Genomic DNA, 71,820 nt, shown 5'->3' on the forward strand with positions numbered 1-71,820 from the left:
AAAAAGGAAAGACTTGGAGGTAATGCATGTTTAAACAGTTTTACCACCTTAAAACATTCCTAAACACCTGTATAGAAGAAATCGAGTCGAATCCCTGTGTATTTCTTCTGGTGTCATTTGTAGTTTTTTTGTAGAGCATTGTGGATTTTTTGTCCACACCTAAGGGCAGATTTGACTCAGAGGAGGCCGTTACGCAAAAGTCAGCGACCAGGTAAAGAGGGCATGACTCAGATAAGCACCCGAGAGGTCATGCGTAACTCTGAGGAAGATGGAGAAATCCACAAGTGACGAGTTGCTCGTGCCATTTGTAGTTTCTGTCTTCTGGGTGTGTATGTGGTCTTGTGCTGTTGTAGCCCATCCACCTTAAGGTCTGACATGTTGTGTGTTCTGAGCTGCTTTTCTGCTCACCACGGTTGTAAAGAGTGGTTTATTTGAGTTACCATGAGCTCTCTGTCAGCTCGAAACAGTCTGCCCATTCTCTCCTGACCTCTCTCATCAGCAAGGCGTTTCCACCTGCAGGATCGCTGCTTTGTTTTTCACACCATTCTAAAAGTACAGACTGTTCTGTGTGAAAATAGCAGGATTTTAGCAGTTTCTGAATTACTCACACCAGCCCACCTGACACCAACAAACATGCCACAGTCATAGTGGCTGAGATCACATTTTTCCCCCATTCTGATGTCTGATATGAACATCAAGTGAAGCTCTTGACCTTTACCTGCATGATTGGATAATTGCATGAAAGATCAGTGAGTGTATTATTGATTTAAAACTACGTATATAGTGTAGTAGTGAAATAGCAAATAAATTAATATAAGATATTGTTATTAAACCAATTTTGAAATCTAGATTTCTTTTTCTATTAATTATTTCGGTTATTCCAAATAAAATTATGTTTATAGATCAGGACTAAACATTTGTTTATGGGAATTAGGAGAGTTTAATTGGTAGTTTTGATAAGCTGAAATTATCAATGACAACAAGATTACTTACATTACATATTTTCTTTTTATGATAAAAGTGTATGCATTTTGTATCCCATTTGTATGTTATAGATGCTGGGTACTGACTATCTACGCATGCGTGGCGGTCTGACTCGTCCAAACTTTAACGCATGCGCAGTAGAGCTCAGGCAGCGTCGTCACCGTAGACATAAACACCCTGATGCCGCGTTTCCTGTTCAGCCCTGACAGATTCCTGAGTGAGATCCGCCATCTCGTGGCAGCATTCAGAGCTGAAAAAATGGCACTTTACATTGTTTACACACAATTTTACTGCATTTTTACACTGTGATTTAAATAAAGGAAAAAACAGGTTTTATCTGAATATTTTAAAATATGTTTATATATATATATATATATATATATATGGAGAGAGAGAGCTTATGATGTAATTACAATTATAGTTTTGTATAATATAATTATAATATAGTATAGTATCTAATTATATAATTTATATTGCAGTTATATTTAGATTGTACTGTCTTATAATATTATAGGTTGTATTTATCAAGATGATGAGAGCTGATTTTATTGATAATGCAGTCTAGTGGTCCCTGGATAAAGCTCCTCAAATTGTATGACATATTTTTGGAACAACAACAAAGTTTTTTTTTTTTTTTTTTATATGGGAAAAGATGACAGAGCAGGGATCTGAAACAGACAACACACTGAGCTCTTTAATTTGGTATTTATTTTGTTTTTATTACAAAGATTTACAGTGTATTGCACCATGTCCTGCACCATGCATGATAATGCTACGTGATGGATGTTTTTTTTTTTTTTTTAGGAATGAAACGCATCGCACACACGTCAGTACTGTATGTACTGTAGCGAGATTTGCCACAGCGCATGCGCACTGGAGTGACACTGCCCATCAATCGCTATTTCTACATCTGGTCGCTAGGCGGCGGTAATGCACAATACAATGGTGCACCGTAGAAAAAGAAGCGTAATCATAACAAATAAAACGAAGAAGAAGCGCTACTCCAGTGGAGAGACGGTGAAGTTGTCATTATGTTGAAGGCTGCTTGAAGGTACTAACACACTTTAAATCTTTTTAACATCTTTACATCTTTATAACAACATCAGCTGGATTTATCGAGTGAAAATGAGCGTTTGGTGTGTTAGAGTTTCTCTTTTTCTGTATTTTCTCAGCCAATAAGACTCACCTAATAATTTATTAAAGCCCCTGTAAAAAAAAAAAAAAAACTTTAACGACTCTAATTACAGTTTGCAAATTGTGTGTTGATTTTTTTTATTTATATCTATATATTTAATGGGTTTTTAATTCTACCAGCTGTCACATAAAATACATACAAATACATAAAGTCAAGTACATTATACACTAGGTGATAATTGTAACCAGAGTAACTAGATTTTAGTGAAAATAATAAAATGTTACATATTACAAATTTACATAAATGTTTCATATTAATCAATTTTTAGCAACTGTAAAATCTCTACATATACAAAACTAAAACATCCTGGGATCATTTATTATTTCTCTTTACTACAGCAATTATTTATTTATTTTTTTAACATTAGTTTTGTTTTTTTTTTTTTTTTTTTTTTTTTTTTTATGCCCTTGTTTTGCTTTTTGTTTTACCCTTGTAGTATCTTAGGATCTTATTCTCTGTCACCATATTTAAAATTACGATGATTAGCATGTGGTTGTTTTCTTTTGTTTGTTTGGTTGGTTGGTTTTTGTTTGTACTCATGGCTTCTGAACTTCAGCTCACGGTGAGGTCCCTAGGTCATGACACCGGTCTCCTAGCAACTAAGATCTCAGCCTTCACGTCAAATGTGAACTCATTTAAACTATATGCAAAAATAAGACAAACAAGAATGATTCTACTTGTTACGAGGTCAACTAAATGGTGAAACTGTGACACCCAGTGAACAAAATTATTCTAACTTTTCTGGGTTAAACAGTTCTGAGGAGTCTAATAAACACTGAAATATGTACATTAACAAGAGCGCAGCTTTAATTTGAACATATCTGTTAAAATATTTTAAACCACAGCACGTTGAATGTGCAAATCTGATTTGTCAGAAGTTGTATTATTTTCGTACAACAGCGCAGGTAGTTCCAGCTATAACGTGAAAGATTAATATTAATTAAAGGTTAATATTAATGTGTTTGTTCTACTAGGTTATTGCATTATTGTTTCTATAGTAACAGCTCATATTTATATTTAAATATCAGTAAATTAAATCTATTACATTTTGACCATCTTTATTCATCATTTTACCCAAATATAAACATGCATTAAAATGTATGTTATTTTATATAATCTATGTTAATTTAATATAATGTAAAGTTGCTTACTCGCTATCTATGCTACATCCAAGATGGTGATTTAATTGCAATCTGAGAAAGATTAAGTATATAATGTGCTCATTTCCTGCTTCTGTGTCAGCTACTTGCTAGCCAGGCTGAGAATGTAGACCATGCCTCACGTCATTCTCTCCTCCTCAGAAGTTGAGAACTTTTGCATCTCAGGCACAAGTTTGCATCTCGGACACACTTTCGAGTCTCCAACTTGCCACTCTTCCTGCTTTGTTTTTCCTGCTCACACACCTCTTATTGAAAATCAGTGTGGGAAGAGTGATTATCTCCTCCTGGGTGAAAAGCCCTTAGTAGTAGCTCTGAATGTGAGCTATATTTTGATGTTATCGTCACTGAATAATAGACATGTCTTACTTTTTGAAAAGCATTTATTTACTATATTAATTTAGTAAGTTAATTTAACTTTAACTAGCTAACTAAAATGACGAGTTAATTGATTAAAATAATACACTTTTAGTAATCCGGCCACTTCGCACAAAATGAACAACTGTAGCCACATTGGCGTATATTAAATCAATTTTGCATATACTTATCCTTGTAATTATTTTGTAGCACAGCGTTGCATAGTTGTCATGTCTGTCACTAGTGCTAACAACTGAATGTGAAGCAGTTGGGAATTGAAAATTACAGTGAAAACTCTAATATTTGCTGTTGCGCACACTTGTTAAAGTCCTCTAGTGCTCCCTTTTTAGTGAAATAAGAAGGGTTTTTTTTCCCCAGTGTACAACATATGAATATTCATAAAGTGTGTATATTTATGAATTAAATGACTGATTTGTCATGGCTACTAAGTAAATTCTTGACAATTACTGGGCTTCATTTATCAGTCTTTTAGTAAAGTCATGGGTAAATGTTTTTGCAAGCCAAACCATACAAAAATTTTCTGCCAGATTTACAAAAGTTCCAGAAATGCTGATTTTCTTTGTGTTTGTTTTTGTATGTTGTATGTTCACCCGCAAAGTGCAAAGGACGTTCCAGACACAGCTCATTCACATTTAGTGACCCCCATAAAACTCCATAAGTACAACAATTAAGAACAACAAACAAATACTGTATTAAAGTTTGTGACATAGATGTACAGGTAAAGTCTTAATTTAGTCATTAGCAAATGCCTTTACGTTAAGTAATTAATGCTGCATAATTTCAATGAAACTAGGATAAATAGAATTAAAGCTGCAAGCAGCATTTTTGGGGGCCAAGCACCCAGACTCGGTGAGCCACACATTCACAGACACGCTACAGTTGTTGCCTTAGCAATCACAAGAAAGCAGAGCCATAACTTTAGGCAAAGAGATTCAAGAGTGATTTATAGTTTCACTCATGATGTGTATGTTTTGACAACAGACAGTGGTGGAATTCTCTGAATGTAGGAGGAAAGGTCTAGATGAACAAATGGGCAAATGTGGCATTGCTGCTGTATTGTTTAGACAGGGGTCAAGATGACGTGAGCCACATTTGGTGAAGATTGGACAAAATTTGGAGGAGGAGTAGCAAAAATGGCAGTTAGATGTAAGCATTTTTAGCATGTTATTGTTACTTTTGACCACTAACTGGCACTGGCACAAAATCTGTTGCATAACCTCAGGCCATGGTCCTGAAGATGCCTACCAAGTTTTGTGTCAGTGTGCAAAGTCGGTGCTGAGATACAGCCTCACTTCCTGTTTGACAGCTTCGCCATCAGATTCCTTGGCCCATTACGGGCAAACCCTTTCGACTATTCAAAATTCTTTTGATAACTTTTGTGAGGCTTACTCTGAAGATGATGTGCACCAAATTTGGTGATGATTGGACAAAATTTGTAGGTAGAGTAGCGAAAAAACTGTTTTTGACATTGCAGAAAATCTAATTAGGCAGAAATTGATGTCACAGGGTGGGTGCATTGAACTCGTCTCCACCCAGGGAATCCAGGGATGACTTTTTAATTTTGGACGCACGGTTTAAAAGTTATGACCATAAATGTTCCTCCAAATTAGGCCCAAATTTGACCCGATGGTGGCGCTAGAGCGTTGGCAACACTTGGCCCAAATGTGAAAAATTCAAGTCTTTCCCTGGGTTTCCTGGGTTCTCAGTGTGAGATGCACATTTTGTGTATGTGGATATTTTTCATTGTTATAATGTACTACCTTGTAATTATACTCAGAGGCATTTTATATGGCTATGGAGTTACAGAAAAATCAAACAATATCCTTTAAAAATTCATCACATGTTTATTTTTAATATTGTTAGTAATTTAAGGCAGTTTAATAACAAATGTTGCTATGCTTGCCAGTAAAAACTAAAGTGAAACCTATAGTCTACAACAAGTAATGATGATTAACACAGTTAATTGTAACACAGAAAAGATTTAAACACATAAAAACAAACTTACCACAAAACTGGCCCTAAGATCTAATCTCATTTTTCTCTTATGTCTTGAGCAGTTTCCTATTTATGTCTGCTTCTGAGTCCTAATGAATCAGTACTGAGGACACCATTTTCATAGAATCACTGTACTTTGTTCACAAAAAGTGAACAAGTGGAATTCATTTGTACAGTTAAATGCATATAAACACATGAAATTAGCATTATTTTCATATTTAGTGCATTCTAAGTATTCTTTATTCACAAGTTGGTAATCGTAGTTATGCTAAAACTAGGGCCCTGAGAGAATGCTGTAGTAACCGGGCTGCTACAGTGAAACCTTCTCTGCTTGATCCTGTATAACAAATAAAAGGCTTTTCACACCAGAGGTGACGAATCGCTCTCGGCTCCACCAGTCTTTCTCTTCAGAATTCTCGCTCAACACAGCAGCCGACATTTTCATGCAGCTGACACTCAAACCTTTCCATTTCTTCCAAGGTATCCATGGCAACAGCATGTCCATGGCTACTGGTCAAAAACAGGGTGTATTTAACCATGAAAAAAATAAAATTTACTAAATTTTGACCATATTTTTTCATTATTTTACCCAAATATAAACGTACGCTTATATGCTCGCTAGCAGTGCTTAATTTGTAAATTGCGAGTAGGAGTCATTTATAATTGTACTCATATTGTAAATGACCTCTTTCCATTATTTTATCCTTATTATAAATTACTACTTTTTATTAATGTACCCCTTGTATAATTTATTATAGTTTTTATTATTATTATTATTACTATTATTATTATTATTATTATTATTATTATTATTGTTGTTGTTGTTCCGTTATTGTAAATTACCTTTTTTTTAAATTAATGTACCCTTATTATAGGGGTTCCAAAACTTTTTGGGCAAATGACCCCAATAGAAATTCTGAATTATTTGCAACCCCAAGCCTTGACCACTCTTATTTGTTTTTGTAATTCCAGATTCATAATAAAGAACGATTGTTGTTGTACTTTCAGCTGCTCCCGTTAGGGGTCGCCACAGCGGATCATTGGTCCACATGTTTGATTTGACACAGGTTTGGTTTTACGCCGGATGCCCTTCCTGACGCAACCCTCCCATTTTATCTGGGCTTGGGACTGACACTGAGAGTACACTCCCAGTGGCTGGGTTGGTTTCCTGCCCTGGAATCACACCCAGGCCACGGCAGTGAGAGCTGCTAGACCACCAGGGACGTAATAAAGGACTATTGTGACATTTGAAAATTTTGTTATGTCAGTAAGATAATTCTGTGTAATATAAGTGACTCAAAACCAAAGGAATATTCCTTGCACTGATTTGCCAGTCTAGTGGTGGTGGTTTGTTTTAGGAAAATCCACCCCGGGGTGGCGTGATACTTACTGTATGATTTTGCGTGCACGTACAGACGCAGCAGCGAACGCGTGTGCCATTGTTCACACGCATGCTGCATACCTTATGGACAGCCAGAAGTTTTAAAAATGACATTCACTAGATGGCACATATGTAAAATGTTTAGAGATTTTATGCACAGCGACGTTAAACACAATGACAAGCTTGGTATCTCTTAAAACCTTCCGATGTTGTCATGATTGTTGTCATGAGCTGCTTCTCAAATCTAAAAATCTGACCTTACATTCAGAAGTATTTACTAATATAGAAAATCCAGAAGACTGGTATCCAAAACAAAACTTTCAGTAGGTTTGAAGGCAAACTGAGAGGTTTTTAAAATTTAAACACTAACTTTAACCGGTTAGTGTTAATACTCAGTAACGGTCTAGAATAGTACATACTAAGTATGCAATTTGAGACACAACGCTAGCTTGTTAAGTAGAGGTAGATGGATAGGGGAGATTTGTTCATTTTTATTGCTGAACTACACTAGTGCATGTCAGGATATTGAAAAAGACTAAAATTACATACACCCTATTCATTTAAATGTCGCTTGTTAGAATGTGACTCCTTGTAAAATAGCACACAATATTGTCTTCAATATTTCTTATATTAATTTATAAAATAATTGAATGAAACAAAAGAGGACATTATGAGTTTCTCTCGTGACCCCATTTGTAAATCATGAAATCCCACATGGGCTTGTGAACCCTAGTTTGGGAAACTATACCTTATTAGAAATGATCTCTTTTATTAATGTACCCTTATTGCAAATGACCTTTTTCATTAGTGGAGCCTTCTGTTTCTTTATTTTTCTTCTATAGTTCCATAGTTCTGCTATATGATGACCAGAATGAATGAATGAATGAATGAATTCTGACAACTTTACTGTTCCTTGCTGAATAATAGTGATTAATAACTGTTTTCAGATTTTATAAGAAAGAAAATAATCTCAACTCACACTCATAATCTCACACACAAGTTTGGTTTATAAAAGGTCAGAAACCTGGCTCTTAGACAGATGACACAGTGGAAACAAAAACATTTACAAAATGCAAAACTGAAAAACAAGTTTTTCATTATGAAAAAAAAATACTCTCCACCACCAAACAGATCTATTTTTCCATTTACTATTTAGTTTCAGTGATATATCAATGCCTAAACCTGATTATTCAAAACCAAGCTACCTGTAAATAAAAAGCCAGACACAGTCTGCAGATGCATTAATTGTAGTATTGTGCTATGCATATTTCTCATATTCTTCCTGAAGGAGGATCCAACTTATGGAAAATTATCTATAATATAATGTACAGAATGTAGGAAGGTAGTATAATGTTTTCTCAACCGTCAAATGTAAATCTGTTGTACAGTTCTGAGAGGCAGCCTGCCATCTCAGCACAGTGATGATTAAGATTTACAGAATCCATTAAACATCCTCACAGTTTATGACTCACCTCCAGCAGAGAAAATTCAGCTTCTCGTTGCAGTCTCGGTTCTCCCAGATGTTTGCCTTGATGTTGAATGCTCCACAGTGATAAGGCCGAGCTGGACATGATGGCAATGAAACCAGAGTCCTTGGAGGTTGCCCTGTCCCTGGCAGTGTCTCTAGAGGCTCTCCATTCAGCCAGAACCATTTTCCATCCATGAAGTACAGGCCGGTCCACACACTGTCTGTCTGGGTCAGCTCGAGCTCCAATTTTGCTTGCCACAGTTGTGTCTTATAGGGCAGAGAGGCCAAACCAGTGTAGTTAGTGGTGCAGTACTGAAGAGCCTCCTCCCATGTCTTATTCTCATTCACCAAAATCAAAAATCTGTAACAGTACGAAGGATGAGTCCATCCACAGTGATCATTGGTCCAGTATCGCCCATACACAACAGTGCAATTATATGTTTGAGTCATAGGACCATTCACAGGACTGTTATATTGCCAATTTAAGAAAGAAACTGGTTCTCCATCAGACCAATTCCAGATGTTTTGGGTTATGTTCGTTCTGTACAACCAATCCAGGCTGATACTTCATTGTTTCCAATGGCAACAAGTCTCTGGTGTTCTTCAGCAGTAGTGACAGTAGCCAGATCTCTGTAGTAGTTTTTGCAGTGCCATTGAGCCTGATACCAGTTCACATTTCCTGTATAATTAAGGTAACTGTATTCTCTTATTATACCTACAGACAACCCACAACTGGCCACCAGAAAGAAAACACAAAAGAAAAATTTCATCTCTGCTACGAAGCGTCTGAGCTCGGTATATCTTTCCACTCGTCTGTGCCACCTCAGTGTGTCTGTGCCACCCAGCATTCACATTTTATGACTCAGAACTGCAAAAACATGCAAAAACAAAATAAACAAATCATACTGGGAGGGAAGGGGGAACATGCCACAGAAATGGCAAATGAAGGAAATGTTGGACAATACTTGCTAGCTTTAATCCAACATTTATTACTGATATTGACTTTTTGTGCACATTTAAAAGAGTAATATAATGTATTAGTCTCAAATGCTCGCTAGCAAGTATATTTTGATTTCTTATTAAATTATACTTAATAAATACATTACTGTGAAATATACATAATTTCATAAAATACCCTTTTTTAGATACTTGTTTTCAAACACACACACACACACACACACACACACACATATATACCGATCAACCATAACATTAAAACCACTGACAGGTGAAGTGAATAACATTGATTATCTCGTTACAGTGGCACATGTCAAGGGGTGAGATATATTAGGCAGCGAGTGAACAGTCAGTTCTCGAAGTTGATGTGTTGGAAGCAGGAAAAATGGGCGAGTGAAATGATCTGAGTGACTTTGACAAGGGCCAAATTGTGATGGCTAGACGACTGGGTAAGATCATCTCCAAAACGGGAGGTCTTGAGGGGTGTTCCTGGTATGCAGTGGTTAGTACCTACCAAAAGTGGTCCAAGGAAGTACAACCAGTGAACCTGTGACAGGGTTACGGGTGCCCAAGGCTCACTGGGGAGTGAAGGCTTGCATGTCTGGTTCAATCCCACATAAGAGCTACAAATTGCTGAAAAGTTAAAGCTGGCTATGATACAAAGGTGTCAGAACACACAGTGCATCGCTGCGTATGGGTCTGCGTAACTGCAGACCGGTCAGAGTGCCCATGCTGACCCTGTCCACCACCGAAAGCACAACAATGGGCACGTGAGCATCAGAACTGGACCATGGAGCAATGGAAGAAGGTGGCTTGGTCTGATGAATCACGTTTTCTTTTACATCATGTGGACGGGCGGGTGCATTTGCGTCGCTTACCTGGGGAAGAGATGGCATCAGGATGCACTATGGGAAGAAGGAAAGCTGGCGGAGGCAGTGTGATACTCTGGGCAATATTCTGCTGGGAAACCTTGGGTCCTGACATTCATGTGGATGTTACTGTGACACGTACCACCTACCTAAATATTGTTGAAGACCAAGTACTCCCCTTCATGGAAATGGTATTCCCTAATGGCAGTGGTCTTCTTAAGACAGATGAATTTCACATTTCTTCCATTAACTCCACCCAACAGGAAGCTGGCCAGTTTAGATTTCGTGCATTTTGACGGGTTCCAAACTTTTAAATAGTCCTCCTAGGTGATTCATCAGATTCAAAACAAATTTGGCCAACATGTGTTGCCATGGTGAGTGTATTAATTAATATGTGATGTCATGCAATCAGGGAGTGTGGCGTAAGTCCAAAGTATAACATCAAATGTGTCTGGAAATGTGGAATAGCATTGCCATGGTGAGGAGATCAATCAACATCACGCAGTGGAAACAAGAAGTGTGGCATATTTCCACTGTACATCATGCAACATGGCTCAAAGTTGACATGTGTTTAGTGATGGAGCTTAATAACATCCACATGCTAATACTGGCTGTTGTAACATACACTGCTGCACTCTTGATGTTTGAGCCCATCAATCACTGCTTGCAGCTGAATTATTATATTAGTATCTGAAAACTTTCACCATGTTGTGGGTCTTGCGGCCCCGGGAGCTTTCCTATTGGCCTCTGAGGGCAGGTTTTTTTGGTATACTGGATGGGGCTTCGCATCTTTCCTTGTGTCTATCTACCCCTTGTATGCACTTTACTATAATTAACAGAGTTTGGAACATAATATCTTATAAACGCATATATCCTAGTAAAATTTGCTTAAAATAGTGATTTAGGATTCAAAACAGTGTTTTTGGCCTGTTAATATTTTTTTCAACACTTTGGCCATTTGTGAGGTCCTTGACATGCTTGAAAACTCATGAAACTTGGCATGAACATCAGAAAAAGTGTTTATTGGGTTCTGTCAAACGCTTGGATGGCATGGCCCAGGGTCTCAGTAGCACTCTTTTTGACACTTTTCATATTTAGGGGCATCTAGTTTCACTAAAATGCACCAAATGTGGTAGGCATATGAATCTCCTTAAAACTGACAAATTTTACAGTCACATCCATTAACTCCGCCTCTCTAGAAAGTCAGAAAGTTTGCATTGACATGCAATGCAAATAGGAAGTAATTCCAGTGTACATGGTTCGATGTGCCTCAAATACTCATGTTTGTTTAACATTGGTGTACAGTCAAAAAACTGATTTGTTGTCATAGCAACTCAGTGCAAAGCATTCACACTTACTCCAGAGTCAAACTGAAAAAAAAAAAAAAATTATGCAAAAACAAAGTAAACAAAACAGCTTGCACTGGGAGGGGAAGGGAGAACATGCTACAGTCATATCAATAACTAGCTTTGGTGAGGCTATCCCTAGAAAGTAATTATTGTAATTACTGTACTGTATTGAAAATACTCAAATTTGTCAAGTTTTTTGTAAAAATACCAAAGAGTGTAGATACTTAATTAAAATATGCTAAAATACATAATTAATCTCAAATGCTTGCAAGTATGTTTTGATTATACTTTAAAGAAGATTTTATTGAATTACACTTAATAAATACATTACAGTGAAATACTTTTAATAATTTTTTTTTTAATTTCATAAAATATACTTTTTAGATACTTGTTTTAAGCATTTTTAAACAAAATTTAAGCATTACATAAATATGTAAATCATTTATATATATATTATCTACATGATTATGTTTTTAATACTTATAGGTACTATTTTAAAACATTTCATTTCAAAACTTTAAGGAATTTTTTTTTTTTTTTTCATTTTCACGTTCATAAATTTGTAATTGCCCTAAAAATATTGTTTTAAAACAAATAGTGTTTTTTATTTATTTATTTTTGTAATTTATAAACTGTTGGTCATTTGTGATGGAACGGCATGTATCCTGTAAAATGTGCATAAAATACTGATTCCTGTTTAAAAGCCATTAAACAGTTAGGTGGTTATATTTAACCACCTGGGGTGTGAAGGACCCTCTGCTTTGGCTATGTTTGTGGTGCTTGACATGCTTGAAAATTGGCAGGTCACATGGTGCAAACAGGAAGTGTGGCAGAAATCTACTGTAAATGCTGTGATGTAGTTCAAAACACACATGTATGTGCATTGATTAATAATCTTTATTTATACAGCACCTTTCATAGAAAAAGCAGTTCAAAGTGTTTTACAAAATGATAGTTATGCGAAACAGTAATGACGGGGCATAATCACATGCACATGCCAAAACTGATTCATTGTCATAGAAAATAAAGCAAACTATTTAAAAATCATCTAGGACGGTTTATCAGATTCATTCTAAATTTCGTCAGCGTGATATCAAGATATCCAGGTTGCTGAATTGCAAAGCAATCCTTGATACCTGAAATGGTGTTGCCATAATGAGGCGATCAAATGATATCCATAAAGAGAGTGAGAGAAAGAGAGAGAGAGAGAGTTCAAGTACATCTGTTATACATTGATTTATACACTTTCTGACATATTCTGTTGTAAGATAGACTAACAATTCTTCCTATAATATATACGTAATGTAATAAGATAGTATATTGTTGTAATATCCATCAAATGTAAATCTATTGTACAGCTCTTCAGAATCAGAATCACCTTTATTGCCAAGTACCGTGGGTTTACATGTACAAGGAATTTGTCTTGGTGTACTGGTGCTTAGTAATAACAGTAAAATACAAGAAATAGAAATAATATCAATAAGGTAAACATTGTAAGGTAAGATAAGAAAGTAAAAGAGAGAAGAGAAAGTTATGAAATGAGAAGCATAAATATAAAGAAACTATAAAGCAATGAAAACTGTGAGCATAAATATAAAAAATTTAGGAAAATAAAAATAGAGACATTAACTGTACATTAGTGCAGGATGTGCAAAAGTGGGCCAGTGCAAATGCTCACAGTTTGAAGTGAGAAGGTGCAGTATAGCAGCCTGAGTTGTGTATGTTAATGTAACACATATGAAACAGCAAAGTGGGGTTTTTCGTTAATGTCCAGGGAGGGGGATAAGAGACCATGGTGGGTCCTGGGTATTGTTGATGAGGCCAGTTGCGGATGGACAGAAACTCTTTTTGTGGCTTGAGGTTTTAGTCTTGATGGACCGCAGCCTCCTGCCAGAGAGGAGTGCCGTGAAAAGTTTGTGTCCAGGGTGAGAGAGATCAGCCACAATCTTAACTGCCCGCTTCAGGGTCCTGGAAGCGTACAAGTCCTGAAGAGGTGGCAGATTGCAGCCAGTCACCTTCTCAGCAGGGCGAATGACACGCTGCAGTCTGCTTTTGTCCTTGGCAGTGGCCTCAGCATACCAAAGGGTGATATTAAAAAAGCGCACCAGCGGATGTACTTTCTGTGGCAGCTAAAGAAGTTCAACCTACCAAAGACAATGATGGTGCACTTCTACCCCTCCATTATCGAGTCGTAGAAGTGCACCATCATTGTCTTTGGTAGGTTGAACTTCTTTAGCTGCCACAGAAAGTACATCCGCTGGTGCGCTTTTTTAATCAGAGAGTTGATGTTCAGCACCCACTTGAGGTCCTGGGTGATGATGGTTCCCAGGAAGCAGAAGAAGTCCACAGTATCGACTGGGGAGTCACACAGGATGATGGGGGTGGGTGGGGCCGGGTTCTTTCTGAAGTCTACCACCATCTTCACTGTTTTCACAGCATTGAGCTCCAGGTTGTTCTGACTGCACCACGTCACCAGATGGTCAATCTCCCACCTGTAAGCAGACTCATCCCCCTCAGAGATGAGCCCAGTGAGGGTGGTGTCATCCACAAACTTCAATAGTTTGACGGACTGGTGGTAATCACGTGGGTAATCTTCTGAGGGGGAACCTGCCATCTCAACACAGTGATGACATTAAGATTAAGATTACTTAATCTTACTGTTTATGACTCACCTCCAGCTGAGAAAATTCAGCTTCTCATTGCAATCTTGGTTCTCCCAGACATTTGTCTTGGTGTTGAACGCTCCATAGCGATAAGGTCGAGCTGGACATGATGGCAATGAAAGCAGTGTCCCTGGAGGCTCTACACTCAGCCAGAACCATTTTCTATCCAGGAAGTGCAGGCTGGTCCACACACTGTCTTTGAGTGAGAGCAATAGTAGTGTAGATGTAGTAGTGACAGTAGCCAGACACCAGTTGATACCTGTATTATGAAGGTAACTATATTCTCTTATTATACCTACAGACAACCTATAACTGCCTACCAGAAGGAAACACAACAGAAAAATTTCATTTCTGCTATGACGTGTCTGAGCTCGGTAATCTTTCCGCTCATCTGTGCCAACTCAGTGCACAACATTTACGTTTAATGATTCGTAATAACATGCAAAAACAAAGTAAACAATACACCTCACACTGGGATGGGAAGGAGAAACATGCTGCAGCAATGCCATGTAACTCAAATGTTGGACATTACTTACTAGCTTTAATCCAACATTTATTAACAGATATTGACTTTTACTAAGGCTTTCCCTAGTAAAATTGATTGCACTTAATTTTATTGAAAATACTGAAATGTTTATGTTCTAAAATATTTTAAAATGGATGTACTTCATTAAAATATGCTAAAAGAAATACTGTATTTATCTCAAATGATAGTAATTATACTTTGATCATACTCATAAGAAATCATATAAATACATTACTGTGAAAAATACTTTGTTTAATTTCATAACATATACTTTTTTTTTAGGTAACTGTTTTCAAATACCCATTTGTTCACATTTCTAAATTCATACTTTTACATTCTAGAAATTTCTACAATGTAAAGCTTTCTGGGTTTCTATTCAAATCTGACTTGCGAAAGGCCGCAACTCAGTTCACACCTTTTCAGGCCCCAGAACTCATGCAAAAGATGTGCAAATGCAAGACAAACACTAATGTCTGCACAGCTACACTCTTAGAAAAAATGCACTAAATGTATAGCTAAATGTTCAAATGAGCCATGTGGTATGCATATCATTTCTAAAATAAATCTAAATGGTATGTAAAAAAAAAAAAACTACTGAGACAAAACTCTTGGTCATAGGCAATAAGTAAAGAATAAAACAATTAGGGATGTGTTATAGGGAAAAAGAGGAAACTTGCAATTTCTGTAGAGCAAATTAGCAAACAATGATATCAAGATTGTATGTGAAATAAATAATTACAGACTTCTCTATTTGTATAATGTTTAATTACAGAAATTACATGACATATATATATATATATATATATATATATATATATATATATATATATATATATACATATATATATATATATGTGTGTGTGTGTGTATGTGTGTATATATAGAGAGAGAGAGAGAGAGAGAGAGAGATGTATGTATCTCATATACAATATATGTACAAATAGTGCTTATTGGCTACAGGAAAGAATTTCAAAAGCAAATCCATTCATATGGTTGAAACTAACAGTATCTCAGATGACATGACCTGATTTTCTCCATTATTTTAATATTCAACCCTCCACCATCAAAAAAAATTATTTTTCCATGTACTATTTAGTTTCAGTGATATATCAATGCTGAAAACTGATTGTTCAAAACCAAGTTTCCTATAAATAAAAAGTCAAACTCACTCTACAGCTAATTAATTTTATATATTGTTGTGCTATAAATATATCATGTATTCTTCCTGAAGCAGGATCCAACTTGTGGAAAATTATCTGCTGAGAGAGAGAGAGAGAAAGATGTTATATATTATTCGATGCACTTTCTGACATATTCTTCTTTGAGATGTAAACTAACAGTTTTTCATGGAACATATGCAATGTAGTAATGTAATATAATGGATATCCATCAAGTGTAAATCTGTTGTACAGTTCTGAGAGGCAGCCTGCCATCTCAAAGTGATGACATTCGAATAAGATTTAAGGAATACTGAATTCTTGATCTCAATGTTTATGACTCACCTCCAGCAGAGAAAATTCAGCTTCTCGTTGCAGTCTCGGTTCTCCCAGATGTTTGTCTTGATGTTGAATGCTCCACAGTGATAAGGCCGAGCTGGACATGATGGCAGTGAAACCAGTGTCCTTGGAGGTTGCCCTGTCCCTGGCAGTGTCTCTAGAGGCTCTCCATTCAGCCAGAACCATTTTCCATCCATGAAGTACAGGCCGGTCCACACACTGTCTGTCTGGGTCAGCTCGAGCTCCAATTTTGCTTGCCACAGTTGTGTCTTATAGGGCAGAGAGGCCAAACCAGTGTAGTTAGTGGTGCAGTACTGAAGAGCCTCCTCCCATGTCTTACTCTCATTCACCAAAATCAAAAATCTGTAACAGTAGAAATAATGAGTCTGTCCACAGTGATCATTGGTCCAGTATCGCCTATACACAACAGTGCAATCATAATCATAAGTCATAAAACTATTCACAGGACTGTTATATTGCCAGTTTAAGTAAGAAACTGGTTCTCCATCAGACCACTTCCAGATGTTTTGTGTGTTTGTTCTGTACAACCCAATCCAGGCTGATTCTTCATTGTTTCCAATGGCAACAAGTCTCTGGTGTTCTTCAGCAGTAGTGACAGTAGCCAGATCTCTGTAGTAGTTTTTGCAGTGCCATTGAGCCTGATACCAGTACACATTTCCTGTATAATTAAGGTAACTGTATTCTCTTATTATACCTACAGACAACCCACAACTGGCCACCAGAAAGAAAACACAAAAGAAAAATTTCATCTCTGCTACGAAGCGTCTGAGCTCGGTATATCTTTCCACTCGTCTGTGCCACCTCAGTGTCCAGCATTCACGTTTTATCCAGAGTCGTGACTTATAATAACATATGCAAAAACAAAGTAAACAATACACCTCACACTGGGAAGGGAGGTGAGACATGCCACAGTACTGGCAAGTAAAGCAAATGTTGGACAATACTTCTTTATGTTGGACATGTTGGAATGTTGGACAATCCAACTTTAATCTATCCAATCTAAACTTTTAGAAAGGCTTTAACTAGTAAAAAAAAAATTATTACACTTAATTTTATTGAAAATTCTTGTTGAAAATATACTAAAATGTATGTAGTTAATTAAAATATACTAAAAATATACAGAATTAATCTCAAATGCTAGAAAGTACAGTTTGATTGTACATTAAAGAAATTTAATAAATACATTACTGTGAAAATACTTAAATAAACTATAAATATTATACTATAAATACTATGGAATTATGATACATTCGTAATTTATAATAGATTACATGCATAATTTGTAATAGATTGGTTATATGAGGAAGTGTATTTGACTCAGGAATACACTTTCTTTTCTTTACCCTTCAGGATTTCCATAATATATATATAACTGTCTTCTTTTCTTTTTGAGACAATCATTTCTTGAGACTGAAATGTTAAATATTCTGCCTAATTCATATTTTCATTATGTTATTTCTTGCTCCTTCCAGAATTTTTTTTTTCCAAAAGTCTCTGAGGCTACAGGTCAGGTGTGAACTCATGTAAAAGATGTGCAAATGCAAGATTTACACTCTTGTCAGCACAGGAGCTACACTTTTAGAAAAACAGTTCTTCAAGGGATCTTAGCTAACTAGTTTCGAACTCTGATTGATGGAGAAACACTCTAAACTTTAAGAGGATCCTTAAGGGTCCTAGTTAATGAGAGCATTAATGTAAACGTGTGATTTGCAGCCTGCAATATTCTCAGAGCTGCTGGTGTAGAAAATTAATAAACACTTTGTGACCAGATTTCAGATTCAAGAATTTTCTGAGCAGTGCTGTTGTATAAGTTTCAGTATTAGTGTATTTTACAATCAAATCCAATCATGTGTAGGCCTTAGATGCAAGCTGAGGACCATGATATATACATGTACTGGGGGCGGGGCTTATTTGTTTCACTCGCTCTCAAAAAAAAAAAAAAAAAGTGATGAGATAGAATGTTTGTGTTTGGCTGAATGTGATTCACAGTGGAAATAATTTGTGTTTATAATTATGCGGTAAAGATAATGCTGATTGCTGTTAATATGCTCACATTTCTAAACTCATACTTAGAAATTTCCAGATTGTGAAGCTTTCTGATTCTCCAAGCAGCAGCTCAGTTCACACCGTTTCAGGCAAACACACAGAAAAGCAGCTTCAGACCTATTCCTTTGGGCTAGTAAACTTTATTTAATGCTACAGTTTATAGTATTGATGCATGTTTATAGTAATCTGAGGGTCCAATGCAGATTTTTAAAAGATATATTTTACTCCTGTGTCATGTAAAACTCTTTCTTTTAAAAACATTTTACAACCAGTCAAATGGGGGAAACAACAAAAATGAAAAAAAAAAAATCCTTTATTGTCAGTTGAAGCATTTCAATTCAAAACCATCATTATTTTATTGAGAGTGAAGCTTCTTGTTTAAATCTTTCACCTTCAGGGAGGAAGAAGAGCAGTTTTCCAGCCACCATGGGCAGAGTCTCCTGTTCCTAATATCACAGCACCACCTGCTGTTCCTGAGAAGCATTTACATTAAAAGCTACCTTTAGAAATCTTTGTCTGGTCCTCACCAGAATTGATGTGTATGTATCATTAGAGGTCCTGGGTGGGAGATGAACTGTAACCCATTTTGGACCTAACCTCCTAACCATGCAAAATTCATTTTTACATTAATCTTTGATAACAGAAATATATATCTAGATCCCAGGTTCTCAGCCCTGGTGCTGGGGTACACTGGGGTGCACGTTAGTGTTTTCCCTGCTCTGACACACGCACTACAAATCAGGAATGGCTATTTCTTAGTGGACTGATTTTTGTCGTAGGTTTTGTTGTAGGTTTATGTAGTGGTATGAGAAATAAGTCAATAAGTTCAGGTTTTTTTTGGTACTTGCACTGCCTTGTGCATGTATTCACCCCTTTGAACGCATTTTGCAGTAGTACAACTTGAAATGGACTTTATTCAGGGTTTCCACCACTGAAGACATTTGGGTTTGAGATCAAAATATGAATGAGACAATAGTTTAGAATTTCAGCTTTCACTTCTTGATATTTATATCTAGATGTGTTAACCAACTTTGGTGGCAGACCACCCAACTTAGTATTGGTCTTACAGTAAATAACACTTAATATTTGGCTGCATATCATCACCAAACTGTTGCATTCTTCTTTTGTGATGCTTTTCCAGGCTTGTAGCGCAGCTTCTTTCAGTTGTTGTTAGTTTTGGGGGATTTCTCCCTGCAGTCTCCTCTTTAGGATGTGAAATGCTGCTCAATTGGGTTAAGGACTGGTGAGTGACTTGGCCAGTCTAAATCCTTCCACTTTTTCCACCTGATGCAGTCCTTTGATCTGTTGGCAGTGTGTTTTGAGTTATTGTCTTGCTGCACAATGAAGTTGCTCCCAGTTAGATTGGATGCATTTCTCTGTAAATTGGCAAACAGAATGTTGTAGACTTCTGAATTCATTCTGCTGCTACCATCATGAGTTCCATCATCAATAAAGGTTAGTGAGCCCGGGCCAGAAGCAGCCATGCAAGCCCAAGCCATGACACTACCTCCACTGTGCTTGACCAATGAGCTCGTATGCTTTAGATTATGAGCAGATCCTTTCTTTCTCCACACTTTGGCCTTTCCATCACTTTGGTAGAGGTTAATCTTGGTTCCAGAACTTTTGTGGCTCATCCCTGTATTTCTTTTGCGAAATTCCAATCTGGCCTTCTGATTCTTACTGCTGTGGAGTGGTTTGCATCTTGAGGTATGGCCTCTATATTCCTGCTCTCAATGTCTTCTTCGAATGGTAGATTGTGATACCTTCACACCTGCCCTGTGGAGGTTGTTAGTGATGTCACTGACTGTTGTTTTTGGGTTTTTCTTCACAGCTCTCACAAAGTTTCTTTCATCAACTGCTGTTGTGCTCTTGGCCGACCTGTTCCATGTCAGGTTGTTAGTACACCAGTGGTTTCTTTCTTCTTCAGGACATTCCAAATTGTTGTATTGTCTATGCCCAATGCTTGTGCAATGGCTCTGATAGATTTTCCCTTTTCTCAGCGTCAATATGGCTTGATTTTCTCCCATAGACAGCTCTTTGGTCTTCATGTTGGTTTATTCTTTTTAACAACAAATGCAGTCTTCACAGGCAAAACCCAGGGCTCAGACCAAGGGTAGATATTCAGAGTTATTAATTGTTTAATCAATCAATCTAACAGGGCACACCTGGACAACTAGAAACACCTGTCAGTCACATGTTCCAATATTTTTGATCACTTAAAAAATGGGTTGGTTCAAACGATGCCATGTTCTAAGTTGTTTCACACATCTAGATGTAAATATAAGGAAGTGAAAGCTAAAATTCTGATCTGTCGTCTCATATTCATCTTTTGATCTCAAACCCAAATGTCTTCTGTGTATAGTAAAAACAAAAGAATTGGCCTTGCTGTTCCAACACTTTCAGAGGGGACTGTATATGTGTATATACAAGGTATAGTTAAACAAAAAGCAGAAATTTGGTGGTTGCATAAGTATCTACCCCCAGCCCAATTCAATACTTGGTAGAACCACATTTCACTGCAATTACAGCTGTAAGTCCTCTTGGACATTTCATATATATATATATATATAAATCAGATTTTGTACATCTGCATCCTGATAGTTTTGACCTTTTTTTTGGCGAAAATTGCTCAAATTGTGTTGCTGATCAGTAATTTTCAAATCTTGCCACTTAATCAGCTTGAGGGCTGGGTTTTGACTTGGTCATTCTAACACGTTCAGGTTCTTGGTTTTGAACCGCTCCAGTGTAGCTTTGGCAGTATGTTTCGCGGTATGTCATCCAGCTGGAAGGTGAACCTCCACCACAGTCTGGTGTCTCTTGCAGACTGGAACAGGTTTTGTTCTGGGATTTTACTGTATTTGGCTCCATCTGTCTTACTCTCAACTTTGACCAGTTTCCCAGTCCCTGCTGATGAAAAGCATTTCCACAACACGATGCTACCAACAGTACGTTTCACTGTGGGGATGGTGTTTTAAATATACATTTCCCCCTGATTTTTACACTTACTTTACTTTTAAAACCCATTACATCAATGCACTAGACTCTTCAAAGTTTTTGTAACTTAGAATCAACCTTAGTCTCTCCTCCCAAGCTCACAGGAGTGTCTTTATATGTTCTTTTCACCTCTTGTAAGCCTCTTTGAGATTTTGAAAAGAGCATTATACATGAAATAAAATTGAACATGTGGCTTTGCAATATCCCAAACCTGCTCTGAAAACTAGTGACAGACACAGAATAGAAAACAAAAATACAGAATATTACACCGTGTATTCACATGACAGAAATGACAGAGACACCATGTCAAGAAAAAGTGTTACTGAAATGAGTCAGACGCTATGATGGATCAGCATTGCCAAATAGTGGTTATAACCTGGTCACACTTCAATATAGATGCTTTTCCACTCATTTATTGCAGAGATATCAGAATGTAGTTTCTATGTCATTGTTTATACCAAATCCACATGACAGATATAAATTATTTTAAAAGCAAATTAACTGGGTGATATTTTGTAACTTTCCTCTCAAGGTTTCTTCCTCACCTCTGGCTTGAGCTAAAGTCCAGATTTCTATAAAGTTGCTTACTGATAATGTCTAATGCAAGCAAAATTCAACTGAATTGAACTAAATGTGATGAGAGGTAAAGAAAAGATTTAAAAAAAAAAAAACAGAGTCCAGAACAGGATTCTTTTATTTGACATCAATGGAGCATTAGTGACCCATGAACAGAACAATTAACGCCTTTCACTCGCCTTCGTTCATGCGTTTCAAACAAACCGGCGCAAGTAGCACGTCTAAATTTCAGTAATTTACAACTTCAGCTCAAATGTCCCCATCTAGTTAAATTAGATATGAGCCCAGATATGAGCCCAGGATCCTGATATGAGTCAATAATAACACAAAACTGACTTCCTTGCACTAAAGTAGGCTAGAACAGAAGTCTGGATTGATTTCTCTACAACTGCCTAAAACCTAACAATTGTAAGAGCGAGTCAAGCAGATACTAAGCGGTTCTCCATGATGAAGAGCTCCTCCTATATGCCGTCCTCTTAAATGTGTAATTTAAAAAAAAAAAAAAAAAAAAACACTGGATTTCCAGTTGTGTGAATAAAAAAAGATTATAGGAGTTATCAGCTTTATGGACAGCGATCAGTGAAAGATATAGGAAAAAACCATATATACAACCATATGGAGAATACCAACAAAACAGTCGTGTTGCCATGACGATCGTTTTAATTCCATGCCTTTATCTGTTCTGTACATCAGCACTACATAGTGGTGCTCTGATATATCGCTTAGTAGCAGTATCAGGGACGGGCCCATTATCGGAGGCTGCAGTACCGCCTAATATTTACTGAGCAGATCTCCATTCAGCGTTGCACCTTCATGCGGAATAGCAGCAAAAAGTACACAGCCAGGCCAACTAGCTGCCTCACATGAACACAAACACACAAATTAAACGCACACAGTGCCAGTGCCAGTGAGGCCTAGAGAAAGGGAATGAAAACTAACAGTATTCTACAGATCAGACTTTCAGCTTCACACCTATACACACGCACTCATTTCATAGGAACAAACTGTTTAAAAAAAAGAAAAAAGAAAAAAAGAAAAAAATTGTAAAAAAATGAATTAGACACACAAAAACAGCCAAATTAACACGTCTTTACGCTGCAGTCTGCTCGGGGGCACCATTTTCCTCTATGTCCATTGCGCTGTCGCTCTCTTTCTTTGCCTGCTCAGCTTCCTTCTGCAAGAAAACGAAGAAAAAGTACAGAAAAAAAACAGAGTCTTTAGAACAAGACAATTATCTACAATATTTCTTACATTATTGTGACATGTCCAGAACTTCAGGATGTAAAACAGTGTGTGTAATTTTTATTTATTTTTTTTTTTTTAAGTGAAGGCGGTGAAAAATGGCTGAGAGAGAAATGTGAACTATAAAGGCATCATGTACTGATGTCATGCCTGATAAGGAGGCTCAGGAGCAGTGTCAAACTCGCTGCTTTGCTCTGGGAAGAGTCACATGACTGAATGTTTAAACTGGTTAAAATGGGCCTTGAGTTGCCTGACTGGTTTGGTTTAACGAGCAAAACTTCACATTTTCATGGGATTTCTCATGTATACAAAGATGCCGACATTGCTAACAAGAAAATCCTAGCATACTGTACATCAGTGGTCAAAACAGCCACTAATTGAGATAATGAGTAATAATCATGCTTATCTTGTATTAACCATTTGTAACAATTATCAAGTTGTGAGTTTATAGAGTTCAATACTGAGCTTCATTCAGTCTAATGACTAATTTTGTTTTTATACTCTTTTGTTCATTCACTCAATTTGTTCACTTTCTTTCTTTTGTTTAATTTGTCATCTATATGATCTTAGGATGGGTGTGCATACAGAGCAGTTAGGATCTAATCTTATTAACTCTAAATATTTACTTTAGCGTCCCTCTCTGCAAACTTCTGGAACATGTTGGCGTAGAGGCGTTTGTCCTTTTCGTGCTGCTCCTTGATGTGTTTCTGGCACTGCAGCACTTGGCTCTTCGCCGCCTTGTTGGTCGGATACAGCTGTACCACACGCTGGAAGTCTCCTCTCGCCCGATCGAATTCCTTCATCACGAACAGCGCTTCTCCTCGCCTGAACAAAGCTTTTTCATTGTTTGCATCCAGTTCCAATGCCTATGAAGAAACACCACAAAGCAGTAAACAAACCAGCTGAGAAAAATCCAAACAGGTTTTTAGCTACATGAGTAAAAATGACAAGAATACAGCAGAGGGGAAAAAAAAAAAAAAAAACAATACTTCAACAATTAATTTGAACAAGAGCAAAATTGTTGCTAAAAAATATAACAGGCTTTATTATAGCATTCCAACTTCCCTAATTATATTATTGTGTTTATTTTTAAAACACATGAAATTAATCATTACAACTCCCTGAAATATTACTGGGCTTTATTCTGGAACATGTGTAGCCTTGTGCAAGTCATATTTTATGGACCAGGAAAATAACTGAATAAATTAAATTACTCTAGATCACCTAAAATCTAAGATAATGTACATGTGAATATGACAATTTAATACTTAAGGCATATCAAAAAATAATTAACCTTTATCCCAGAATATTCTTCTATAATGGCAAATTACAAACGCCAGGTTTGAACATAAAGGTATAAACCTAGTAAATTTTAAACATCAACGTTTAAGATAAAATCACGATGACAGTTCTCACTTTCATGGTTTATGTGATATGAACACACAGTGTTGCTATCACAATTTATAAATGACATCATTACACCGTATGTAGAGAAATACGGATGTGTCAGATTAGCAGTGAATAAGTCGTGGACCTTGTCACAGTTCTCGAGGGCAGGGCTGGGCTCCTGTAGTTTTAGATAGCACATGGCCAGGTTGAGGTGAGCCGCCAGTCTCAGGGCTTTGGCTTTCTCTTCCTCCTCACCCTGCAGGCTGGACTCATTCTCCAGCCACGACACGATGCGCTTATACTGCACGACCGCCTGCTTATATTTGCCATCCTGCAACACAAACAATCAGGAATGGTTAACAGGCAGCTTGGAATTTAACAATCAACTGGATAAAAATCTCCAATGTTGACGTGTGGCTCATACTTTGAAGTACTGAGTTCCTTTCTCTTTGACGATAACGCTCTGTTCCAGTTTCTCACTGGTGTTCATCTCCCAGGATTCTTTCGCCTAGGTGGCAGTAAAGAAGGCAGATGAAGAAGAAAAACAGAAAAACACCACACATTCAGACACACAAATATATCTGAAAGCCTCCAAAACAAGGACACATTTACTTAGTACGTGTTTATTTAATTACATAATTACATATACTTTAGCATAATTTAATTCTAGCTAAAGAGATAAAGGCAAACAAAACTAAAATTTTGTCAGATCACATAATGATTTGCAGCAACATCAGCAACTGACATTCCCAGAAACACAAACAAGCTGACGACAGTTTTACACATCTGTAAATGTTACAGGGGGTACTTCCTGCATCCCGCTAGTCTAAAAAGCCACACTGAGCACAGCATCAGCACAGCATCATATTGCAAGTAGCATCGCTTCGGTGCAGAAGCGGCACGTTCAGTGACTTTCACGCCACACTGATGCACTCTAGTGGCTTTATTTCTGAAGTGCCAAGTGTTCCCGGGATAGGCTCCGGCTCCACCACAACCCTGACCACAATAAATTCATCCTCCTCTTAATGAGGATGAATGAATGAAAGAATCAAAGAATGAAATGGGGGGAAAAACAAAAAACATGAGGTACAACTACTTGCCTTGACCACACTTGAACTAACGGATTAATGGATGCTAGAAGATGGTAGAGCAGTTGGTGTGGATGGTTAAAAAATTTAACAAATTTTTTTCCTTAACCAGGCAATGATTGGAAAAGGGAATAGTGTACGGCAACATAGTAATGAGGTAACAAGCGGCTACTGTAGAGGGGCAGGACATAAAAGGTTTTAGAGAGCATTTCACTGGATGATCAAAAAATAAATAAAAAAAAGGTGTGCCTAGTTATGAATCATCATATATTGGAACCATGAACTATAAAATTAAAATGAGAATATCTCCAGAAATACTTTTTTGTATTTCATTTCTTTCAGATATTTTATCATACTGCTGTTCTAAACACTTAGGAACAAGTACAAAAAGTTCTGAAACACCAATTTTCATTTCAGAGACACGACAAGTGTCATTTGTACATGTGAGAATGTTGAAGCACACTCACCTTCTCGAACTTTGTCAGTGTGATTTTGTACTGCAGTGTTGCACCAGGTGGAATATTAAATTTGGGTTTGCCTGTGTTTCCAAAGCCATATCTGAAAATACACAATGAAAATGCTGAATCAGCAAAAAAGCCTGCGCTCTTAAAAGAAGTATGTGCTTGCTAATGTTGGATAAGTAACCTGACTAACCTGAGCACGGAAGAAATGTGTGATTAATTGATTTTACAGTGAATATGGACAAAAGTGTAAGTGTGTAATTACTTTGGTTTGATGATGAACAGGGACTCCTCGCCCTGTTCCATAGCCTGCAGCGCTTTCTCCACTCCGAGCGGCAGGTCGAGACTCTCTCCATCTCCCACCTCAAACTTCAGATCCCGATCGTCGAACACGCAGCCCTCGTGCGTTCCCTCCACGTGCACTGAACAATAACGAGAACATTGTTAACAAAATGCTTTTTGTACGGCATCTTCTGTGATGTGAATCTCCTTCTGTAGGCTTAAATGCAATCTGTTCCAATCCAGTCACAATGAGGTGAGATAAATACAAAGCTTTATTCAGTATGAATGAATCAAGTGGTACTACTGCTCCTGCCATTACAGTCTTTTTTAAAGGAAAAATCCACCCTACATGCTCTATAATGAAATTCTGAGATGACTTTTTAATTTAAACCTTTTCCAACTATATGTCAGTCTATTTTCACTTCATGGTTTCCTACGTTCCCATTTGAGTACCTGCTAAAATCGATGCAGTGGGATTTAGTCCTCACTTCATCTCTACCTAAAGAGAGTGATGCAGAGGCGCTTTAGTCCTTTAGTCTGTCCAGCTCTCTCACCTTCTCATCTGTACACTCTTGTTCAAACAGATCAGCAGCCAAAGCTCCAAAGCCATCACACTCGTCATCTCGCAGGTCACTAACTAGCAGAGTCTCTGCTACAGTTGCAACGTATAGCTGCATTGCATTCTGTAACTTTGAGTCCAACGTCTGCACCAACATAGTTTTACATTAGATTTCTCATTAATATGCCTTTGAATGTAGCTGGAAAATGGGGACTGAGGAGAAAAAGCTATTTGCTCTTTACTTTTAGGAGCTAACCTGACTGATATCCTTTATATCTGAGATTCTTGAATACAGCCCATCAAGTTAGCAGAAACACTAAACACACCACAATTATTTCATTATAAACATATTTAATGCGTTTCAGGGTGGAGGGTTCCTTTAATATTCAAATGCATTTAAATCATTTAATAAAGGAATTGGATCGCCCTGCTCTCTCTGTGTGTGTGTGTGTGTGTGTGTGTGTGTGTGTGTGTGTGTGTGTGTGTGTGTGTGTGTGTGTGTGTGTGTGTGTGTGTTTTACCTTCCACAGATGCACCCTCGTTTGGTTTAGAGTAACCCTCTCCTTTAGTGATGATTCTACGAATAATTCCACCATCTTCATCCTCTGTGATGTCCTCACCATGAAAGTCAAACAACTCGACCTGCCACACAAACAGAAAAATTAACCAAGAGGCAAAAATTTTTGCCCCCATGAAAAAATAAGTGCTAAGCGAGACAGTACCTGGAACACCAGGGTGGCGCTGGGTGGGATTTTGGGTGGGCTTCCAGCAGATCCGTACGCATACTCGGGTTTGCAAATCAGCTGGCAGATTTCACCAATGCGCATTGTCGCAACACCGATATCCCACGCTTTAATCACCTGACCTGCAGCACATTCAGTCCATATAGACAAGTTTGAATTATATATATGTATACACACACACACACACACACACACACACACACACACACAGTAAAATACTGGCACCATTCATGTAAATGTGCAAAACTTAATACACATGAAACATGATTTTAGAGATGCACATATGGGGACTGTGTATAGGCTAGATTTATTTTAGCATACAAAATAAGAAGAATAAGAAGATCTGTTAATTCTTACATTTCTGCAAAAAACTGTTTTTAAAATTATTGGCACCCTCTATTATTTCTAATTTGTGACACAAACACAGCACTGAGTCTCTTCCTGTCTAACATGGTTAGAAACACAGCGGTGACTCCATGATGGCATTTCATTTAATAATTTCAGCCCAGTTTGTATAGAAATGTGGAACAAATATGGTTTTCTTCTGGATCTCAGTAAGGCGGTATTTAGGTCGGGCTACTGGAGCCACTGAGAACAGACAGGGAAAAAGATCCCCTTATTCCTATTTGTATCTATTTGGAACACAACTGTTCATTATAAATATCGTATGCGTATACAGTTACATCCCTATTCGACTGAGTGGAAAATGTTATTCCTGTATGCAAAGATTTCTATACATTAACGAAACAACACAATAACACTGATGTGCATCTGTATCTGTTCAGTGCTCCAAAGTATGCATTGATTTTCAATTGCAATATCGCACATTGTTGGACTGATTTTCTGATTCAAATCCATCTGTTTTTCTTTACACCCCTACTCCAAATATCTAAAGTGAGCATGCTCTAAACCTGTGGGTTTTTTCATATAAACCTTACCACTATGTCACCAGAAATGAGTGAATCAGAATGAATTCTGACTCTGACAGTTCCTCGACCTCAGCTTCATCACTCCAGTTCATAACTGGTCTCAATTAGAGATGTGCATGCACACTTCCTAGTTTTGTTTTACACCTGCCTGTGATATTTTCTAGTGAACAGAGTTCTATTTCTTAAAGTATAATAAAATCTAGCAGCCTAATTTAAACCACCGCGGCCATGACCAGAAAGTTACTATGGATGATGTAAATGAATGCGATCTTTGTGGTGGTGTTTGTCCCACAAGCTTCATATGTGACCGCTCTCTCAAAGTAAAAACTTTTTTTTTTTTTTTTTCTAATAACACCTGGAATCCCAGTCCCGTTGCACTCCTCTTGTTCCCTGTGAATCTTTCTGGCAAGCTTTCTTTGCAGGGGGGAAATAGTGTGCCTCCTATTCATATCCATATCCATATCCGTTTAGAATGCATTACTACATAATGATTTTTCTGCAGTGTTTTGAAGGGTGCCAATAATTATGGATCTGACAAAGCAGATTTTTGGATGCATCTTATTTGCAAGAAGATTTCTGCAATACGTCTAACCCACCTTTTCCTAACTCGAATGAGAACTTCTCGCCTCGATCACGGCTGGAGTCGAACTGAGTGCCGTCCAAAAGAGTGCCGACGTAATGCACGAACACTTTGTCACCTGTCATAGGTAACTCTGTACCTGTGCCCTCTCTCTTCACCAGCTACAGGCAGACACAAGGAAGTGACGTAACAAAAGAGACAAGCATTACTAATGTGAGGTATCCATTCAGGTAACTAACCAAAGAAAGAACATAAACACATATAGAGCTTAAAGGTGCATTAGGTAAGATTATAATTTAGGTCTCTAACAGTTACATGGGTTCGACATTTGAATAATTTTTAATAAAAGCACGACCCACAAGATCCACGGTAGCGTACAGGTCGTCCAAAAAGTCAAGAACCAATCAGAGTAACACAACATATGCAACACTGCGTATTTATTATGTACAACATATGGTCTACATGTTCACTTTTACACTCTACACACTTTCTCAGCCTTTTTGTTTTTGGGGGGCTTTTGCTCAGTCGACATATTTGCTCAACATTTTCCCCACTGATTCGTGACTTTTCAGACAACCATTACAGTTGTTGTGCCAAAAAAAAAAAAAAAAAAAGACTGCTAGGAGGCTCATCCAAACACAAACAACCCTTCCGGCCCGGAAGTCTGAATTCCAAATGGGATTTCTCAGCTATTTAATACACTTTCGCTAAGGCCAAGGCCTAATCCAAGGTTCATGTTTAACATATTTCCAGTTCTTCCATGTTATCCGTACAAAAAAGATACAAAACAAAACGTCTTGTTGCACCTTTAAAGAGTTTAAGACAATTTGCACCATGCAGCGCGCGCTCGGGAAGCCTCCAGAATTTCTCTGGTAATTTCTGGAAGCTGAAATGGACACCTGAGTAATGGACTGCAAAATGGCTCTCCTGTATCTTGTTTTGTTTTAAATATATCACTTACTCTTTATGTGGTGGATGAATAAACTTATTTATCATAGTGTTAAACGACACCTTGCGTCATTCAGTTGAAAAGCTTCTTATTGCCATGCGACCAGCTAGCTAAGTAGCCATGCTAGCATCACTAGCATGATAGCATTTCTGTAGCTTTAGCATCATGTACGATTCTCAGACTTTTTTTTTTCTTTTTACAGCTTTATTTTAATCAGTGTTAGCTTGCAATGCTTCTCCACCAGGGACTGTGGAGAAAGTTTGCGCTTGCTAGCCAGCTAGCCTCTCTTCACACTGGCCTAGCCACCACACACCGCCAAACCTGCAATAACGTTTGTAAACAAATCAAGCTACCTTCAAAACTCCTCCATCTTTCTTAGGAGTGATGTCCTCTCCCTCCATGGGGATGCTCTGCCCGTCGTTTGCCACCTCCTCTGCAGTCATGTTTCAGTGAAATGTGTAAGTTTAAGGTTATTACTGCAGTCCACCTGCGGCTGAGTGAATGAGATGTGAACGGTGTCAGCTAGCTGTCAGTCCCTACAGTTCCTAAGCTCCTAATTCCTACACAAAATGATGCCTAATAGCCCGTATCAATTTCCAGAAACTAATACAAGGTGTAGGGGTGTGTGTATGTGTGTGTGAGACAGCGGGAGAGCGAAGTTAAAGGCGAGCAGCAGCTTCTAGACGGTTCAGCAGGAGGAAGGGCAGCGAACTTTCCAGAGCGACTCGAAGGGAGATGCGCTGCGCCTTCAGGGACCGTCTACAAATTACTGAACAGCTGCAGAACGAAAGTCGGGCAATAGCATTACGACATGTGGTTTGCCTGAAATTACAGAAAGCCATGAGTTATTTGTATTTTTCTGTGCCGATATGTTAATATCATAACTTACATTATATGGCCAAAAGTTTGTACACACCTTACCATCACACTCAAGCTACTCCCATGTGTAGGTTAATAGTCTGTGACGTGCAGCACGCGTTCCTGTCACAGCTCATTTGCATGTAGTGACACCCACAAAACTCCATAAAAGGTCAAGCACAAGACAGCTGTGAGCATGAAATGAGTGATAAGGGTAAAGGCTGAAAGACAGAAGTGGAAATTATTTTAACTTCTTTACACTGTTGTTCTTTTGGTAGCTCTTCTTAGGGGTCACCACAGCAGATTTGTATTTTTCTGTGCCGATATGTTAATATCATAACTTACATTATATGGCCAAAAGGTTGTACACACCTTACCATCACACTCAAGCTACTCCCATGTGTAGGTTAATCGTCTATGAAGTGCAGTATGCGTTCCTGTCACAGCTCATTTGCATGTAGTGACACCCACAAAACTCCATAAAAGGTCAAACACAAGACAGCTGTGAGCATGAAATGAGTGATAAGGGTAAAGGCTGAAAGACAGAAGTGGAAATTATTTTTAATATTGTTGTTCTTTTGGTAGCTCTTCTTAGGGGTCACCACAGCAGATTTGGCATAGATTTTACACAGGATGCCCTTCCTGACACAATAGTCCCATTTTATCCGGGCTTGGGACTGGCACTGACGGTACTCTCCCAGTGGCTGGGTTGGGTCCCTGGCCAGGAATTGAACCCAGACCACGGCGGTAAGAGCTCTAGACCACCAGGGATCCATTTTAACTTCTTATTAATAATAATAACAATAATAATGAAGTGCTAATCTTCCATCAGCCGATCCTGTAAGCTGTTTACAGCTTACATCGCTGCGCAGAAAGACCGGCCAATCCTCCGTTTATACAGCGCCATTTCTTTTGTCATATTGAATGATTAGTTTTATTAGTCTTAATTTATGGGTGTGTGTTGGCTCACTTTCTTTATTTTTCATATTCTTTAATTAATACCAAAAAAATAAAACTGATTTTCATAAAAATTTTCTCGATGGTATGCTTAGTCCCTGATTAAGTGAACTAGCATGAGGATGTGTTTTTGACAGAGACTCCAAAGCACTTCTATAAGTCGCTTTTAAGTCGCTCTGGATAAGGATAAAAGCTGTAAAAGTAATAGAAAGAATATTATAATATAACAGTGCAGGAATCCATGCAAATTATGATGTGAAGCCGATCAAGTTGAGGTTTACGTTAGTTAGTCTTCTTACTTATGCGTAAATGTACACACACTCAGGAGCACGAGTAGGACACGAACGTGTTTTATGAATTTAAAAGATTTTTCACGAATACCAGTTTTCTTGTGTAAACGCTCATACGAATGATTTGCGAACAAATCCGTTTGTATCCGGCTTAATAAATGAGGCCCAATGTCTAATGTTTCATTTGGTGAAAGTGGTCATTTGATGATGATCCCTAACTGGAGTAGGTTGGGTCTCGTTCTGATTGGCTGACACTCATCCATGGCGCGGACCTTCAAGGAAGTTTAGTGCGAACAGCTGAAGTAGCTAAGCGGTCTTTCGTCGAGGTGTTTCAGCTTTGATTTGAGGCACTGGACTGGCTGAAATGGAGAACGGGAATGGCGTCAGTCGCTTCCCGTTTCCCTTTAAGCCGTATCCGATCCAGGAGCGCTTCATGGAGGCGCTGTACGCCGTGCTCGAGCAGGGCAAAGTGGGCATCTTCGAGAGCCCCACCGGCACGGTCAGTCTGCACGGATCTTTCTGTTTATCCGTCCATGCTTTACATTAGGGGTTTCATTGCTGGCTTGTGATCTGCAGGGGAAGTCTCTGAGTCTGATCTGTGGTGCGCTGACATGGCTGAAAGACTGCGAGGAGAAGAAACGACAAGAAGCTGCCAAGCTCCTGGAGCACACAGTGAGCGCGAGGGCAGGTGATTCACGAATCGATTCTTTCTGATTCGATTCAGAGTGAATCGATTCCCTAATGTTTGGATAATGTGTGGTGTTTTTTATTATTATTATAATTATTTATTATTTATTTTTAAATGTTTTAATTATGTATCATATATTGTGCCACCCACCCACTGTGATCTATGCATTCTGTACTGTGTACAGTTTGCCAGTGAGTGTTTAATGCCCTTATGAGTGATTCATTTATCTTCAGTAAGTACTTTATCCTGGAAAGCAGAGACTAGGTGTGAGACGGGAATACACCCAGACTGGGACGCCTGTCCACTGCAGGGCATCGTGCACACACACACACACACACACACACACATTCACACTAATTCACACCTAGGGATGCTTTAAAGTCATGGATCAACCTACTGGCCTCCCAGAGAACCCAACAGGGAAATCAACAGGGGAAGAATGTGCAAAACTCCTCTCAGTAACCTGAGCTCAGGATCTGAATCTGGCCCTCTGGAGCTGTGAGGCACCACAGTACTGTCCTGCCATTGTGAATAATAAATGTAGCATTAGATGACAGGAAATGAACACTCAAGCTGGGGATGGATGGGGCAGGATTTAGTCTAGTAACTGCACCATGATGCACTGTCAGGTGGAAAAGTACAGCAAAATTCAAAATTCATTGCCTCTAGACATCTTTTCAATTATCTAAAAGCAGTACGTTTTCCTTATTTGGTGCAGTGAAACATCCTTACTAGAGCATTTCACATTTCATGTTTTCCTTTTTCATGATACAATCAATGATCTTTAAAATTTCCATGATACAGTTAATGACTTTCATTTAAAAATTCAGTTCAATTCAATGCAATTCAATTTTTATTTGTATAGCATTTTTAACAATGGATATTGTCACAAAGCAGCTTTACAGAAATAACCAAATTCAAATTAAATTAAATCAAAATAAATTGTATGAATGTGTGAATTTATCCCTAATGGAGAAAAAAATGCCTAGAAAATGCTTAAAAGTGTATATATGAATGAAGTCTTGAGAATGTCTGCAATTTCGTGACAAGGAAAGAGCAGAAATCTCCAGTGTTTCGGGGTGGTGAATCAAATCTTGCATAGTTCCTTTGAACAGCTTTGTCAGGATGAATTGATGAGTCATGATGCTGTCAGTAGGTGGAGGAGGAAAAGATGGGGACGGAATCACGGTTCAGGAGGAGGAAAAAGGGAGCAGCGCTGGTGCTGACGGAGAGCTGGACTGGGTTTCAGAGTTTGTGCAGAAAAGAGCAGAGAGAGAGATGGTGAACAAATTAAAGGTGGGAAACTAAAACAATCTGAATATCGAATAGCTTGGCACCAAACCGTATTAATAAGTTGCAAAAGGTGCAGTATGTACTCGTACCAGTGTGCTGAAGTGTGATCAATATAGTACATGTTCATTCTTTCTTTCCCAGGACGAAGAGGTGAAAAGGAAGAGGAGAGAGGACCGACTGGAGATGATCAGACACAATGCTCAGCTTAAATACTCCATGAAGAGAAAAGTCAGTTTGTGATATCATTATCAGTGATAGCTGGTCGTGATATTAGATTTTAGCACCCATCTAATATCAGTAGTTCGGCAATGAAATTATTAGGATTGAGCAATGGATTAGATCACAAGGTCTCATTTTCAGTGCAGATGGAGACCAAATCTAGGGGGCGTGTCACTCTGTGTAATTGCCTGACAATCTACAGTCTGTTCTAGAAAGAAATCAGCCCTATTAGTGGTGCTGTTGCGCTCATTTCCACAAAAAAGTCCAAAATAGCAGCAAAAATCTTTTGTTAGCAGCAAAAATCTGACATGGATGCCAAAAACAAACCTTTATAACCCTTGATATATATATATTTATCTTTGTAAAATGGCGGAGGAGCCCTGCTAGCGCATTAATACCAGCCGCCCCTGTGTACTGCAGTATATTTTCGTGTGCACATGCATTCACGTATCTAAAAAGTGCCCTTATATCCACAGAACAGTGAGAATAGCGAGACTGAGAAGCTGCTGCAGTGCAGTAAGCAGGACGCAGGCTCAGAAGAAGGACCTAACGAAGACGACGAGGACGGGCTCGTTGTTGCGGATTATGAAAGCGATGAAGAAGTCACACCCAAAAACAGGTGTGTGTTTGTGTGTGCGCACATTTCTATGTTTGTTATAGCATTTCTTTAACTCTTAATGTTCATGCTCACTCTTCTCCAGGCTCTGTGATGATGATGATGATGATGATGATCTGGAGGAAGAGCACGTCACTAAGGTGCGTATTATTTACATTTATGAGCACATACATTTTATTATCTGTGTTTGGTCCCAGAAAAAAAAAACGAAGGATTGTGATCTCAAATATGTTTTGTACATTTATTAATTATTAGATATGTTATAATTAGGGCTGTCTGAATACTATTCAAATTTTAATAATTGCATATTTGAAAACTAAAAAAGGTCCACATTTGAATTTTAAAGATCCTACACTTACAGTCACCTAATGTGGGTCTGCGTCTTGGCTAAATGATCCTCGTGTCTCTTGATGTCGTAGCATATGCGTGTATATGTCATTTATGGCATATTTTATTTTCACATATCATGAATGTTCAGATTTTCTGATTTAAACGTGTATTAGGTAAGATTAGTCTTTTTTTTTTTTCCACCCAAGATCAGGTCTCTAAATGTTAGTTGGGTTCGATATTTGAATTATTTTTTTTATTTTTTACTCCACCATTCCTGCCCATGTTCACAAAGCTTTGCCCCCAGGATCTACGGTGGCCCATAGAGTACAGGGTGTCCGAAAAGTCAAGAATCAATGAGAGTAAAACGACATGTACTTAATTTTGTATTTATTATTTGCACAGTATGCTCTACATCTCCACCTTTACACTCTATACATTTTCTGAGCCACTGTATCATGTTTTTGAGGATTTTGCTCAGCATGTAGAATGATATATTCAGATCTACATATTTACTCAACATATTCTCATTGGTTCCTGACTTCCTGTCAGTGGCGTTATTATGGTATGTGCTTTTCAGGTTTAATTTTAAATAATCATAAAATAATTTAAGTGAGCATGAGCTTGTGTGATGCATATAATGTGATGTGTGTTTTTTGTGTTTCTTTATTTTATGTCTCTTTATATCAGATTTATTACTGCAGCCGTACACACTCACAGCTGGCCCAGTTCGTGCATGAAGTGCAGAAGAGTCCGTATAGCTCCACGGTCAGCTTGGTCAATCTCGGGTCTAGACAGGTATACACACACACACACACACACACACACAGTATTCTTAATGACCTTGCTAGTTGGCTGTTAGGTGAGCTTTTAATCTGTTAACATTAGAGGCTCTGTTTTACATTAAAGGAGCATTTGGTTATTTTTGGACCCCACTGCTGCTTTCCCTACTAATCCCCCTACTAAGTCTTTCCCTACTAATCCCCCAACCAACCCCCTTTTCTATATTAAAACAAACACATTAAAACATAAAATTTTATTGAACCAGTTTTTAATGTTTGAAAGTGTGTGACCAGGAGCTTTAAGAAAAAGGGAAGCGGGGGTTTAGCAGCTCTGTTCTCATTGTCTCACTGGGGTGGTAGTTATTTCCAACCTGGAAAAAATATACACAGAAACCTGAAAGTGAACAAAATAATCAAATCTCTTTGATGGCAATATTGCATATCACAAGGTGTTTTAGAAATTCTGTGATTATTACAGGTCTAGAAACACTTTTCAATATTACACACTGCACCTTTAATAACAAAGTAATAACAATAATAAGACCCCGGAGGACACTCGCCATTGGTTATGCAAGTTTAGTCCTGCTCAAGCACTCTGTTGCACATGCTATGAGCTTAAAGAGAAAATATTTAGGCTTTTTACTCGTTTTTTCAGTTTTTCTTTAAAACTATTTTTATGTAAGTACTGTATTTGTGAGTAGAAAATTAGAGATGTTTTTGTCTCTTCAGAATCTGTGCATTAATCCAGAGGTGGCACGACTGGGGAGCGTTCAGCTGATCAACGATCGCTGTATGGAGCTGCAAAAAAATAAACATGGTCAGAATCACGCACGCTCAAACACGCCACAAACGCATCACCCATGAGCATTACGAAAAACAAATGAGATCCATACTGTATATAAAAGTGTATATGGAAAAAAACATTACATCTGTTGTAGGATTCCAGGTTACATTTGACCTTTGACCTCTGTACAAAGATAAGCAGAACAAGGTGGACTCGGAGCCTAAACGCCGCCGCGGTGCCATCAAAGCGACCTGCGCTTTCTCGGGCTACGAGAAGATGATGACGATGCGAGACGAGGTGCTGGCGAGCGTCAGAGACATCGAGCAGCTCGTGCAGCACGGCCGAGACACACACACCTGCCCTTATTACAGCACACGGCTGGCTATTCCTGCAGCTCAGGTCCACACACACACACACACACACACACAAATTAAAGTTCAGAAGTCTGTTTCCTTGCTATTAATTTTTCATGAGAGAGAGAAAAAGAAGCTGGTGAGGGAACGATTGTTTACTGCTGTAAAGTAACCAATAACTGTAAACTAACTTGTTCTCAGGACGTTCCACAGCATTTAATGTAACAATAAATGGATAAAAAAGTATAATTTGTTGTTCCTTAATAAAAAGTGTAATTGTTGGCAAATTTCTGCGGTCTAAGAGGAATAAAACGCTTCGGGATGTGTCGTTAAATGGTGGAAAATAATCAACTTTGGAGTGGTAACAGTAACTCTGCTTCGTTACCCCGATCCGTTGTTGATTACTTTTCTATAACCGCATGCTCCTACATGTTTGATTCCTTACTTAACTAATGTGCCCATAGACGTATAATTTAGATTAATAATAAAATGTTTAATTGCCCAGGAAGGAATCTCTATACCTCTATTTCACCCTCATTAAAATTCCAGGATCTATAAATATTCATGAATATGCAAATCTGAAGCATTCTGAAATCCTCAGTGCTAGCAGGCAAGTTAACCGCTAGCTATCTAGCTCACATTTGTCCAAAGTATACTGGACATGACTGGGTTATAATATATGGAATATAATTTAACAATCATATTTTTCATTACTAACATTAGTCAAATCTAGGATTTATAGTTAAAGGTTTCCAAGTACATCATTCTTTTCTAATAATTTGCATATCAGATGTGATTGATCGTGTTTGGTGACAAACTGAGGGCATGCATATAGTGCTGAATCAGGGGTTCAGTGATTCAAATATCCAGTTTTAAAGTTTATTCCTCCCTCTCTCAGGTGGTGGTGTTGCCGTATCAATCTCTCCTTCATGCTGCGACTCGCAAGGCGTCCGGGATCAAGCTGAAGGATCAGATCGTCATTATCGACGAGGCTCACAACCTCACGGACACGATCACGGCACTGCACAGCGCTGAGGTCAACGGAGCACAGGTATGGTGCTGATATGAGCTACGGCTGCACGAAAAGCGCTCAGGACAGGACACAAGATGTGAAAGCAGCCTTAGACTTGTATTCTAACTGATTTTGAAGTAAACAGGGTTTTTTTTTTCTGGTCCAGTACTGGAAAACATGTCAAAAAACATGTCAAACCTATCAGCAGTATACACATATTGCCCCCTATACCTTTGAGGGGACATTAACATTGTTTGTACCTCAGGGTACAGGAGTGTGTGGGAGTCCTGCCCACTCCTGAATAAATTCTGACCAGTCCCTCACAAGCACCCAGTACACTCTCATGTTAATGAACATGGCCTTTCTTTGCCCCATGAGCTTCTTATCAGGCCCCCCACTCCTGCCCACAGGAAACTAAAAATACACTCGCTGTCATGACTCTTTTGTTGGGTCCTGTGGGATCCCAGTCCTGATCCACACCTCCAGCTCAGAGAGCAGAAATAAACCTGTAGAGTACTGATAGTGAGTTATACGCTTCATTCAGTACAGATACATAAGCACCAGGGACATTTCCATATGATGAAAATTTCATTTCTGCTGAATGTTTTAGCACAGTTAACCATATTTTCACTAAATTATATTAACAGATGTACTACACTTTTACCAGTAGCTGTGTCTCTGAACCATTTAACATCAAGGTACCAGTTTCAAACTGTTAATACGCTGTGAAAAATGTCTGTTTGAGCCCAAGATTCCCAGACTAATAAAAATTTTTTAAATAATGTCGTGTCTCGCTTTGAATAGCGAGCTGATTGTCATAACAAGCATGAGCTGCCTTGACGTGCTAAAATATCTCCTGAATAAAATGATGAAGATACTTAAGCTGTCCACAATAACACTGTTGTGTGTGTTGGATAACTACTTTGGGTCCTTTATAACACCTTTATAAGAGTTGCATGAATCTTTTATAAAGGTAATGCTGGGTGTTTCTTTTAAAAGGATTTTAGCAAAACTTGATGTGACCTTCGTCAAAATGTGAGATTGTTGTTTTTTTTTTTTTTTTAATTCTTATATTGAAAGTCATTAGGTAAGGAATAACACATAACAGATGGCGTGGTTAATACGAAAATGATGCACGCCAGAATGGTGTGAACCGTTATCACCCCAAAGTGGATTATTTTTGTATAACAGCACCATCAGGAGTGTGTTATTACACTTATGCCACAGTGATTTGCCAACAATTACAATGATTAATTTGTTAATGAATGAAACATCAAACGTTTTAATGGTTCATAGTTAGATTTAATGTTGTGGAACGTCCAAGAGACGATTTCCTGTTATTACTTGTTATAGCTGCGATAAACAGTCGTTCCCTCACCAGCCTCTCCTTCTCTCTCTCTCTTTCTCTCTCTTTCTCTCTCAAAGCTTAAGCTCCTCTGTCTTGAAGACTTTACCATACTGGGAAACTTTACAAAGCACCATGCCTGTTAAAAAGTGCTGACACTTGAGACTCCTTCCATAAATGTTAAATGTATATGCAAATGTCTTGTTATCAGGAATTATACATTTTTCTTTGTTAAACACCACTCTGTTTTATTATTTGTTTAGATTATGTGGAACGCCCACCATACAAGTCCCTGTGTATGAGCTGTTACTATAGAAACAAGTGCATTAATATTAACTTATTGTTAATGTTACAGCTGGAACTTCTGTCCAAGCCGTGCGGTTATACAAAAAATAATGCACACCTTCTGACCAATCAGATTTGAGAATTCAACCCTGCTGTGGTATTCAACCTTGCTTTGTTCGACTAACACCACATCCTTGACCACTTGATACAGCTTCTATGAAGTAACCATTTAATTCATTTAGTTCATAGATACTTTTATAGATAAGTGAAGTTGTAGAAAGTATACATTATTCCTTCATACCAGTGTTATAAATGCAGCTTTGACCAGCTTAGCATGACAGCCTGAAAATCATTCATCAGCTGACAAATAGGCTTTAAATATGTGAACTTGGTTTTGAATAGCGCTTCATAATAGTTTTTAATCTAAGGTAAAAAAAAAAACCATGTGCCTGTACAGAGCCTCAAAGCTTCATTAATGTGTTAGTAAAGCCAATAACATGTAACTTGAAATAGTTACAAATAGTTATAACATAAAAACACCTCATGAGGTTTGACATAAATCCTCCAGCATTGCTTTGTAAAAGATTCATGAAATGCTATTTTAATGGCTCAGTGTTCAGCTAGGTACGCTACAAATAATATTGTAATGAATCATGTAAGCGATTTTCTGCCAATGCCTAATGGAGCTGTTGATGTTGTGTTTCAGCTGTGCAGGGCTCACTCACAGCTCTCTCAGTACTGTGACCGCTACAGGTAAATGAAAAAAAACCTCTCATTACTTTATTACTTACAGGCTTTTAAAAATGCCTGCTCCTCATAAATATGTTTTAAAATGGCAGGAGATGCTTCTGACTTTCTTAAAATGGCTTTCAAATGTTTGCAAGGAAAAAATAGCATATCTATATTTGGATATATTCATATGTGTCTCTTGCAGGAGCCGCTTGAAGGCCAAGAATCTGATGTATATCAAGCAAATCCTGTTTGTGCTAGAGGGACTTGTGCGCACTCTTGGAGGTCAGTTCTGTGTGTGTGTCAGAGAGAGAGAGAGAGAGAGAGAGAGAGAGAGCGAGCGGAATGTTGTGTTTTGCTGTTATTTTAATAAACATTGTTTGTAACCACAGGGAAGGTGGGCCTGAATCCTGTGACTCAGACCACTCAGTCAGGTAAACACACACACACAGACACACACACACACACGCACACTTGTCTTAATAGAAGGTCCTCACAAGGATATTGACACAAGTATAAATGTGTCATGCGACAGAGTCATAGACGGATGCAGTTGCAGTAGAGAGTTTTATTTAAAAAAAAAACAGGCAGACAAATCCAAAATGTGAAGCAACATCGTGAACAGAGACGGGCAGAAGGTCAGACGATCAGGAGTCAGTAAATCACAGGCAAAATCCAAAAACCAGGAAGCAAAACGAGCTCAAAAAACCTGAATATCTAAACATGTAAGCAAAGGCTCGGTAAGTCAGGTCAACATACACTGACTGAGCTGCCTTGTGAGAGTTCATGTTTATATAGGGTGTGTGTGTGTGTGTGTGTGTGTGTGTGATTGGGAACCGGTGTCTCTCACCTGTATTCAGGTGAGTGTGAACGTACAGGTGGGGAGAGGTGTTGGAGTTTGTAGTCTGCAGTAGCCACGTTTGTATGCCATGGTGTAGTCTGGGAAGTGGAGTTCTTGGTGGATTGGTGCTAAATACAGCTAATTATTGCAATGCTACACCTAAATCTAACCCAAACCTTAATCTCAGCAACCAAATACTTTCCTCTCTTTTCGATTTTAAAATAAAAGCTGCAATTTTTGTAGTCAAATGTACTCACATCTTTGTGCTGTCATTGTGGGGCCATTCGTTCACCACTAAGATATAAAAACATACCACACACACATGGACATACACATATGACTCTTTCATGGATGTTTCTTTTTCATCACCTCTTTAAAACAATCACTCCTGTATTGACCATATTCACAGGACAGCCAAAGTGTTTGTGACGTCACACTCAGGCTGGGAAAAGGCGAGCAGTCAGTTAGCAGATATGTAACAGTGGACTAAAAACATAAATAAACTGAGATATAGAAAAACACAACAACATAAAAACAGAAACATGACTGAAGTGCAAATCCACAGTTTAAGAGAAAACTCGGTGCTGTTAAATAACTGTAACTTAAATAACTCTTCAATTTCTCATGAAGTGTGTTTTGTAGACGATCCCAAAAAAACAGACAAAAAAAAACACATCTGGAAATGACAGAGCAATTTAAATTGGTTGTACACTAATCCTTTTATTTCTTTCTTCACCACAGGAACCGAACTGTTAACCATTAATGACTTCCTGTTCAGAGCGCAGATAGACAACATCAACCTGTTCAAGGTACAACACACACTTATCACCATGTAAAAGAAAGAAGTCAAAAGAAAGATGTAGATCAGAATGGCTTTGGTAGACACGAACTCCTCGCCTTTATCTGAAATAAGCAGAAAGATGGTCGTGCTGTTACGGTCACTGCATCGAGGCGCTGGAACATTCTACCAGTAGACTTCAGACATGCTTCTTTTATGCTTTTTTTACATAAATTAATTATCCTTTGGGATAGTTGAATGCCTATTGTATGTGAATGTATCATTTGTGTGTATAGGTAAGTCTGCTTATACCACAGCGCTGTTGAATTCTCTATTCTGATTGGTCAGAAGGTGTTGATTCATTTTCTATAACAGCAGCTCTGACCGCAGTTCCAGCTACAAGGCAAATCACAGGTTTATATTAATGCAATCATTCTAATACATGATCATTTCTATAGTAAGAGCTAATTCACACTGTACATAATCTAAGCCTAATAATACACAGATTAAAAACATGTTCTTATTTAACATGTATGGAAGGAGTCTCCAGTGTCAGTGCTTTGTAACATTCAGTAAGTTTTCCTCCACCGGAAAGTCTTGAGGACGGAGGAGATTGTGCTTTCCACTTTCTCAGTAACGTCACAATCAGCAATCTTTTGAAAATGTTATTATCTTCAAAAGGTAAAAAAGAGCCACTAGTGAGGGGACAACTGTTTATATTTGCTATAGTGTAAGCAATAACGGGAACAAATTTGTTTTAAAGTCATATTACAAACGTATGATGTGTAATTATTTAATTTAAAAAAAAATCTTATTGTTGCCAAATTGCTGTGGTATGAAGGAATACAACACTGCAGAGTGTGTTGTACTAGGACAATAATCAACTCTGGGGCAGTCAGAATAACTCCGCTTTGTGTCAGGCTACATCACACCACCCTGTCGTTGATTATTTTCCTATAACAGCACACCCTCAAGTGTTTTATTCCTTGCTTATCTTATTATCCAAAGCAGCTGAAAGCAGTAATTGAAGGGGAAAAAAGTTTAAATATTAAGCATTTTGTACAGCAGGCCTTGTTTTAAATGTGTTCTAAAAGTAAAATAATTGTTAACTGACTTAAAATCTGTTTCTAATGAAGGTTCAGAGATATTTTGAGAAGAGTCTGATCAGCAGGAAGGTGAGCTGAGCAACATTTCCAACCTAATCTCTATCCTTTTTCCTCATTGTACAGGATGTATGATTACCACAGACATGAATTATGTTAGGTTTCACTGTAAAGCAAAAACGTTTACTCCAGACTTGCTCACAATGGAAGTCTAAGGGCAATTCCATCAATAATCCTTCATGTTGTATTTTTTTAAGAATACTTCAGTACCACAGACGAATGTATTTAAAAAAAAAAAAAAAAAAAACTATAATTTTTTTAGAATTTGTCCTTTCAGAGATTCAGAGTGATTTTTTCACAGGGGGATTTGTGCTAGTTGTGTGGCTCTGATGGCGTATGTACAGGAATTACGTTTTAATGTATTGCTCCAGTGTTGGAAAGTTGATACAACTCCCTATGAACAGATTTCAGTGTGTTTTATAACAAGACCTTTATTTTTAACCGTGGTACACGGTTGGGTCGTGATGTTCTATTTTCATTTATTGATGAACTGGCCTTGGACTTCAATTTTAAGGGAGCCTTGTAAATGGATATTCACCAGGTTTCAAGGTGTTTCTATTGTTCATACACTTCAGATATGCTGGATAGAGGTTTAAATGTGGACAACTGCAAACACACTGTTGAGGATTGTGTTGTGTGTTTGTGTAGTTGTTTGGATTTTCTGAGAAGTATGAAGGGAGCGGTGTAAGCACACACACAAGCTCTATGAATAAGGAGAATCGCAGAACTGAAGGACTTGGACGCTTCTTGCAGGGCCTTCAGAGCAAAGCTACAGGTATCCTGTCAGTCATGGGGATGAATATTTCTGCAGAATAATGAATCTAGTTTTATTATTATATTATAATTATACTATTTTATTGTAGTTTTATTATGAGTATGTATTCAATGTTATGATGTCAGCTTCTCACCTACACACACAGATTGCTAGAAAGTATAATCTGCAGTATGCTACAGCTTCAAATTTTTTAACAGGTTACACAGAATTTAATTTAACTGGTATATAGTGTTTTGGCCTGGAAAAAAAAACCTCGCTCATGGTCCCAGGCGTCATCTGATGATCCTGATTTTATAGGATCACCATTCAAGATTTCTTCCTAACATTTTTGGGAAGTTTTTCCAGCCCACTGTTCTATTCAGCTCATTCAGTGTCTAGACCCTAATTTTTATAAAGCAACATTTTAATGTTGTATATAAATGTGTGTGTGTGTGTGTGTTGTAGCTCCTGTAGAGCCTCAGGGTTCAGTAGAAGACAGACCGATTATGGCGTCTCCTATGATGCTTGTGGAAAGCTTCCTTTTCGCTCTCACCAGCGCCAACAAAGATGGAAGAGTGGTGATGGAAAAACAAGGTAAGCTGTAGAATTCTTCATTCTGATTGGTCAGAAGGTGTTGATTCATTTTCTGTAACAGCAGCTCTGACAGTAGTTCCACCTGCAAGGCACATCACAGGTGTATATATTAACGAGCTCGTTCTAATACGTTATCATTTCTATAGTGACCACTTCTACAGGGACTTTCACCTTATTTAAGCCTAATGATAAAACAGATTTTAAAAAACTGTTAATACTTAACAAAGAAAACCATACAATCATTGCTGAAGCTTTGTGTGAGGAGATGTTTATTTAACAGTTATGGAAGGAGTCTCCAGTGTCAGTACTTTGTAAAGCTGTAACTTTAAGTTTTCCATCATGGGAAAGTCATCAGGACAGAGAAGTTGTGCTTTGCGGTTATTTGGTAATGTGACAAGCTTTTTTTTTTTTTTTTCCATGTTAGCTTCAAGAGAAAAAACAGGTAAATGACAGAACGACTGTTTATAGCTGCTATAACGTAAGTGATTACAGGAGCTTGTTTCATGGACGTATTGTTTTGTATTGCAGACTGATTTTAGTTTAAAATCCAGTTTTACATTTCAACTTTATTTCTTTAAAACAGCATTGAGCTTTAAATGTTAACTGAACTGTGATTAAAATTATTTTACACATAAATATTACATATTATGCCACTTTTACTCCTGTTAAAGTTTCAGCCGTGTAGATGATGGTGATTTTACATGAAATCAGAAGCACATTAATTACAATCCTTCACAACTATCAATCACGCCGTTATTAGTTCTGACGTGACTGCTGTCACGTTTTAAACCCAGCGTCTTAAAAAAGCAGCGGCTTCTCCAGTCAAAGCCAGTCAAGGACTGTAATGTCAGGATTTAACTTTATACGTTATATTTGTCTGCAATCTAATCAAACATGCTAATGGCTATGACTAGTCTCTTGTAATTACAGTCATGTTGACATGACATGAACAGACTTTGAGCCGTTTCTCTGACTTCCGTGCTGCCATGGCAACAAGCAGCAATGTGAATAGATGTCCTTCTTTAACATGATGAACTCCTTTATTCTTACAATAAGCAGCTCCTGGAGTGAGGGACAAGGAGAGAAGGAGGACAAGTGTTTGTGTGTGTGTGTGTGTGTGTGTGTGTGTGTGTGTGTGTGTGTGTGTGTGTGTGTGTGTGTACTTAGACATATTGTACCTGATATACATACATTTGACACAAATCTTTCTGTCTCTATGCAGCATGCCTGGCTCAGAGTAGTGTAAAGTTTCTCATGCTGAACGCAGCGGTTCATTTTGCACAAGTTCTCCAAGAATGCAGGGCCGTCGTAATCGCTGGGGGAACCATGCAGCCTGTAAGAGCATACAACACGCACACACACACACACACACACACACACACACACACACACACACACACACAGCAAGGCTTACTAACTGAATGCCTTAACACTTTTTCATGTCACAGGTCTCAGACTTTAAGGAGCAGCTTCTCCTTTCAGCTGGAGTTCCTAATGAGCGCATTGTAGAGTTTTCATGTGGTAAGTGTGTGAGAATGTGTGTGTGAGAATGTGTGTGTGAGAGTGTGTGTGAGAGTGTGTGTGAGAGTGTGTGTGAGAGTGTGTGTGAGAGTGTGTGTGAGAGTGTGTGTGAGAGTGTGTGTGAGAGAGAGAGTGTGTGAGAGTGAGAGATTGTGTGTGTATGTGGGAGTGTGTGTGTGGGAGTGTTTGTGAGAGTGAGAGTGTGTGTGTGTGTGTGAGTGTGAGTGTGTGTTGCTTTCATTATAACTACAGAACTATTCATGTCTGTAAAATTCTGTGCCTCAGGTCATGTCATCCCTCCGGAGAATATTCTACCCATAATCCTCTGCACTGGACCGTCTGGACAGGAGCTGGAGTTTACCTTCCAGACCAGAGACACACCACAGATGGTACAACACACACACACACACACACACACACACACACACACACACACACACACACACACACACACACACACATACACACACCCCTGTGAATCCAAACCTCCTGCATTGGTGTCACAGAATCCTTACTTTATAGAAAAAAATTGCCCTCAAAAGAGCAAAACATAATATAATATTTAAACCTGCGTTTTCTTTCTGGGTTCTACCATATTTATGCTTGAATATGGTATCATCCAAATTTCAATGTCTTAAATATGGTTACCATGGTTTCAAATGTTAAAAAAAAAAAAAGTTGTGTACTAAAATGTCACTTAATGCACTTTTACCATGGGTATATTCAGGAAATATATATTTATAGGTACATTTGAATTATAATTAAATTACCCCATATCATTACAAATAGGCTTTTTATGCACAGTTTTAAAAAACATTATTATTATTATTATTTACCCTTATTAAAAATATCATATGTATGAAGACACAACTAGAAAACACCATGTCGTCCTCCCATCCATAATAGCTTAATATTGCTAATATCACTGACATTGTTTATGCACTTAACATTCTATTTCTGTGTGTGTGTGTGTGTGTGTGTGTGTGTGTGTGTGTGTGTGTGTGTGTGTGTGTTCGTTCAGATGGAGGAGACGGGGCGTGTTCTGTCCAACCTGTGCAACGTGGTTCCAGGAGGCGTGGTCTGTTTTTTCCCCTCCTATGAGTACGAGAGGAGAATTCTGGGACACTGGGAGAGTAACGGAGTCCTCCAACGACTTGCAGCCAAAAAGAAGGTAAATATTTGTACACATTACTACACTTGATGTACTTTCTAAAGACAACGTGAAACAAAATCCTCCACTTGATCAAGTCCAGAATGAATCCTGTATGAAAATGAGCAAAAGTGAATTTATAGAAGAAATAATACATGTAATGAGTGATATTTTGGGCTTAAACATATAGTGGTACTATACAGTTTTATCAGTTTAAGCACTTATTACAAAGATTATTTAGGAGTGTTAAATAATTTAGAGAAAGGATTATGAGAAGGATTTTTGTTCAAAGAAAGGTAAGAAGTTTCTCCAACTCTTTAAAACAAGTTACTTAAAAAGTTGGAGAAACGATTTGAAGGGTGCCAACAATTCTGGAGTGAGTGAGGTGGCACTAAAAATCAGAAGACTGTTAGTACCACCTCGCCCACTCCAGAATTACTGGCACCCTCCAGATAGTTTCTCCAACTTTTTAAGTAATTTGTTTTAAGGAATTGGACAAACTATTTGCAATGTGCCAATAATTCTGGAGTGAGCGACTAAAAGTACTAAAAATCAGAAGACTTTGAGACAGCCAAAATCTTTGAATTTTGATGGACTATTACAGAAAAGGCAGTTTCATCTTTTGCACAATTTCACCAGTGTCATGAACTAACAAGGTAAATAACATTCAGAGCAAAGTTTATATTAATGATGTCGTGTTTACGTGTAATTCAGATTTTCCAGGAACCAAAGAAAGCGAGTCAGGTGGAGCAAGTGCTGTCTGAGTACTCCAAGTGCATCCAGGTGTGTTTTTAATGAGATTTATTTTTCGTGTGTGTGTGTGTGTGTGTGTGTGTGTGTGTGTGTGTGTGTGTGTGTGTGTGTGTGTGTGTGTGTGTGTGTGATATCTAAAGTAGGGTTGGGCGATATGACAGAAATATCATATCATGATACCTGAAGGCATTTCTACTATATACAACATGTATCAGTACATGTATTTTTTTTACAAAAATATATAACAATGAAATGGAGGTAATGTTTAAAAAATTACACTTTTAAAGATTCAGTATAAAATATCAGTATATTATTATATATTTTACCACAGCGCTACTGATGTATTGAATCTGATTGGTCAGAAGGTGATTAATGTTCTATAACGGGTTAAAAATATGATGAGTCATTCTTTAATTAATAAAATGTAATAGTTGAAAAATTGTGCTATAAAAGGAAAAAATGCTCTTATAGGAAGATAATCAGCTTCATGGTGGAAACTGGAACTGTGAGGCTTCGCATCAGGCTTCTTCACGTTCATTATTTTCCTATAACAGCATGCCTGCAGCATTACTTACATGTAATATAATAGATCTAATATTTGCTGATTCCAATCAGAGTTTTTAATTGTTATAGAAATACTGAAAAATCAGAAAAGTATGTTGTGAGATCACATATCATGATATCTGTATATTGTCATATTGCCCAGCCCTGTTCTAACAGTGTGGTGTTATACTGAAGTGGAGTTAAATTGTGGTGCATTTATCTGCCGTAGCGCTGCATCAATACTGGAGGCAGCCAGTCGGGGGCGCTGTTATTCTCTGTGGTTGGAGGAAAGATGAGTGAAGGGATTAACTTCTCAGATGATCTGGGCAGGTGAGAGTGATTCCGACAAACCACGCACACTACTCATACTAAACTAACCTCCACCCAAAAAGCAACTATATTAGCAAAAGTCTGATGGTTTTGATTTGACGCTGTGGTCATGAGATAGTAGGGGTGTAATGACACATCGCGATGCAAAATGTGACAATGTGCATCGTGGGAATGTGCGATTCACATTGTGAAAATTAGCATTCTGTTAATTATGCATCTAATGCATTTGCAATGTTTGAAAACCAGAGGTCCCAGTCTGAGTTAAAATATACAGAGATCATGATGGGCCTGATAGCTCCAAATCACAATGACCTCATTATAACAGTTAAAAAGTGCTCTTCAGTAGCTTCCAAATGACACCAGCCCCATGCCGCTGCAATTTACAGTACCAAGAACGACGTTTCAGAATGCTGTCATTTTAGCCAACTTTGGAGCTCTATTTCCAATTAAAATGCCTCCTCAGATGCTGCTATGGAGCTATTATATATCCAATGGCACACTGTAAACTGGACTCACATGAAAATCTTTGCATGTTTACTTCATCTGTGTCTCCCAGCTACATGCATTTGTGTGTGTGTGTGTGTGTGTGTGTGTGTATTAAGATGTATTGTGATGGTCGGAATGCCGTACCCCAACATCAAGTCCCCTGAACTTCAGGAGAAAATGGCGTATTTAGATAAGCACATGGTTAGTGATGAACTGAATTAATTTTATTTTATAACATCACCAAGAAAATCTCTAAAGAATAATTAAATATAATAATTTTATTACTTCCATTCTCTTTTCAGCCTCTTGTGGATGGCAGAAGTCCAGGGAAGGCTTTAATCGAAAACCTGTGCATGAAGGCTGTTAACCAGTCAATAGGTATAATGAGGATTTGTGTGTGTATAACCTGCCTATACAGCTTTAGTCTCTCTCTCACACACACATACACACACACACATTTGTCTTATTATACTTGTAAGGACCTTCCATTGACATCATTATTAATGGAGCTAATTAATGCTGTGCGACACCTAAATCTAACCCTAACCTTAACCTCAGCAACCAAAAGCAAACTTATTCACTCGTTTAGTTTTGTAAATAAAAGCTGCAGTTTTCCTCGTGGGAACCACACAAATGTTCCCACATCAGATCTGTCTGACATTCCTGTCCTTGTGGGGACACATGGCTCCCACTAAGATATAAAAACTTATCACATATGCACAAACACACAGCGTGCAGGCTGATTGTCTCCTTAAAATAATATTCATGACTGCATAGTTACTTGCAAAAGTTTGTGCACCCTCATTTCGAAATAATCTCTGGCGGGGATTTGATTTATTTTTTTTTTTTTTTTAAACCTAGTTACTCTTTACTCATGTCTTTCTGTTTCTTCCATTTCTGAATAATGGCTTTAACTGTTGTCTTTTTACTCTTTTCCTTAACACTGCGGCAGGTCAGTATTTTCTGATTTAAAGTACAAACTTAAACTTTTCATGTCTTAAACTTTTTCATAGCTTAAATTTTTCACGTCTTGAAAAGTAAACGTGTGGTGCTTTTTAACTCATTAGACACCTTTATGAGCCTCATTCAGTTAAATTACCTCATATATTTTCACTAATAAATCAAGGGGTATGCAAACTTTTGCAATCTGCTGTACCTTTAGTATGTGTACAAGAAATGAGCTGCATCTTGTTTCCTGAGTTTCATCACTTCCTGTCTCCTCTCCCAGGCCGGGCGATTCGTCACAGGGGTGATTACGCCTGTATCGTGTTGTGTGACCGGCGCTACGCCCGCACTGGCACACTGCAGAAACTTCCGGAGTGGATCCGAAGCAGCACACGCACTCACAGCAACTTCGGGCCGGCCTTCGCCAGCATCAGGAAGGTGAGGATGCGGTCATACACAAATACATGAACATAAGAAGTGTGTAAGATGTGTTTATGAGCATCTTCACACATATTGATCCTTTAGTTGAGTCTGATTAGATTGATGTCAATAGTTTTGTTTAGTTTTCCATTTGATCTGATTTGATTTGACACTGCACAAATTTAAACAGAGCACAGCACCCTTAAGACTGGCTCAGGGGATGTGGCTTTTCTTCTTTTGTTCTACATATTCTCATTAGTTCAATGAGAGTTCAAGTTCAAATTCTCCATCACCTTGAGGGATTTCCATCATACTTCTTAAACTGGTCTAAAAAATGAAATAAAAACATGTCATTTAACAAAGAAAACCATTTACTCATTGAAATGGTGAAATCATCAGTTAGGAAATGTTTATTTAGTATTTAAGGAAGGAGTCTCCAGTGTCAGCACGGAAAGTCTTCAGGACAGGAGTGTGTGCTTTGTGATTTCTCAGTAACAGAACTGTTTACAGCTGCTATAGCATAAGTGATAACAGGAACTAACTTGTGCGGACGTTTCACAACATTGAGTATACACAGATCAAAAGTATGATGTGCCATTCTTTAATTAATACAAATGAAAGCCAAATTGCTGTGGTATAAGGGGAATAAAATACTTCGGGACCTTCTGTTATAGGAAAATCATCAATGTCACTAATAACAGCACACCTCTAAGTGTTTTATTCTTTAGCTAACTACAGGCTACTTGGTGTAAAATAACAGTGTCACCACCTCACTTGGTTAAACTAGAAAATTCCGGATAAACATTGAGGCACAATCAACTTCTGAACATCATCAACTTTTCCCGTTCACAGTTTTACACACAGGAAGTTAATCCTGCAAGAATCTCATCTCAGCTTTTCACAGTGTAAAATATTTTCATTAAAAAATATTGTATTTTGTTTTCCTGCTGTAATGAGTACTTGTGTTGGAGTAAACACTAATGCAAGTGATTAAATGCTCCATATGTGAAAACTTTTCATCTACTTAACATCTATTTGCCTGATTGTTAGTAGTTGCTGGCCTTCGACAGAAAGTGATCTTGTCTAGCCGTGTGTGTCTGTGTATTCGATCTGAGTGTCTGAATATTTGTCTGATTTTGCAGTTTTTCCTGGAGAAGCGACAAACACAGCACTGAGCAGAAGCACACATGACCTCAAGTCTACATCTGTCCAGATTCAAGTTCTGTTTTCTTTTTTCTTTTAAGACCCTGTGTGCATGTAGTTGTGTAATCCTGTAAAAGCCATGTAAATAATTAACATTCCTCCTGTCCGTTTCTTCTGTGCTGGTTTTTCTGTGTTGAGTCCAACTCTGAAATTTGTACAACGTTCATGTGAGACTGTTACAGTTTAATGTGAATAAAATCAATATAATGAGGTGAACTGGAAATTTATATATGATAAACTCACTCACATGCTGATGTACGACTTTATTTCTCAGATGGTTTTAGAAATCCAGAACTTCATTTAAGGCTTCGTGCACACAGTGCGCTTGAGCCATGTGTTTTCCCAGCAGATGGAAGAAAATAATCAGTGCGTAAAGAATGTAATTACACAAATTACACAAATCACTCTTTAGAGGCCCGGATTTTATACTGAATAAGATTTCACACATTTCCTTCCTATTTTGAGTATTTTTATCTTTTCATATACAGGGATGGATCAATCATAAACCCATTATACCACTGGGCATGTAAAAGCTCCAGTTTTCCGCCCAGTCCCATGTTTTGGTTGCTGGGAAACTGACCAAACTAAAAAGTAGTAATATAACAACATACAGTGAACTAGTCAGCTAGTTAAGTGCAATGAATAGGTTTATGATTATCCTCTTCTAACAAAGTTGCTAATGTAGCACGTCATGTTTGCGACCTCTAACTGATGCGTTGTCGTGTTGTGTCGCTGCCAGTGGGAGTGCAGAGTTAGACAACCTCTCCAGTGCTATACACAGTACTACTGAGTCAGGGAATGTACCATGTTGACATTTTATAGTTTTTTTTTCTCTATTACAGGAGAATTGACTGCATAAATATTCCATTTTATAAATCCGCCACACATTAGCATGGCAAAAAATACCAATAATCTGATTGTGCTACTAAAAAAAAGCTGAGGATAAGGATGAGATTACATATACACAGATTTTCCCTACATCATCTAGACTTATAATCGAATCATTTTAACACTGATACAAATTTGTATTTTTAGCAAATGATCACAAGTTAGGCGACATAAAAAGCTTTGAACTTATTTTAACGTGGCCTGTCTAATTCACGTCTGTCGTGTTGCCGCAGCTTCAAAACGTTCATCTGTGCTTTCAATTCTTAAAGAGTCATTCATAAGTGGTCTGTTTTGGCTACGCCTCCCAGTCATCGTCGTCCTCCGCAGTTGGCTGTTGAGGAGCAGGAAGGGGCGGGATCACGTCTGACATTCTGGCGAACGCGCTGCCGGAGCTGCCAGGCGGTTCTGCCGCGTCTCCGCCTCCTGGGACTTTACCTGAGATACCTATAGATTGGACAGCGATATGTCGTTAGCAGGATGAAGTAAAACTAAAACCTCACAATCAGGTGACTGTTAGCAACCTGTTGTGTGAAGCCTACACACACACACACACACACACACACACCCACACACACACACACACGGCACTTCATGATATCACAAAGAGCATTTCAGATTTTATCAAAGGCCCTGTCAAGGAGAAATTGTACAGCTTTGAAATGGCACATAAGATTTGTTTTAAATTAAATAAATAAATATTATGCATACTACTCTGCATTACACCATCACGCTGTTGAATTCTCAGATCTGATTGGTCAGAATGTGAACTTTCTAGAATAACAGCTCTGCGTAATCTAAGCACTCAATCATAGAATAAGTAACACTTTCTATGAAGCCCATGCGCATAATGAATTTATAATTACTTATAAGCAAGTATTACTGTTCTATAAACACATTTAAAAAGACACATCAAGACTCATACTTCATTATAATAACAATTATAGTTACATTTATATTATTGTTATAATTACTTATAAGTGATGCTTTTTCAATGCCCATGCTCATAATGCATAATACACCGATTTATAAATATTAATCAGTCAGTCTTATGATTCCATGGATGTATTTATGATGCTGCATCTTTATAAATACATCCATGAAACCATAAGACTGATTAATTAATACTTATAAATCAGTGTATAATACATTATGAGCATGGGCATTGAAAAAGCAAGTGCATCACATATAAGTAATTCTACCAATAACAGAAATATGACTATAATTGTTATTATAATGAAGTATGGGTCTTAATGTGTCTTTATAAATTTTTTAGAGCAGTAATACTTGCTTATAAATAAATTATAAATGAGGCTATAATTCATTATGAGCATGGGCTTCATAGAAAGTGTTACCAAACCTCATTTTAAAATCGTGTTGTTATTAAAGTAAATAACGTAAAATTAATCTAACTGTTGTAATGGTGGAGTTTTCTGTAAGGAGTTGATTTAATATTTATGGAAGGAGTTTGTAACAGTATCTGGTTTCTCAATAACAGTATGAGCTGAGGGGCTTTTTGTCATATTAACTTCTAGTGAAATTAAAAAGAGGGGCTGGTGAGGGAACGACTGCTATAATGTAATTAATAACAGGAACTAACTTGTCTTGCAGGCATTCTGCAAAATTAAAAGAAACTATAAATGTTTAAAAATATTCCGTGTCATTTTGTAATAAATAAAAATTGGAATTCTTGCCAAATCGCTGTTGTATAAGAGGAATAAAACATTTCAGGATGTGCCGTTATTGGAAAATAATCAACTTCGGGTTGGTAATTGTAGTTCTGCTTTATCACACCACCCTGATGATGATTATTTTCCTACAACAGCACACCTCCAAGTGTTTTATTCCTTATGTAATGTAGTACTGCATACTCACTGCGAATGTTTCTTTAAAACTAGACCATGACTTTCTGCATTACAGCAATTGTGTTATTAATATAATCGCTCCACTAGTCAGGATTTTTAACACATTCTGTTCTGTTTGATGTACGTTATTGAAATGATTCGGTTAAATGGAGAAGTTTTATCAAACTTTTATTAAACTCCTACCTTTCCTCCGCATGGCCAATTTATTAAAGAGATCGGACATGAAATCTCCTCCACTGGCTGCTGCTCCAACTGAAGGACAGAAAATAACAGGGTTAAAGGGGTTAGTGGGGTTTAAAATGATATTAAAATATATGACTACAGCCCTACAAGAACATGTAATAAAGCAAATACAGTCAAAGTAATATTTTCATTTCACCTTTCTAAATGCAGATTACCGAGCATATCTGTAATATTTAAATATTTTAGTATATTTTGTCCTGCCAATGAAACAATCCTGAACCTTTTATTTCTTTTATCAAGTAATCATAATTTTATTCAAACCCTTGAGAGCTTATAGGAAAATTTCCCAGAAAAAAAATCAGGTTGAAAGTGTAATCATAAGCATCCTGTGCTGTAAAGTACATGTTTTGTGCTGTTTGTCTGACATGTGTTCAGACTCTGACTCTGACCTTGCTCCTGCTCCTTCTGTTTCTTCTTCTCCATCTTTCGCTCTTTAACATTGCGCAGTTTGGCTTTACCGATGCCGCCAGCGTTACGAATAGACTCGAGCAAGCTGGCTCGCCCATCCGACGGCTGCAGAACCTCTGTAGGGGCACCTTTTACTGCACCTAACACACACACACACACACACACACACACACATGCTTAAAGCAACAGGTCGGTCATGTGTAGCTTTTTTAAAAGGATACCAAATAAGTATCAGAAAAGTGTAATACGAACATTAAAATACAGTATAATTGTACCTTGCATGCATATATATATATATATATATATATATATATATATATATATATATATATATATATATATATATATATATATATATATATAGAGAGAGAGAGAGAGAGAGAGAGAGAGAGAGAGAGAGAGCGAGAGAGAGAGAGAGAGAGAGAGAGCGAGAGAGAGAGAGAGAGAGATCACATGACACTTTAACTTCATACAGTTGGATTCCAATTAACCAATTATGCAACTTCTGATGGAAACTGATTGCACCAGGACTAATACAGGGGTTTCACAGCAAAGGGAGTGAATACTTATGCAAGCACAACATTTTTTATTTCTTTTTTATTAAATTATTTTGTAAACAATATTGATTTTCCCCAGCATCAATATTATGGATTATTTTGCTTAGATTTATGACATACAATCCCCATTAAGTCAATTTTAGTTCCAGACTAAGGGGGTGAATACTTATGCAATATTAGACTTTTAGGCATCAAAACGTGACAATACAAGCTAATTTTAAAGCAATTGTAATTTTAAGGATCAAGCATATGAATGATTCCAGAATTTTAAAAATCATTATTATTATTATTATTATTATTCATACTGTAATATTTCCCTTGTGTATATTTGTGTATAGATATTTGTTGTATCTAATTTGGTGTACAGTATATAAACTCAGCCTTTAAGGAAATTGATGAATACCTGTGGGCGGGGCATGACTGGACACACCTCCGCCACCTGTGTCATCTGGAACAGCGGGAGGCGGTGGAGGAGGAGGAGGCGGGGCTGGAGGAGCTCCAAGGGGAGGAGCTGTAACCTGAGGAGACTCAGGAGGAGGGGGTGGAGGAGGTGGAGGCGGAGGTGGAGGAGGAGCCTCGGATCGAAACTGGGAGCCTGAAATATGAAAATTTAAAACATCAAAAACTTGTAACTTTTGTCAAAAGTTTCTGCAATCTCTGTGTCCATCACCTTCTTCCTGTTCTGTGCCAAAAGAGGGCAGCTCTGGCATGGTCGCATTGCCAGCACCAGAAGGGGCGAAGCCTGGGCCGAGGTCAGCGCTGTACATGAGGTCATCGGCGATGCCAGGCAGGTCGGGCAGATAAGAGGGCACATCGATCTCGGGCACTTGCCCCAGGTCTGGCACATAGAAATAATTCTCTGCAGTCTGAGAGAGACAGAAAAATTAATTACTAAAAATCAATTGGTGAAATCTTGATTCTGATTAGTCAGAAGTGTTGATTAATTCTCTAGAACAGCGGCTCTGACAATAATGTGAGCTGTAATTAAAAATCACAGTTTCATATTAACGCACTTTTTCTAATATTTTACCGTTTCTATGGTAACAGCTGACACAGGGACTTGTTCGGTGAATGCCGTTATTTCTTTGTTATTTAACAGGGAAAAGGAATAACGGTTGATGTTGTGAAACTTTCTGCAAGAAGACGTTTAACATTTATGGAAGGAGTCTCCAGCGTCAGCTCTTTGTAACAGCCAGTAAGTTTTCTGCCACGGGAAAGTCGTCAGGACTTTACGCTTTATGGTTTCTCAGCAGCATGCCGCGTTTTTTGTCTTATTAACTTCAAAACAGAGTAAAAAAAAAAGAAAGGCTATATCTGTTTATAGCTGCCAAAGCATAAGTGAGAACAGGAACTAAGTAGTTTTTCGGATGTTCCACAACATTAACATGTAACTATAAACAGATAAAATGTATCTATAAACAGATAAAAAGTACAGCTTCTTCGCAGAGCAGATCTGAAAGTGTGCATTTGTGGTGGTCAAAAACGCAGACAGATACCCCGTCAACATACTGATCAGATGAAATTACCTTTTCGAACAAGTGAAAAGGTAATTAAAACAGGAGCAATGAAATACTTCATATTTCAAAAGATATTACATTCATTTGCTACATTTAAACTGTTCTTTATAGCCAGCTTCTCCAACTATACATGACCGCTGACAGCCTCATGACTTTATTGTGATTTGTTTTTAGTGAGCTAGCTAAATCAGACTGTGTATAACTCAAAGAGATTGTGTTTACTGTGATTTGACCCAATAACACTCCTTGTACACACGTCTGACTCTCACCTGTCTCTCTAGTTGCTCTCGTTTAGTGATAGACAGTGGCGCGTCAAACGGCTTTTCCTCCTTCTCTGTCTCTAGTGTGTTGTGGGTTTTAGTGACGACTCCCGCCAGAGGATCCAGGAACACGTACTTCTTATACCTACACACATCCATAAACACACACGGGTAAGAAACTTGAAGGGTCTGAGACTTCATTTACAAACGTATATACGTCACATATGTGTTCACATATTCACCAGAAAGGCTCTGAGACCAATGCTAAAACACACCAAGTAAAGCAGGCCTCTGGTAAGTATGGCACTGTGTGTGTGTGTGTGTGTGTGTGTGTGTGTGTGTGTGTGTATAGAGACTCACAGGTTCTCTGTGGTGTTAAAGAGCAGCAGAGAGCTGACGGAGCTGATGTTTCTTGGCAGACTCCCCAGTCCCTCCTCCGTCTCATCCTCTGAGCGTTTCTTAGTGTTCACACAGACTGGAAAATACATCAACTTCTCCTGCAACACACAAGAACATGGACATGAATAAAAGCAAGCAAAGACCAAAACCAACAAACAAAAAACCTACTTTGGTTTCATTCACATTACAAGGTTCTTTGCACAATACTGATTTATTTGCTCCTGTTTTGTGTTCTGAGATGCTTTTCTGCTCACCACAGTTGTAAAGAGTGGTTATTTAAGGTTACCGTAGCCTTCCTAAACAAGTCTCACGTTCTGTGTAAACTCTATAGACTGTTGTGCGTGAAAATCTGAGAACCAGCAGTTTCTGAAAAACTCAAATCAGCCCATCTGGCACCAACAGCCATACCATGTTTAAAGTCCCTGAGATCACATTTTCTTTCCACTCTGAGGTTTGATGTGAACATTAACTGAAGCTCTTGGCCAGTATCTGCATGATTTTATAGGTGCTGTTGCCACATGATACAGGGGTGCAGGTGTTCCTATTAAAGTGACACGTGAGTGTATATGCAATCTAGGACCACATATGAAAGTGGCTGATTTGAAAAGGAATCACACTGTTCAAAAAAGATCTGTATCATACTGAGACAGAAAATCGGATTTGTCTCACTTCAGCCTGGTATTGGATGGGATGGGAATGATGGGAATCCTGATGGGAATCTGCAGTGCCATGTTATCCACCATACATCAAATCACTGAGGGATTCAGACATAATATGGAAAAGTGGAGGAAAAATAAAGACGTAACTCACCTGTAAGGCCTTGTCATCCAGGGGGCGGAGCTTGCCCTGAACTTTGTAGCGAGGTCGTTTCTGAGATGCTGGATCTACAGCACCCGTAAATATGGAAGAATAATCCTGAAGTTTCTCAGGAGCAGGATATTTAGCACTGGAAAACACCTAAACACACACACACACACAGACATCCTTATTTTTTGCACATGCACACATTTGTTAGCTTCTGCAAATGATATGCACACCTAATCAGATATGTTTTAATCAGACACAGGAGCCTCTGTACGACGCATACAGATTTTTAATTTAGCGCACACCCTAATTCCATTCTGCAGATCATCTGTAAAGCAAATGCTGCGTGTCTCGAGTGGCCGCTGAGTAATAATGGAGTTACAGACTCAGTTATAAATACTGAGTTATGTAAGGGACCTAATGATGTGTCCTGATATCAGAACATGAGGCAGAAGATGAGGCAGTTCGTTATTTCTTCTGCCGGTTTTACCATGACTAGCGACTGCAATCTCAGATTTCGTATGTTTTTCTTAATATTAACTGAATAACGAATTAGCAAACTCATTATTTAATTAACATTCTACATTTGTTAGTCACTTCAGCACACTTTAGCATATAAATTATTCCCTTCTGCATAATTACAATGATTAATTGTACAATAGTTCAACCGCAAAAGTAACGTTAGCTGGTAACATAAAAGAAGGAAATGATTCAGATCAAAACAAACATCACCATGAAGATGGAGGGTGATATGGTGTTTTGTTTTGTTTTTTAGTTCTGACGAGGAACAGTCAAGCATTTAAAGATATTTAGTTTAATGCAAATTAAATAATGCACTAATCAGTATGAAAGTTGCTTGTTTGATTTACACGTTACGTCCTAGGCGTTGCACTAGCTTTGTTCTCAGATTAGATTATCAAAGAAGCTAGCTGTATTAACTGCACACACTCAACAGAAGCATCAACAATCTCTGCTATCTTCGTTCCAAGCTTTATTTTTCTTTATAATCTCTCTATACCAAGTGTTTCTTCCATTTTTGTGCAACAAACGGTAAATGGGAACTAACTGCAGCTAGGAACTAGAGTTATGAGTGGGGAAGTGAAGAAACGTCGGACCACATGCTCCATAAGATCGATCTGAGGAATCGTTCGAGCCAATTGTTTGGATTTGTCACTTTACAGCATCACACCAAATTTGCAAATTTGTATCGAGAAAATCTCAATACAAACGTCACTGAAACTGCAGCTCTGTGTTGCAACACGGAATGTATTTAAAAAATTAATCATCGCCTGTTGCTTCTGAGTACAAGTTTAGTCTCTACCAACAAATTAAAATATACAAATACGCAAATATACTGTGCAAGAGAGTTAACTTTTTAGTACAATTTTGTTATAGATGTTTATTTTATGATTTCTTCATTATCGAGTCAGTACAAAAACATTTTATATTGTCAAACATTACTTTTCCAACAAAATATGAAATGTTACAGAAAACTGTTTGTATGTCAGTAAAGAAAGCAACATATTGCATAAGAGACCACTTTTCAGATAGAAAACATAATACAGGCTGCTGAGATTACCTGCAAGAAAAAAAGCAAGCGTAACAGAGTCTCCAGAAGAACTGCACTGCAAAATATGACATCTTATCTAGTGGAAATACCTTGAATATAGTCACAGTTCTCTAGTATTTCCTATTATAAGATTACAATGAACCAAATATAAGATTATTAAACCTACTTCAAGCCATTTGTACTCATTTCAAGCTTGAAATAGTTCTATTGGAAGATCCTTTTTACTTATTTTAAGCATTTATTTCTAAAAAGAAGGAGAATTATCTGCCAATAATAGAATAGAATAAGAAAATTTCAAGCTTGAAATGAGTAATAATGTCCAGAAATAGGTTTAAAGATCTTATATTTGGCTGATTGTAATCTTATAATAAGAAATACTACATATATTTGACGATATTTAAGATATTTTCACTTGCTAAGATGACTTTTTTGCAGTGTGTGGCAGATTCTCTAAGCTGTTCATATCTACTGACTATGTTTTTTTTTTTGTTGTTTTTTTTTTTAAAGGCAAAGGGTTGTCACACCAAATATTGATATACTGTTTATTGCTCTTTGTAGTTTTTTTTTTTTTTTAAGTAGGATCCATAAAATACATTATTTCTGAAAGCATCTTTTCTTTACAGCATTGCTTTGCATGTGCCTAAGACCTTTGCACTATACTGCAGGTTCAAAAATTCCTTTTCTCCTCGTTAAACAGCATAACAGCAAAGATAATAACATAGCATGAATATATATACGCTGAGCTAAATTATTCTTTATGTTTGTCGCCATGGTTACATATAGCATGAAAAGTGTTGATTTGATTTGCTTTATAGAGTTAGTACGAAGCAGCCGTTATTACTCCAGAGTTGATTATTTTCCTCTTATGACGTGCTTTATACCATTTATACTAGAACAACCTGCCAAAATTTATTGATTTTATTTTTTAAAAAAAAAACAAAAAACAGTTATTCTTTGGCTAAATAAAATTATACCCACTGTCTGCCAAAAAAGCTCCCTGTGTAAGCTGTTACTATAGAAACCAAAATGGATTCGAACGAGCGCATTAATGTAAAACTGTGATTTGTATTACAGCCAGAACTACTGAGAGAGCTGCTGTTAGAGAACATTAATCAACACCGTCTGACCAATCAGAATGGACAATTCAACAGCAGCATGGTGTAACAGATATGAAAAATATGTGTGTGTATGCGTGCGGATGTGTGTGATTGTGTGTGTGTATTCATACTGAAAGTGTGTTTATCACCTTGGTGGCTTTCTTGCTTCCTTTAATCTTTTGAACTCGAGCTTGAGCCAGTTTAATGCGGTCAGTGACGGCCTGAAGGTGAGCGCGGTTCCTCTCCACACTCTGAGACACCCTGCAAAACCAAAACACTCAATTATGTGTGTGTGTGTGTGTGTGTGTGTGTGTGTGTGTGTGTGTGTGAGTGAGTGAGTGAGTGAGAGAGAAAGACAGAGAGAGAGACCATGTTGGAGTTCTAATTTCTCCCTGCACCATGATATACAAAACAAGCACACACACAGATACACACACAGATACACACACAGATACACACACAGATACACACACAGATACACACACAGATACACACACAGATACACACACATCTTGAGTACACCCTGTTGCCTAGTAAGGAGTGAAATGGGCTGAAATGAAGAGAAATTAAAAAAAAATAAAGAAAGAAAAAAGAGAGTACATCCTAATGGAGCTGACCCAGAAAACCAGCAGTTATCTTCACTGACACACACACACACACACACACACACCAAGCAAAACATCTCTCCTCCACTATGTTGTCATGGTAACACTACGGCTGGTTTTTCCATTCCTGGAGCTGATATTACCATATCTTAGCACTCAGACAGACAGACAGACAGACACACACACACACACACACACACGTATTTACAAACAGAACAAAAAGAAAACACCTAATCTACTGCATCTGCTATTTACTGAACCTTCTGCCCTTTTCCCACATTTTCTGCTCTATATCTGTCATATTTTATTTTTATATAAAAACAGCCTTTTTATTTTAGAAAACAAGAACAAGATTACATTTTAATTTTTTTTTTTTTAATATTAACAGCTTATGAAATACGTTTGGAAACAGTGCATGTTAATGACCAAGTGCAGGTTAAATATAATCCTCATTAGCACATGCTTGGATGAGGGAAGAGAAAAGAATTGATGATATTTACATATTGCATATGCACATCTGCTTAATCGAACTGCTGGAGTGCGAGAATTTGACATAAAATTTAAATTTGGTTGCCATATCCACATTTTTTATTTGACTTTTACAAGTAAATGTATATGTTTATTATTTCTTGAAAGCCAGTTCTCTAAAATGCTTCTCTTTAAATACCAGAACTTCATCTAACCTATTTTTTTTTTGCTTTTATGTCCTGTTCTATAACATATGTTGGGTTTTGGAAAGCAAAGAACTGATTTGACTAAACAGCAAAAATAAAGTGACTAAAAAAAGAAAATATACCTGTCTGAGCAATATTTAATTACTGGCAACTGATTAGATGGATGGACATATGGAGGGATGAATGAATAGATGGATGGACAGGTGGATAGATCGATAGATGGACTGACAGAGAGACACAGAAACAGATAGATAGATAGATAGATAGATAGATAGATAGATAGATAGATAGATAGACAGACAGACAGACAGACAGACCAAAGGATGGAGAGCTCGATGGGTGGATGGACAGACAGCGAGAGACAGTAACAGAGAGACAGGAAGGAAAACAGTACGTCTTCTCCCAGCTTTGGGACGCACAGTTTTACACTGATGACGTACACAGAAGTCACGTTTTCCACATGAGACCTCTTCCATGTCACATGATCACGGCTTTCTGCCTTTCCACACGCGTCTGATCTGCGGTGACGGGGTCTCACCTGCTGAAGATATCAGTCGAGATATTTTCCAGGTACTGCAGGGCATCAGTGATCTGGTGCATGGCCTCTTCCCTCCGCAGGTCCTGCTGGATCAGTGGCACAGAATAGACCTGGCCCTCCAGGTGGTGCTTCTGAGTCATCCTACACACACACACACACACACACACACACACACACACACACACACACACACACACACACCATCATCATCATCATCATCATCACAGTAAAAACCACTTGACTTAACTAGCTACATTTTTTTTTTTGCTCAGGGTACCGGCTTTCCTCTTTCAGCTTACAACCACAACATGATAAATACTGACAGTGGAAGAAATTTTATGGAAATTTGTTCTCAGAAATATAAAATATGAAGAACAATATTTAGGGGAGGTGATATTTTGTAATAAATATTTGTTTCATTTTCACCACCAGCTCGTGTGTTTTTAGTAAGTAACCTTTATTTAACCAGGAAAAAAACTCACTGAAATAAAATCTCTTTTACAAGAGTGACCTGGCCAAGAAGGCAGCAAAAGACACAACAACAATTAACACAACAACAACAACAAATAATAAATAAATAAATAAATAACACCAGAAGGGAAGAATTTTAAATAGTTGATTAATACTGAGATACAGTAAAACCGTGATATCTGTAACATCTGTAAGTTTAACACCGCTGGACTGATGTCTTGAGGAATTTCTTTCTCTTTCTTAACATCAATAATACCAAGTCACCGGGAGTCACGTGACCAGGGGCTACACTAAGCCGGAAACGGACATTTCCTCTAGCTTAATAACTAATCAGCTGACTAATAAATGGTGTTATCGTAAGCGTGTGTCGCAGAAAAGCAACAGGTTTTGACGTTTTGTTGTTTTGCCGGAGAAAATACCGCCTACACTTTTCCCCATAATGTAAACAGCTTGCTCGCTAGCCAGCTAACTTAGCTAAAGCTATCCAAAAGACGAACGGCGGCTCTGTTCAAAAAACAAAACATTACAATTATTTATCAAAATAAAACCTCGGGGAAAATTTTACCTGCCCATTTAGAAAGTCGAGCTCTAAACTTTAAAACAAGACGATTTTCTTTCCTCGCATCACAGACTGAAGAAGCTGCACAGGTCTTCCAGATCAAAACTTCCGCGTCCCTTGGTCACATGACAGAAGATTATAACTAACTTCTTGATTTACGATGGCAGATTCGTTACGATTTGACAAAATTATTATTATTCACACTTACAAAATAGTGTATAGCTATAGTTATTGCAAAAACAATGTTACAATTGATTATGTAAAATAAAGGTTATTATTATTATTATTATTATTATTTTATTTATTTATTTTTTTTCTGTTCAGTCATTTCACATTCAACTTCCCTTCACTTTACTCAGGCAAAACAATTTCTCTTTTTTTTTTTTTTTTTTTTTTTTTGACGTTTTACAAATTGCATTTCTGGGTTTGAGAACCTATTTTACAATCCAAAGTCAAAAGCTTCATCATCTCTATGCAGCACAGTTGAAGAAAATGATGTACAAAATGAGAGATATGGTTTTATTATCCTATAGGGTGTATTCTGTACAGCATATAGCCCTATACATAGCTATAGAGCAACTTCACTCAGTTCCTTGGGGCTGTACATAGTGGAACCAGTAGATATATATCTCAGAAGCACGGCAGATGAAGGGCCTGTGTTGGAAATGTCCTGCGTCGTTTGTTCAACTAAACTAGGCCGATGAGTGTTGGAAAAAAGACCAGGTGATATTTTTTTGATATTTAACTGTCCAGTTTCAGTGAGCCCGTATCCACTTTAGCCTCAGATCCCTGAACCTGATTTGATCTTCTACTGTTATAGCCATTAATCCACATCAAGGTTTGATGTGTTGTGTGTTCTAAGATGCCTTTCTGATCACAGTTGTTGTAAAGAGTAGTTATTTAAGTTAGCACAGCCTTTCTACCTTAGCCTTTACCTCTCTCATCAAAGTAGTGTTCCTGGGGTTGTTTTTTCCTTCCTGGGACTGTGAGGAGAGAGGCAACTCTTTTTCCTGTCAGAATGGCCGAGTGGTCTAAGGCGCCAGACTCAAGGTTTAATACCTTCCAGCTAGCTGAGCCTTCTGGTCTCCAGATGGAGGCGTGGGTTCAAATCCCACTTCTGACAGCTGTTTGTTTCTGATTAGGATTTTTTTTTTTTTAGTGACTGCTCCTTTGCCTCTTAAACAGCAGAAACTTCACTTGATCGGAAAGCATTTTGCTTGCTTAGTGAAGGACGTTTGCTAGAAATGCTCACCAAGGCTGTAAGGAGTGGTTATTTAAATTACCATAGCTTTCCTGATAGCTAGAACCTGACATGGTCTTCTGCTGTTGTAGCCAGTCTACATCAAGGTTTGACATGTGGTTTGCTCTAAGATGCCTTTCTGGTCACAATTGTTGTAAAGAGTGTTTTTTTTTGAGTTACCATAACCTTCCTGTCAGCTCGAACCAGTCTGGCTATTTTCTATTTACCGCTCTCATCAACAAGGCATTTCCATCTGCAGAGCTGGGTAACAAAATACAGAAATACAAAATGAATGCTCCATTGCCTCTCAAACTTCATTTGCTCTGAGAACACTTCGCTTGTGCAGTTGATGAAGGACTTTTGTTTGAAACCTCCTGTTTCTTGTATTAACCTAAAATGGGCAGCTGAAGAATGCAAAAAAAAGACCAGACAATTCTCCTCTGACCTCTCACATCAACAAGGCATTTCTGCCTGCAGAATTGCTACTACGTGGGTGGTTTTTTTTGTTATCATTCCTTTCTATACAAAATCTAGAGACAGATGTGCCTGGTTTTTCTTGTTTACAGCACGCTAAGGAGAGTGAACTGCAGTTTTTTTGTTTTTAACTGGTCTTTTATGTCAGAATGGTCAAGTGGTCTAATGCCCTGGACTCAGGGTCCAATCCCTTCTAGGTAGCTGAGTGTTCTGGTCTCCATACAGAAGTGTGGGTTCAAATCCCAAGCTGTTTATTTTTGCTTATAAACCTTATCAAAAATACAAAATGAGTGGTCTTTTGCCTCTCAAACCATAGATATTTCACTTGATTGGCATGCATTTTGCTTGCACAGTTGATGAAGGACATTTGCTTGAAACATCTCGTTTCTTATATTCACCCTATCTAGGCAGCAGAAGATTGCAAAAAGACCATATAGGACCATTTGTCTTAGCTTTAACGGCCCAGTTTCAGTGAATCTGTGCCCACTTTAGCCCCAGATTCCTGTTCTTGGCTGACAGGGATAAAGCTCGATGTGGTCTTTTACTGTTGTAGCCCATCAGATTCAAAGTTCGAGATGTTGCATATTTTGAAATGCTTTAGTGCTCAGCATGGATGTAATGAGTGGTTATTTGAGTTACCGTAGCCTTCCTGATAGCTCGAACCAGTCTGACCATTCCCCTCTGACCTCTCTCATCAACATGGTGCATTCACCCACAGAGCTGCCACTAACTTTTTTTGTATTTGAGTTACTGTAGCTTTCCTGTCTACTTGAACCAGCCTGGTAACTCTCCTCTGACCTCTGGCATCAACAGCGCATTGCTAAGTAGAGTGGAGAGTTCCCTATTCATGTCAGAATGGCCGAGCGGTCTAAGGCGCCAGACTCAAGGTTCAATGCCTTCCTCGTAGCTGAGTATTCTGGTCTCCACATGGAGGCGTGGGTTCAAATCCCACTTCTGACAGCTCCTTTTTTCTGATTAGAAATCTTTGCCAACTCGTAGAGCACTTTGCCTGTATGGTTGGTGCAGGGCGTTTGCTAAAAACATCCAGCTTCTTATATTCACCTGAACTGCCTGTTCTTAACTGACAGGAGGGGAGCCCGGGGAATCAAACCCGGTCCACAGCGCTGAGACAGCACAACCACTAGTCCTCCAGTGACCCTGGGAAGCACCTGCAGTGTAATTCACAAATAATAGTGGAATGTAGTAAAAATTAATCTTGATACGCAATGTTTCCAGAGAAACAGTATGTTTCTGACAAAAGCCCTTCATCAGACATGCAAGCAAAAAAGTGCTTCTTTTTCTTAAGATTTACAGTCAGAAAGGAAACAGCTGTCAGAAGCAGGATTTGAACCCACACCTCTGTAGGTGTGTAATGGATGGAAGGAGCTTCTGACTTCACTGACATTCTGAAGCCTGGGAGTGCAATACTCCATATATATTCCAGGGCTAGGTGAAATGTGAAGAAGGAAGAAATGAACTGAAGTTCTCCAAGTGTGCAGGTAGCGATTCCAAAAATGTTGTCAGTGTCCCTAAGGAACAGAGCAGGTACAACGTCCAGCGAATTGTTTGAAGCATTTTTGCTTGACAAATCCCACAAAGAGGTTGGCCTAGGACGGTCCCATTCTGTTGCCCATACTAACACCTCTTACCTGGGAGTAAAACACAGAGTTAAAGCTGAAGCAGTTAAGCGTTAAAACCTGCGTCATCTTAAGATAATGTCAGAAGGTTGGTTCTTTTCCAGTCACACACATATCCCGAAAATGTTTTAGAGCTCTCAGTCAAAGTTCATGAGGCTTTTGATGTCGTTGAGGTCGTTGAGGAGATTTAACCAATCAGAGACCCTTTTTATTGGTGACGCTGGGAAAGGACTCTAGGTGGCGATCTAGAAACTTCCAAACCTTACAAGTTAGTAAGTGGAGTTAAGAGAGTGAACACCTATTGCAATATATTATTCATTTGTTTATTCCAGATCACACACACATACACATACACACATACTTATGTAAACCCATTAAGATTTACCATGATACAAGAACCAAGATGGCTACTGAAACAATTGCCCTTCGTTTCCCTGTACAGCGGTCCAACTATATATATATATATATATATATATATATATATATATAATTCCTAAGTAAAGACCAGGCTGTTCTGAATCATGTGATGTGTTTTTACTGACACCCTGGGGCAAGTACAATTTACCTGATCAGCAAATTCAGTCTGAAACTTCCCTACAGATGGAAATAAGTAGAGAATTGCCATGCAGGGACTGTTCTTTAAATTGGTTAAGGAATTGTACAAATGTGCGTAAAGACTGAACATACATATACAGTACAGTATAGCAGGGTGGTGTGTTGGTGCAGCAGATGGAATTGTCGCTTCCATCTTCCTGGTTCAAACACACACTCCGTGCAGACATTTGCATGTTCTCCCCTGAGTCCATGTGGGTTTCCTCCCACTTCACAAAACCATGCTGGTAGGTGGACTGACTACGCCAAACTGCCCATAACCACAGACTGATCAGTGATGACATTAACTGTGTGCCTTACTGTGTACTAGAGGTATCAGGATAAACTGCATTGCCTGAATATTATTGAATTTTCTGAATTATGTATATATCAGAAATGCATTTTCCTATAATTCAGAAATGCACGTTCAGTCAGAGGAAATGTCACGTGAGGAAGTATGTGTCAGCAGCTATTTATGTGTTAATGTCTGTCTGTCTGGTCCACTAGGAAGTTTAGGACTTCAGAGGTTAATAGGGAACTAACCCTCTACCTTCTGACTGGATTCACCATCAGTGTGAGCGATTCTATACTGTGCGCCCGTACGTGCGTCACTGCGTCACTCCTGAAACCCCGCCCCCCGTGTGCTTATGTTTTGACGTTCTCGCATCAGCACCATCTCGCGCATCCTTTCCTCCGGAGGCGGAGGCGGGAGTTTTTTCTCCATCTCTCTCTCTCTCTCTCTCTCTCTCTCTCTCGTTCTTTCTCTCTTTCTTACTCTCTCTTTCTGAGCGCGCAGGCTGAACCCGTTCTCTCGCTCGGCGCGCTTCTCCGTCCGGCAGCATGTCGAGCCTGTTGGAGAACCCTCTCCAGGCGGTGCTCTATCTGAAGGAGCTGACGACTATCGTGCAGAACCAGCAGGGCCTCATTCAGACCCAGCGGCGCCGCATCGACACGCTCGAGCGCAAGCTGAAGGAGCTGGCTGGAGAAAACCGGCGGCTCCACGACGCCCCACACCGGCACCCGTCGCGGCCTCATCCGCCCCCTCGCACCTCCTCCGCTTTGGCCAGCAGAGACGGGACGCCCCCTCCTCTGCGGACACCGGCTACTCCAACCGAGCACCACTCACCACAGGACATGCAGCTGGTACCCGCCGTGCCCAGCGGTGCAAGCATGGACTCGTCAGCGGAGGACACGGACGCACACACGCGCTGCCGGTCCCTGGTGCCCCAGATGTCCACTGCGCTCTGTCGGACCGGCCCCAGGAGTTCCGAGTAAGTCATGTTAATCAGTGTTCATGCAATAAGCTCTGAAGTGGACAACTGTACTGATGACGCCACTCCATCCTGATTACATAACAACATCAGAGTTTTACTGTATTATGAGCATATGTTACGTTACACGCGCAACGGGGCTGCGTGCACGAGCTCAAAGCCTTTCTCCTGCGCAGCTCGCCTTAAAGCCACAGTGGGAATGCACAGGGGTTATCATAGTACAGCCTGAAGCCTAAATAAATAAAACATTTCTGTAAATGTTTTACACAGATAAATGATTTATATAATGTATTCTAATAAACTAAAATGAAGTGATAAGAACAACCACTTAGTAATAATAATAATAATAATAATAATAATATAGCATGTCAATATGAAATAAAATAAAACTGACACTGATGCAACATCTTGCCTGTGCATGGGTTTCTAAGCCGTTGTGATCCAGTGACTCCTAAACAAGTCTAAGAGAAATCTGAGGACTCACATCACCCTTTCAATCTGTTAGTGAAAAATCAATATAGAGCAACAATCGATCCTCAACTAGGTTGTCTGCTGTTCACACTATAGATTCATTCGTTTTGCCTGAAAACGGCAACGCATTATTTCCTTATAGGCTACATATATTCAGATCGAGGAAATATATACAAGTTTCAGGGTTTATATTTTTAAAAGTACGTATCTGTTAACCTGCAGTAAATTTACTGTTGGAAACCCGGGGATGGGAGATATGCAAGGAAAAAAAACACTGTTATAGAAAAATAATCAATGATGGGGCCGTGTGCTGTGACTCGACACAAAGCATTAAAAGAGTTACTTTTACCACCCTGAAGTTAATTATTTTCCTATAACAGCACACCCTGAAGTGTTTTATTCCTTATACAGCTCCCCTGGGATTCCTGCAGTAAAGTTACTGCAAGACGTCACAAAGTGATTTATGTCTCTTTTACCACAGCAGTTTGCCTGCAGTTACATTTTTTTTATTAATTAAAGCATGAGTTTTTATCTGTTTATAGTTACATTTAATGTTGTGGAACATCTGCGAAACAAGTTCCTGTCATCACTTATGTTATAGCAGCAATAAACAGTCGTTCTCTCTCCAGTCTTTTTTTTCTTTCTTTCACTTGAAGGGAATAAGACAACAAACACGCAGTCATGTTACAGAGAAATCATAAACTCCTCTGTCCTGAAGAATGTTTTTGTCAGAAAACTGGTTTCAGCTCTGAGTTATAGATAATATATCAAGAACTATATGCTTTTTTTTGTTAATTAACAACATGTTTTTCATCAGTCTACTATTACATTTAGATTACGTAAAACACTCCATTTACCCCAAATTACAGTACATTAGAACAAGCGCATTAATATAAACCTATGATTTGCAGCTGGAACTACTGTTAGAGCTGCTGTTATAGATTATTAATCAACACCTTCTGACCTTCTGAATCCCTTTCTGACAGCAAAGTATACTGCTGTGGGGTTCTACATAGAGCCTTTTAAAAGTGTCTCCAGAAGGACAACCAAAGAACTCTTAGGTGTTTTAGATTTAACCTTATTTCTAAGAGTGAAAAAACAAGATTCTTCAGGCATGTTTACAGGTTCACTGGATAATTAAGGGTTCCAAAAATGGTTCTTCTTAATCCGTTTCTGATAGGGAAACATTCTACTGTTAAGGGTTTCCCCAGAATCAAAGAATAACCAAAGAACCCATAAGGCATTTAGATTTCTCCTTTATTCCAAGAGCGAAGAGAGAAATGTAATTATACTCTCTTCCAAAAAAAGGTTCTTGAAGAGTTCCTCGTTAGATAATTAAGCGTTTTGAGCCTCCAAAAAAGGTTCTTCTTTAACCTTTTCTAAGGGTT

The 71,820-nt window shown here is 38.2% G+C and overlaps 5 protein-coding genes and 2 non-coding genes across 9 annotated transcripts in view; 4 read left to right on the forward strand and 3 right to left on the reverse strand.

Moving 5' to 3' along the window:
* Positions 1-15,831: 15,831 nt before the first annotated feature.
* Positions 15,832-17,386, reverse strand: LOC128318547 (macrophage mannose receptor 1-like). The gene is made up of 2 exons (XM_053235083.1): positions 16,425-17,386; positions 15,832-16,178 (listed from the first exon to the last, which is right to left on the reverse strand). Exons 1-2 carry the CDS (start codon positions 17,342-17,344, stop codon positions 16,175-16,177), a joined length of 924 nt encoding a protein of 307 aa, XP_053091058.1. The 5' UTR covers positions 17,345-17,386; the 3' UTR covers positions 15,832-16,174.
* A 4,769-nt stretch (positions 17,387-22,155) lies between these two features.
* On the reverse strand, positions 22,156-31,032 carry fkbp4 (FKBP prolyl isomerase 4). Its single transcript, XM_026914424.3, has 10 exons — positions 30,631-31,032; positions 29,345-29,489; positions 27,799-27,941; positions 27,598-27,718; positions 26,501-26,657; positions 26,242-26,332; positions 25,111-25,194; positions 24,832-25,017; positions 23,924-24,163; positions 22,156-23,229 (listed from the first exon to the last, which is right to left on the reverse strand). Exons 1-10 carry the CDS (start codon positions 30,718-30,720, stop codon positions 23,146-23,148), a joined length of 1,341 nt encoding a protein of 446 aa, XP_026770225.2. The 5' UTR covers positions 30,721-31,032; the 3' UTR covers positions 22,156-23,145.
* Positions 31,033-32,644: 1,612 nt separating this feature from the next.
* Positions 32,645-52,512, forward strand: ddx11 (DEAD/H (Asp-Glu-Ala-Asp/His) box helicase 11). 2 transcript variants are annotated; one of them, XM_026914193.3, is made up of 27 exons: positions 32,645-32,881; positions 32,959-33,070; positions 34,224-34,366; positions 34,505-34,591; positions 35,059-35,201; positions 35,284-35,338; positions 36,216-36,323; positions 37,037-37,124; positions 37,285-37,490; positions 38,343-38,495; positions 40,793-40,839; positions 41,021-41,100; positions 41,208-41,249; positions 42,398-42,465; positions 43,571-43,609; positions 44,246-44,372; positions 44,817-44,945; positions 46,168-46,280; positions 46,394-46,466; positions 46,752-46,855; positions 47,488-47,637; positions 48,331-48,399; positions 49,142-49,242; positions 49,845-49,929; positions 50,031-50,106; positions 50,957-51,111; positions 52,236-52,512. In XM_026914193.3, exons 1-27 carry the CDS (start codon positions 32,747-32,749, stop codon positions 52,266-52,268), a joined length of 2,721 nt encoding a protein of 906 aa, XP_026769994.3. In that variant the 5' UTR covers positions 32,645-32,746; the 3' UTR covers positions 52,269-52,512. The 2 variants fall into 2 exon arrangements, with proteins under 2 accessions (XP_026769994.3, XP_026769995.3); XM_026914194.3 differs by having other exon boundaries at positions 34,227-34,366.
* Positions 52,513-52,544: 32 nt separating this feature from the next.
* Positions 52,545-64,895, reverse strand: wash1 (WAS protein family homolog 1). The gene is made up of 11 exons (XM_026914196.3): positions 64,755-64,895; positions 63,719-63,859; positions 62,051-62,162; positions 59,241-59,387; positions 58,392-58,528; positions 58,041-58,176; positions 56,925-57,120; positions 56,658-56,849; positions 55,679-55,837; positions 55,230-55,298; positions 52,545-53,628 (listed from the first exon to the last, which is right to left on the reverse strand). Exons 1-11 carry the CDS (start codon positions 64,760-64,762, stop codon positions 53,480-53,482), a joined length of 1,446 nt encoding a protein of 481 aa, XP_026769997.1. The 5' UTR covers positions 64,763-64,895; the 3' UTR covers positions 52,545-53,479.
* Positions 64,896-65,760: 865 nt separating this feature from the next.
* Positions 65,761-65,871, forward strand: trnal-caa (transfer RNA leucine (anticodon CAA)). Its single transcript has 2 exons — positions 65,761-65,798; positions 65,826-65,871. It is a non-coding gene; the product is annotated as a tRNA-Leu (tRNA).
* Positions 65,872-67,311: 1,440 nt separating this feature from the next.
* Positions 67,312-67,422, forward strand: trnal-caa (transfer RNA leucine (anticodon CAA)). The gene is made up of 2 exons: positions 67,312-67,349; positions 67,377-67,422. It is a non-coding gene; the product is annotated as a tRNA-Leu (tRNA).
* Positions 67,423-69,116: 1,694 nt separating this feature from the next.
* Positions 69,117-71,820, forward strand: part of iqsec3b (IQ motif and Sec7 domain ArfGEF 3b) — a 38,252-nt gene continuing 35,548 nt past the window's right edge. For both annotated transcript variants that reach the window (XM_026913411.3, XM_026913412.3), the window contains exon 1: positions 69,117-69,961. In XM_026913411.3, the coding sequence (XP_026769212.1) occupies positions 69,531-69,961 (431 nt within the window). In that variant the 5' untranslated portion in view covers positions 69,117-69,530. The remainder of the gene's footprint in view (positions 69,962-71,820) is intronic.

This window comes from Pangasianodon hypophthalmus, chromosome 6 (assembly GCF_027358585.1).
Source record: "Pangasianodon hypophthalmus isolate fPanHyp1 chromosome 6, fPanHyp1.pri, whole genome shotgun sequence".
Lineage (NCBI taxonomy): Eukaryota > Metazoa > Chordata > Actinopteri > Siluriformes > Pangasiidae > Pangasianodon > Pangasianodon hypophthalmus.

What these genes read in the sequence shown, in the direction of transcription:
- LOC128318547 (XM_053235083.1), bottom strand. Translation starts at nt 17,344, where the DNA reads ATGTCTCACCTCCCTTCCCAGTGTGAGGTGTATTGTTTACTTTGTTTT.
- fkbp4 (XM_026914424.3), bottom strand. Translation starts at nt 30,720, where the DNA reads ATGACTGCAGAGGAGGTGGCAAACGACGGGCAGAGCATCCCCATGGAG. An exon ending in AAGATGGAGGAGTTTTGAAG is followed by an intron (nt 29,490 to 30,630) that starts GTAGCTTGATTT and finishes GTCTGCCTGTAG; the next exon opens with CTGGTGAAGAGAGAGGGCAC. An exon ending in CTGTTCATCATCAAACCAAA is followed by an intron (nt 26,333 to 26,500) that starts GTAATTACACAC and finishes GTGTATTTTCAG; the next exon opens with ATATGGCTTTGGAAACACAG.
- ddx11 (XM_026914193.3), top strand. Translation starts at nt 32,747, where the DNA reads ATGGAGAACGGGAATGGCGTCAGTCGCTTCCCGTTTCCCTTTAAGCCG. An exon ending in ACAACATCAACCTGTTCAAG is followed by an intron (nt 42,466 to 43,570) that starts GTACAACACACA and finishes TTTCTAATGAAG; the next exon opens with GTTCAGAGATATTTTGAGAA. An exon ending in CATTGTAGAGTTTTCATGTG is followed by an intron (nt 46,467 to 46,751) that starts GTAAGTGTGTGA and finishes TCTGTGCCTCAG; the next exon opens with GTCATGTCATCCCTCCGGAG.
- wash1 (XM_026914196.3), bottom strand. An exon ending in GAAGCAAGAAAGCCACCAAG is followed by an intron (nt 59,388 to 62,050) that starts GTGATAAACACA and finishes GTGTGTGTTTAG; the next exon opens with GTGTTTTCCAGTGCTAAATA. An exon ending in TGGATGACAAGGCCTTACAG is followed by an intron (nt 58,529 to 59,240) that starts GTGAGTTACGTC and finishes TGTGTGTTGCAG; the next exon opens with GAGAAGTTGATGTATTTTCC.